The sequence below is a fragment of the Magnolia sinica genome, chromosome 17 (assembly GCF_029962835.1).
Source record: "Magnolia sinica isolate HGM2019 chromosome 17, MsV1, whole genome shotgun sequence".
Classification (NCBI taxonomy): domain Eukaryota; kingdom Viridiplantae; phylum Streptophyta; class Magnoliopsida; order Magnoliales; family Magnoliaceae; genus Magnolia; species Magnolia sinica.
Window position 1 is genome coordinate 6,547,695 of NC_080589.1, and position 72,089 is coordinate 6,619,783.

Consider the following 72,089-nt stretch of genomic DNA (forward strand, 5'->3'; position numbering starts at 1 on the left):
TAACATGCTTATTAGGATAACTTGTTTGTTTGTTATCAAACCTATTCATAAGATCATACAGACATGGATTAATAGAAAACATAATTGCAAGTTTGATCCAAAACTTCTATGGCCCCTAAGAAATGATGAACATGAGAAGTTCAATTCAAAATTTTCTTGTGTTGTTATATACATTTTATGTTATTATACATTGTATTATACGGAGTTGAATATACACCAACTAATACTCATATTATTAACATAATTGAGAAGCATGTAAGTTTCTAAATTGCAACTTGCATGTGATTTTCAATTGTAAGTCACTTACAGGGAAGTGAATGACTTCTCAGTTTTTTTTTTTTTTTTTTTTTTTTTTGATAGGTGTGTGCTTAGCAAAACTCTATATTATATGATGCATTCTGATATCTTGAACGTTGGATGATATTTCTGATCTTGTATGTGCATGGGTGGATGTGCGTCCGGTGAATGATGTTGAGTCTACTTCGTCCTCTACAGTTGGGCCTAGTGTATTAATAATCTTGATTGCTAGAAATGGGCTCACTATATCAATAGTCTTGGCAAGCACTAGCATCACAATCTCAGTGTGACTCAACTTATTGCAGGAGCTATTTGCTGATATAGCTTTAGAGGTTGATGTTCGAGCTAAGGGTAAGGAGCCAATGCATTATTTGCTTTTCTTTGGACTTGAAAGGTTCTCAATTTCATGTTCGCCCCGCTCAATTTCCAGTTTGCCTCGCTGAATTCCTAGTTTGCCCTGCTCAAATTCCAGTTTGCCCCGCTAAATGTCCAATTTGCCCTGCTCAATTTCATGCTTGCCCCGCTCAATTTCACATTTGCCCCGCTCTTGTTAGCCGAGATCTTGTCTTAATTCTTGTGAAAATCCTTCCAAAGAAAAAATATTCCTAAATAATACACTTGAGAAAAGAACAATTGGGCATTTTTTAGCTAAGACATATAAGGAAACTTAATATTTTACTAATATAGTGAGAAACTCATGTACTTGTTAATGAAATAACATGTTCATGTCCACCAATTAATTGACATGAAAAAATCAAGGCCCAAAATGAATGATATTGAGAAAGACTTGTGCTAACATATGTTAATTAATAAACTAATAGGGAATGGTTACGAACCTCTGGATTTCTTGACACCCAGTATATGTCCCCATCAAAATCACTATTCGACATCTCATCTGCAATGATCGCGGCCCTTTGGTTGGAAAGAAAATAGCATGTTTAGATTTCCAACAACATTTATCAAATCCCCGATGTAAGTCGCAGTGACAACATGGATATCTCCAAAGTGTAGTCCAGGAGCCTTGTATACTAATATATTTCCTGAGATTTGCCCATTCTCTCGGTATTTTAGTGAGAAATAAAGCATGAAAATGTTAACTAGGTAACAAACGTAAACATATCACCTTAGTCTAAAACAATCAGAGGAATCACATAAACAGAGTAATATAGCAACAAAATTACAAACAGATAAACACAAACTTCAATAGCTTTTAGCATTTTAGTAGGATCTGCAGTTCCCATAAAATAGTAACACTCACTAGCATGAAGCCTTCCTCTCTTGAGACTTTTCAATTCTTCTCTTATTAGCATTGACAAGTGAGCTTTCAAATACGGTTCATCAAGAAGAATTTATCATAGAGGGTGTCAAAAATATTTTCTTAAAGAACAAATTGCCCAAAGAACACTTTTTACTTTTTAGGTAATTCAGTTGGAACAAGTGGATGACAACATGTTCAATTTCCTGTTTGCCCCGCTCAAACAAGTGGATGACAACATGTTGAAGCAATATGGAAAAAGTACAATGATTAGTAAATCAGTTGTTTTTGTCATTCATTTGAATTTCAGATATTCCAATTGTTCAACTATACAGTTCCTTGTTTGATATTTATTTGTCAACACATCAACGAATAATATCTTCAATAGGATGTATCAGCGATACAAGTAGGCACTAATTTTGAGTAGGGAGGTGGACCCAAATTTACAAATGTCATGTGAGACTCAACCATGGATAGATTTTCAACTAGCATCAAGTTCAGCTTTGGTGTTGTAGAAAGTCACATGATCCACTACTTCCCACCTCTTGTGATGAGTGCAATCATACAATTGATGAACTGATCTTCTATTAAGCTATGTACTTCGTATGTTCTGCAAATGTTTAATGTGGTTAACTGCTCAATGTGTGTTTAATGTAGTACATTGCTCAATCTGTGCAACGTTCTTCAATTTTATTTTCTGGTTGTTGGTCTCTCTTGCAGGAATACTTGGTTCCTCAAGAATACGTACAGACAATTAGACAGTACCTGCTAAATTGATGCCCGGTTTCTTCTTACAAACATGAGAAGTTCAATTCAAAATTTTCATGTGGTGTGGTCCATTTGAACATTGGATACGTTTAGATTTTTAGGCTTAAGCCATGAAATTATCTGTTAAGTTTGCCTCGCTGAATTTCCAGTTTGCCTCGCTGAATTTCATGTTTTCCTCGCTCAATTTCATGTTTGCCTCGCTGATTTCCTAGTTTGCTCCGCTGATTTTATAGTTTATCCCACTCAATTTCATGTTTGCCCCAGTTAATTTCATGTTTGCCCCGTTGATTTTCTAGTTTGCCTCGCTGATTTTCTAGTTTCCCCCACTCAATTTCATGTTTGCCCCGCTCAATTTCATGTTTGCCCCGCTGATTTTCTAGTTTACCCTGCTGAATTCCTAGTTTGCCCCACTGAATTTCATGTTTCCCCTGCTTATTTTTCAGTTTTTTCCGCTGAATTTTCAGTTTCCCCCACTGAATTTCATGTTTGCCCCGCTCAATCTGCAGTTTTTTCATGTTTGCCCTGCTGATTTTCTAATTTGCCTTGCTGAATTCCATGTTCCAATAATTCTACAAAGTTGACTCAGGGTGCCCTGTGGTTAGTCAAAGGGTACCATGCAACACCAAATAAAGTAGATTTACAATCTTTCAAGATTTCTCTGCTAGTCCAATGGCTTCTATGTTAACATTTGTTCATTCATTTGGCTCATCTTGAGGTCACCATTCACTTCCAATTTCTACAAATTCTCATAAATATTGAGGCCCCTCTCATAAATACTGCAAAGGTATCATTTTTATTTGTTTATTGAAAAGACACTTTCTGAACATGGTTCATTGTTTTTCCATATCAAGTTAATTGTTTTACCTGATACAGTAGCACGTGGGTGATTAACACATTATGCTGTGTTGCACATAGTAAGTATTACTTAGTTTAGGTAGCTTTTTGTGTTGCTCTAGGCATTAAGGGTTAACAGTAGGATCATCTCCCACAATTGATCTCAGTTTTGTACATTCTCCTCTGTTTTCCTTTGGCTCTTAATGAATTAGTGTCTTTCAAAATAAAAAGAAAAAATCTCTAGTGAAAAAAAAAAAAGGTTTAGGTAACATTGTTGCATACAAGTTTTCCTGTTAAGCTTATGCAAGTTTTTCCATTAAGCATTTGTATTGTCCAATTTTCTGTGGCATGGGTTATTTTACTATTTTTTGCCACTTACCATGTTGATATGCTAGTTGTAGACTTGCAGGCACCATTTATGTACCTCTGATCTGAGTATATTATGCAGTGTTTTCTTGTATTTTGCTTCAGCTATTCCTTTAATTTCAGAAATTTTGCAGAGGCATGAAATTGTGAATGGTGTTGTTGAAGTAGAAGGTGTCACAAATGAACCTGCAGAGGGAACACCTACAGAGGATAAAGCTATAGAAGGTATTTAACAAACCTTGAGTGCTCCAATTTATTGGAAATACTTTGTTTAGGATGCTTATTGTGTGTTGTTTTTTCAGAGAAAGGAGTACCAGATTTTTGGCTCACTGCAATGAAAACCTACGAAGTGGTTGGTGAGGAGGTAAATGACTTAAAAAATGATGTTTCACCAACTCGTGTTTTCTTTTTCTTTTTCTTTCTCTTTCTTTCTAGTATGGTTCTTATGCTTTCCTTGTTTCTCATTTCAGATTTCTGAGCGCAATGAAGGGGCTCTCAAGTATCTCAAAGATATCAAGTGGTTCAGAATTAATGATCCCAAGGGCTTCAAGCTCAAATTCTTCTTTGATCCTAACCCATACTTCAAGAACACTGTTCTAACAAAGACATCCCATGATTGACGATGATGAACCTATTCTTGAGAAGGCCATAGAGAACTGTTATTGCTCATAACTTTCCATGACTAAGAAATTCTACTAGTTGGTCTTCTTCTTCCTATTGTATTTAATTTAGTTCAATTTTATTTCTTACATGATGTGGAATTTGGTTGGGGTACTTATAGGACGAAGATTGAATGGTATCCTGGAAAGAGCCTAACACAGAAGGTTTTGAAAAAAAAGCTAAAGAAGGGATCAAAGAATGTCAAGCCCATCACAAAAACCGAACAATGTGATAGTTTCTTCAACTTCTTCAATCCACCACAAGTCTCGGATGATGATGATAATATTGATGAAGAGACACTAAGTTCAATGTCACTGCACGGAAGAGCAATTTGACTGCCATTCCTTAGTTGCTGATCATCTCCTGTGATTTCTTTTTAACAGGCTAAGCAGCTTCAGAATCAAATGGAGCAAGATTATGATGTTGGGTACATGTTCTTTCCCTTGCATTATTCATATGTTTCTTGCCTACTTCATTCATTGCAAAAGCCTCTTCCTTTCTAACTAATGATGGTGAATGCCTTTTGAATGATCAAAATGTACTTTTAGAGCCACGGGCCTTTGATCATTTTGGAGGGTGTAGGGTCTTCTCATCATTTACTTGGTGGAAACTGATGTCGATGGGTGTTTTTCCTTGTACAGGTCAACTATTAGGGATAAAATCATTCCCCATGCGGTTTCATGGTTTTTCCTTGTACTATTGCTTTGTTTCTTTTTTTTTTTTTTTGCTTTATTTATTTATTTTTGCATCAAGTGTGAAGAAGAAAGTTGATAAAGTAATAGTACTTGTGGGGAAAAGAGAGGAGAAAATGACCGTAGACCTATGGCTACGGATTATAACCGTAGCCATAGATTGTCGATAATATCGACCATAGTTCGATAATATCAAAGATGAATGCCAAATTGTCCAGCAACAAAACTCAAAAATGGATGAATTTTTGATAATATCGAGATATGTTCGATAGTATCGAGCATAAGTCATCGATAATATCGAGACATGATCGATAGTATCGATAACTAATATTGAGTAATGACCGTAGACCTATAACTACGAATTATAACCGTAGCAATAGGTAGCGTAGCCGATCTGGCATCAAGCGCAACAGGAAAAAAAATTATAACCTTTTACAGACTACAACTATGTCTATGGCTATAATCCGTAGCTATAGCTTCGATACATATCGAAAACATTGTGATATGTATCGAAAATTGCAGGATTTTTTAGGTGTTGAGGGTCAAATATTGCATATCAGACCCATTTATTGCATGGATTTACAAGCATGACACCGTTTAATAGCCTAATTTAATTGAATTTGTGATGCAGGGCGTCTTCATGAGCTTGGACTGGGAAAGGACACTAAAAAGCATAGATTTACCGATCTGATGACACTAAAGCATGGGACGGACTCCAGAAGACCAAGAGCGACGAAATTATACACCAGGGGTCCGCAGAAATCGAGGAATCGAAGCTCAAGTGGCCTGAAAAGTGTCTAAAATGCAAGATCATAGGGTTCCCACCATCTGATCAGTTCGAAACTTCACACGTGGCTTGAGGACCATAAATAAACCGTACACGTAAAATTTCAGCCCTTGGATCACTATGAAAGTGGCCCAACGGACAGATCAGCCCCTTAAATCCTTAAGTGGGGCCCACCTGATATCTGGATATTCTCCAGTTTTGGTCTCAACCGTTTAAATGAGCTGACAAAACGGATAGACGGAGCGGATTTCTCGAAAACATCATAATGGACCCCGCTGGAGTATGAATGTGCATAGTGCACAAGTGCACTAGCCGTGCACCGAAACGAAGAGTCGGTCAAACCAACCCTTGACCGACTTCTTCTTCCAAAAATCAAAACGCAACAGCGTCTTGACGTCGGTCGCCGGTTCTTGGTTGTGGGCCCCACCCATCACTTATATATTAGATCTGGACCGTCCATGGTGTCCGAATGTGAGCTTTAACCCATGCCAAGGTTTCCTTTTCGTCCCATGTGCACACAAACACGTCTTCAACCGACCAATGCAGGACGGACGGTGGAGTGAAATATCTCGTGGGCTTCATCAGCGGCGGATTAAAACCAGCCATTTCCAATTGGTATTTTGAGGAGATTGCAATGAACGTGGTGGATTTCCAAGTTGACACTGATTATGGGCCCACCAGCTTTCACAGCGTTGACGTGAAAGCTCTGTTTCGCAACAGAGCTTGCGGACGGAATTTGTGGGCCACTATGGTCCATGTTCCAGATAATCGGGATCGTCCATCAAGGGTAAAAGGGCCCTATAAACATGGCCTAGGTGTCGGAATCGCGGAATGAAGAGCAGGTGGCTATTGATATTCCAAAACGCAGATGGACGGCGGAATAAAAGATCCTGTGGGCCACATCAAAAGAAGGTCAAAAATACACCTTCCCAACTGAAATTTCGAGAGAAATTCAATGGACGGATCGGATCTCTCCTATAACATCAATCGTGGGCCCCACTGACGCCGGAAATCCAAAATTTCGCACTTCTTACGCAATACGCGCATCCGGACGCTGTCCGGTTTTGGCGATCGTTTTGTGCACGAGATCACGGTCGGATCTCTGATCCAGACCGTCCACACGTTGCATCAGGTGGCCAAGACCATGGCCATGCAGTCAGAACCAAAGATGGGACGTCCACTGTCCAGAAATTCAAGCCAAACGCAAGCTGATTTGCGTTGTTCTTCTGCATGCGCACGGTGATGCGTAAAGACTCTCCACCGACTCCAGCCACCGGTGGCAACACTTATAAAAGGGAGAAACGGGGAGAGGAAGGGCAGCCGTGGAGGCACCTTGGCTGCTGCTGAACGCTGGAGCGGGAGGGGACGTGACCAGCAATGCTTAGAGGCCAGGGAATGGGATCAGCGTGAAGAAGAAAAGAAGAATGGTGGGTTGCTGCTGCACGGCTTGGGAGAAAGACAGGGACGTGGAGAGTTGCTGCTGTGCACGAGAGGAGTGCGGCTAGACGGTGGTTGTTCTCCAGGAAGTGCGGAAAGGCTGGCAGCGTTTTGAGGATTGGAGGACAGACAGAAGAAAAGAAGACAGGGAGAGAAGATGAGAGAGAAAAGATAAGGAATTTTTCTTCATTTTATTCTCTTTTTCATTTTCTTTTCCTTTCTATTTGTTTTGGGTTTAGGCCAATCATGAGTGGCTAAACCTCTCAGCTAGGGCTAAGGGGTGAAGCTTGTAGCCTGATGGGAGAGATGTTGCTGGTGCCCTTTGATTAAGATTGAAGAGATTATTTTTGACTTAATTTTATGGGAATATCTTTAGTTTTTAATGGCATGTTGTGACTGAAATTACAATGGGCTTGCAATGGCTTTGAATATTCCTCTCCCCTTTTAATGTTTATGACGTCAGGAAGCCCTGTTGTTCACCATCGTCTCATGGGCATGGTAGGATGACAGTACCTTCCTGATCTTCATACATTGTTAATTGGTTGGTAATTAGTTTAATTCTATTGTTTACTCTGTCTCCTGGGCATGGTTTGGTGATGGAATCCATTCTAATTCATACACCTTTCATCTCTTGAAACCTATATCAATGGCAGTTCAGTAAATTTCCATAATTTGTGATACTGGCATAAGATCTCCCTGATCTCAACAAGTGGATCCTCTGAATCCCTAGTTTCCTTTCTCTGAATTCCTTAAAGTTTTAGATAATTATTCCATAATTATTTCTTAAATTCTACTTTGTTTAGATCGCATCTTAATCTATTTCTAGTTCTACTTGGTTTCAGATAACGTACAGGTATCAGTCCCTGTGGATTCGACCTCGGTCTTACCGAGTTTATTACTACATCACAACCCTGCACTTGGGGTGTGAACAAGTTTTTGGCGCCGTTGCCGGGGACTGACGGTTACATTTTTCTGAAATTAATTAGTTTTAGAATTAGGTTAGGATTAGGATTTTACTAACTTTAGGTTAAAGGTTTTTATTTTATTTTATTTTTAGAAACTATTATTTTATTTTCAGATACTAACCTGTTTTCCTGTTTTGTAGGATCCTGAAATAACTTCTAAACTGGTAATCCCTTTCTAATTCCTTTACTTTTTCTATTTTTAGAATTAGGGTTTGAATTTTAGAATTTTTTTTTAATTCTAGTATTTTCCTATTTTTTTTATTTTTTATTTTTTAGAAAATAGTTTATTTTTAGAAACTTCTCTCTTTTGTTTTTAGAAACTAGGTTAATTATTGCCCTTTTTAGAAATTCTTTCTAATTGTAGAAACTAACTCATCTTTCATTTATTTTCTAGGCTTCGATTTTCTATTTTAGAAACTTTCTAATTCTAGGTCTTCTTTTTAGAAACTAACTTTCTATTGTTTTCTTTTACAGGATCTTAACATAGAAACTTCTCATTTGGTACCTTCTTTCTAAATTCTCCTCATCTTACTTTCCATACTTCTGTAGGATTTTTTCTTTCTTTTAGGATTAGACTCAGAGTTAGAGTTTTACCATGGAAGCGTGGGTACATGCATATGCCGAGATGGATAAAAGATATTGGGGAATGCCTGAGGGTTGTGGAATTCAACGTATACCTCAAGATTTTTCTCCATCAAGAACAGACATTGAGAACCGACTAAAAAGTTATGTTCCATCTATTAATAGGGCCGTATATGATCGTAATTATGGAAACGAGGATTATTATCAACCATCATATTCTCCCATGTATGATCGGTATAATTACCAGGGGGAACATCAAAATTTGGAAGATGAACCAACTATATGTTATAATGACTACCCTCTTGGATACCCTACCATTGATATCCAACCAGAAACAATCCAAGAGGATTTAGCTCAACGTAGCCTGGCCTATCTCAAGGAAATGAAAAAATCGTTGGAAGCACTTAATTCGCGCCTTGATAAAATAGAGGAGGCTCGGTTATCGCAACCACAATTCATTCCAGAAATACAATGCGAGAAAAGTGATTCTAACTCGCTTTGGGAGAACTCTGGAATTACAAATGAGGAGTTGGATTCTATCAATGGGCATATGGTTCAATTTCCCGATGAGTTGATCTCAATGACTGTTCAAAGGAATGGTCAAGATGCGTGGGTATCTTTCAAATACAGTGATGATGACACACTTTCCTCACATGACACACGGGATCTCAATAATGACGTAGAGGTTAGTTTTTTCAAAACTCAACCGAACTTAGGTGTAGAATGTGAGGAGAGCGACCCCATCCCAAGTGTGTACTGTATGGAATTAGACAATGATGCTTATTGGGATGATGATCATGAATATACAGCCCAAAGTCCCCTAGAATCAATCTCAAGCTTGGTCCAGGTCAATGATCAAGATGTACATGAAGTGGTCGGTCATAATGAGCCACTCCCCTCACCTGACATGTCTGATTTTAAGGTGGAGGATGAGCCCCTTACAATCGACCCTTCTAACTCTTGTGAAACATGTTTGGACCACTCCTCTGAATTAAATGATGATGTGATTCGGGAGAAGGACGAGTTGCTCGCTACAACCTTGAAAATTGAAACCACTAAGTTGAGGCCACCATCTGAGCTGTACATGTTTGACAATTCAACACCTCGATTGAGTAGTTTCAATGAACAAAGTGATCACATCGATGCTTCCCCTATTGATTTACAATCCATCTGTGTAGGGCTGGAGCAAGAGAGCACACCTCCATTTATCTTTAAAGACAATGGATTCCTTGGGCAGATCATCACAAGTTTTAATGTGAAAAATGAATCCCCCTCAGCTGAATGTCCCAACTCTTTTGATGATTGTTTGGCACACTTTGCAGATTCAAATGATCCCATGATAAGAGACATAGTGAATGCCTTGCAAGACAACATCTCGGTAGTCATCACTAACCGAGAGAACCTTTACTCTGAAGCCCCTTCTTCCACAGACCCTGAATGTTTACCATTAGGGGAGGAGGAGCTGAAAATTGAACTAAAGTTTGCTACTTTAGAATGTGTTGAGACTACACCACTTCCTGAAAATTTTTCTGAATTTGATCTATCTGTAGTCTCTGATTCACCATGGGATACTAACTTTGTAATTTTTTCTGACACAGGTGAATCATATATACTTTGGATACCTCAAGCGAATCAACAGCAAAATTTTAATGAGGTACATAAGTTTCTCTGGAAAGTTAAGCTCCAGGGCATCCAAGCCTATTGCAAAAAGGGCTTTTGGATGATCCTGTTGAGAAATTTACTGAAAAACTTATCAAGATACTGGCCGGAAGAAGAACCTTGCAGCTTGACTCAGTAGTTTTTCCCTGTTTTCTTAGGACTAGGGTAGTTGCTTTATTTGTCTGGCTGAAGACGGTAAACTTAGCGCTCCTGGGAGGCAACCCAGTTCTTCATTTCATTTCTTTTTTATCATTAGTTAGTTCAATGTTTGTGGGTAACATTGCTGCAAACCCTCACGAGACTACAACTCGTCCACTAGGGGTAACCTAGGGGTTTAAAGGCTTGTTGCATACGCTAAATGCAATCGAGAGTACCTGCGAAAGTGGTATGGGTAGGATTGTATTTTTGTTATTTTATTTGTTGGTTTCTCTCTTGTGCTGACCGCTCTTACGTAGAAATCTTTGAAAAGCCTCTTGATTCTTTCATTCAGGTACTATCTTTCCATCACTCTTATTTTTCCGTTGTCTCATGTGCATTGCATGTCTATTTCTTTTTACATTGAGGACAATGTAGATTTTTGGTTGGGGGTGGGAGATTAGGTTTCTTAATCAGTGTTTTCTTGGTCTTGAGCAAAAGTTGTGAAATTTTTTTTTTTTATTTTTTATTTTTCAGGATTTCTAATGAATTCGAAGTGATTTTGACAGTCATCTAGGGCACTTAGAATTTCAATATGCGTGGTGTTGGTACTTTATGACTCTTGGATTCAGTTATCTATTGAATTTCACAGCTAAGTTTGAATTGTTAATCCATTATTAAAAGTTGTAAACATTGATTGAGTCATGAATTCGCAGGACACATCTCGCATGCATATTAAGGTTTAAGTTCGATATTGAAGGATCAACTTGGTAATCACTAAACATGAAAGGAACCAACTTGGAAAATTGAATGGATTGGGCGAACAGTCTTTACCATAGGTTTGCTCCCTATAGATGAGGATTCGATTCCCCATGAATGATATGTGAAAAAGTTGGGTGTATAGTCTTTACCTTAGGTTTGCTCCCTGTAGGTGAGGATTTGATCCCTCTTCTTGACGTTACTTCTAATGAAAAAAAAAAAATAATAATAAAAAAAATTAAAAGAATAAAAGGATAAGGTGTAAACCAAGTTGGGTTATCATGATTTCTCTTATTTGTTACCAATGATATCCTTAAATATCAAAGTGAATCTTAATGTTGACAAGTCGAGATTGGACTATACATCCATGGAATTCAATATTTAGAATTATACTAATTGATGGACTAATATTTTGAACTTGATTATGAAGTTTACCGTAAGCTTGATTTCAGGAAAAAGTAATGCCAACATTCATGAATCTTAGAATTCGAGTATCTGAACTATTTTTCATAAATCCCTTGAGTTGTAGAAATTATCCTGTAATTCTCAATTTATTTTTCGCATACTTTGCTCGGGACTAGCAAAATGCTGGATGGGGGTTGTGTTGAGGGTCAAATATTGCATATCAGACCCATTTATTGCATGGATTTACAAGCATGACACCGTTTAATAGCCTAATTTAATTGAATTTGTGATGCAGGGCGTCTTCATGAGCTTGGACTGGGAAAGGACACTAAAAAGCATAGATTTACCGATCTGATGACACTAAAGCATGGGACGGACTCCAGAAGACCAAGAGCGACGAAATTATACACCAGGGGTCCGCAGAAATCGAGGAATCGAAGCTCAAGTGGCCTGAAAAGTGTCCAAAATGCAAGATCATAGGGTTCCCACCATCTGATCAGTTCGAAACTTCACACGTGGCTTGAGGACCATAAATAAACCGTACACGTAAAATTTCAGCCCTTGGATCACTATGAAAGTGGCCCAACGGACAGATCAGCCCCTTAAATCCTTAAGTGGGGCCCACCTGATATCTGGATATTCTCCAGTTTTGGTCTCAACCGTTTAAATGAGCTGACAAAACGGATAGACGGAGCGGATTTCTCGAAAACATCATAATGGACCCCGCTGGAGTATGAATGTGCATAGTGCACAAGTGCACTAGCCGTGCACCGAAACGAAGAGTCGGTCAAACCAACCCTTGACCGACTTCTTCTTCCAAAATCAAAACGCAACAGCGTCTTGACGTCGGTCGCCGGTTCTTGGTTGTGGGCCCCACCCATCACTTATATATTAGATCTGGACCGTCCATGGTGTCCGAATGTGAGCTTTAACCCATGCCAAGGTTTCCTTTTCGTCCCATGTGCACACAAACACGTCTTCAACCGACCAATGCAGGACGGACGGTGGAGTGAAATATCTCGTGGGCTTCATCAGCGGCGAATTAAAACCAGCCATTTCCAATTGGTATTTTGAGGAGATTGCAATGAACGTGGTGGATTTCCAAGTTGACACTGATTATGGGCCCACCAGCTTTCACAGCGTTGACGTGAAAGCTCTGTTTCGCAACAGAGCTTGCGGACGGAATTTGTGGGCCACTATGGTCCATGTTCCAGATAATCGGGATCGTCCATCAAGGGTAAAAGGGCCCTATAAACATGGCCTAGGTGTCGGAATCGCGGAATGAAGAGCAGGTGGCTATTGATATTCCAAAACGCAGGATGGACGGCGGAATAAAAGATCCTGTGGGCCACATCAAAAGAAGGTCAAAAATACACCTTCCCAACTGAAATTTCGAGAGAAATTCAATGGACGGATCGGATCTCTCCTATAACATCAATCGTGGGCCCCACTGACGCCGGAAATCCAAAATTTCGCACTTCTTACGCAATACGCGCATCCGGACGCTGTCCGGTTTTGGCGATCGTTTTGTGCACGAGATCACGGTCGGATCTCTGATCCAGACCGTCCACACGTTGCATCAGGTGGCCAAGACCATGGCCATGCAGTCAGAACCAAAGATGGGACGTCCACTGTCCAGAAATTCAAGCCAAACGCAAGCTGATTTGCGTTGTTCTTCTGCATGCGCACGGTGATGCGTAAAGACTCTCCACCGACTCCAGCCACCGGTGGCAACACTTATAAAAGGGAGAAACGGGGAGAGGAAGGGCAGCCGTGGAGGCACCTTGGCTGCTGCTGAACGCTGGAGCGGGAGGGGACGTGACCAGCAATGCTTAGAGGCCAGGGAATGGGATCAGCGTGAAGAAGAAAAGAAGAATGGTGGGTTGCTGCTGCACGGCTTGGGAGAAAGACAGGGACGTGGAGAGTTGCTGCTGTGCACGAGAGGAGTGCGGCTAGACGGTGGTTGTTCTCCAGGAAGTGCGGAAAGGCTGGCAGCGTTTTGAGGATTGGAGGACAGACAGAAGAAAAGAAGACAGGGAGAGAAGATGAGAGAGAAAAGATAAGGAATTTTTCTTCATTTTATTCTCTTTTTCATTTTCTTTTCCTTTCTATTTGTTTTGGGTTTAGGCCAATCATGAGTGGCTAAACCTCTCAGCTAGGGCTAAGGGGTGAAGCTTGTAGCCTGATGGGAGAGATGTTGCTGGTGCCCTTTGATTAAGATTGAAGAGATTATTTTTGACTTAATTTTATGGGAATATCTTTAGTTTTTAATGGCATGTTGTGACTGAAATTACAATGGGCTTGCAATGGCTTTGAATATTCCTCTCCCCTTTTAATGTTTATGACGTCAGGAAGCCCTGTTGTTCACCATCGTCTCATGGGCATGGTAGGATGACAGTACCTTCCTGATCTTCATACATTGTTAATTGGTTGGTAATTAGTTTAATTCTATTGTTTACTCTGTCTCCTGTGCATGGTTTGGTGATGGAATCCATTCTAATTCATACACCTTTCATCTCTTGAAACCTATATCAATGGCAGTTCAGTAAATTTCCATAATTTGTGATACTGGCATAAGATCTCCCTGATCTCAACAAGTGGATCCTCTGAATCCCTAGTTTCCTTTCTCTGAATTCCTTAAAGTTTTAGATAATTATTCCATAATTATTTCTTAAATTCTACTTTGTTTAGATCGCATCTTAATCTATTTCTAGTTCTACTTGGTTTCAGATAACGTACAGGTATCAGTCCCTGTGGATTCGACCTCGGTCTTACCGAGTTTATTACTACATCACAACCCTGCACTTGGGGTGTGAACATTAGGCAAACTCGCTGGACAGTTCTAGACTTTTTCGATAATATCGAAAAACTTTCGATGTATCGAAGCTACAGTTATAGCTACGGTTATAATTCGTAGCTATAGGGTCCCACTGACCCTTACTCACTAGCTTCTTTTTCTTTTCTTTTCTTTTTTTTTTCTTTTTTCGTTGTAATCCCCAGGGCATTTTGTGGGTACCATTATGAGGTATGTGTTATATCCAAATCGTCCATCTATTTGACAAGCTCGTATTAAGGCTTGAGACGAAAAATAAGATAGATCTAGCTATCAAGTGGACCACACTGCAAAAGGCAGTGGAGGATTGACCGTCTGCTATTGAAACCCTTTTAGGGGTCATATAAGTTTTGGATCATTATTAAATTTGTTTTTCCTCTTCATCCAGGTCTTTGTGACCTTATGAATATATTGGATGAAAATAGTTCGATTATATTATGAAATAGTAGAGGTCTAATCTGAAAACTTTTAACTGAACTTTCAGAACATTTGCTGGTATATTTCTTCTTGGTACAGTCAAGTAGCGATACACCCATTCTAGCACAAAAAGATGAGCCTTCAAAAAGACCTCCTCCACCTTGGAAGCTTCATTTCAGAAGCATTTCCCATTTCTTTCTCCCCAAATAGCCCACAGGGAAGCTATAAGATTCAATCTCCATAATAATGAAGTGATCCATCCTAGCCCCACTCCATGCCAAATCAAGAACATGTACCCCACCGATTTGGGCATAACCCAAGGGACAAGACATTTTAAAAATTCTGAAGTGGCTATTCCATACTTGTCTAGTGAAAAGGTGATCAAGACTTAGGACATAAATTATGATGTAATTTGTTCAATAATGGGGTGCATTTTTCACAATACCCCTGGTTTCCTTTAGTATGAGAACTATTTTAACAAACCAGGGATCCAACTTCATCCCTGTGATGTTTGGGTGATTCAGAGTTTCTAGTTATGAAGTCTTAAAATTCATTGATGTTTCACTCCTAAAGTAGACAATAAATCTTGATTGTCTTCCATTATTGAACAGCAGTTGAGAATTTTCTTTTCTTTTCTTTTCTTTTGGGTGTCTTGGTGTTATTATTGAGAGAAAGTTTAAATGGTACCTCAAATTTCTGCAAATTTTCAATTTGGCTTCCTCAAAATTATGATTTTCCACAATTTTCTCAACAACATTGAGATTTTCCTTGTTGCTTATACGGGTCTCTTCTTTTTAGTCTTAGGAGAATGTTTCTAAGGTGTTTGATGGTGTCTAATAGCTCATGCTTTCAGTAGAGATTAATGAGCAAAAGAATGAGAACAGAATTGGCTTGAGCTTAATAGAAATTGCCTGATATGATTCCTTGAAAACTGATTATTCTCACTCTATCTAAACATAGTGAAGATTTTGATAGCTGCTCCTATGAATCTTGTTTGAATCAATGCCTATAGTAGCATATAGGGACCTACTAATTACTACTACGGATAAGCGCTCCATAATTTTGATCATTTCTGATAAGTTGAATGTTTCAAGTTTTGCTACTGTTTTTACTCTAATGCAGACTTAAAGAAGTTGTCCCATGTTTCTTCTTCGTCTTCTTCTGTTTGCTTTTATTTTTTCTTAGGGGGGGGGTCAGAGTGACAAAGAAAGATCTGTCAAATGTGGAACCAATTAAGCCAACTTAAACAAAGAGCAAAAATCAAGTTTCTCAAGCCTTTGTTAGAACTACTAACAATGCTCAAAGTTCATTTATTCTGCCTTATGACTAATGATAAATAGAGACCAAACACATTGGGTGTAAAACTCTCCAACTATTTAAATATGTTTAAATATATTGCTACAAACATACAGTGATAAGTTTCCAAAATAGTTGGGAAACTTTCAAACTATCTTTTATACTAAACATGATCCTTGGATAGACATCAATCTTGCTAGTCATTCCTTCATGTTTTCAAATTTTGAATTGCTTGTTGCTATAGAGATGTTGCTTGAAATTCAGACACGTGGCGACTATCCCCAACACCATGTGTCAATAACTGAGTTTCCCTGATCCAAATAAAAATTTGGGCTTAAGAGTAGGCCAAAGGCCCAGTTTGGGTTGAAGGGACTCAAAAATGCCTTAGGGAAGATATCTACAACTTGATTCTCAGAGGAGACAAACCAGGCCACCAAATAGCCAAGAGAAACTTTGAGCCGGGGTAAACTAGAAATTGAGCAGGGTAAACATGATATTGAACAGCAGGGCAAACATGAAATTCAGTGGGGCAAACATGAATTTGAGCGGGGCAAACATGAAATTGAGTGGGGCGGGGTAAACATGAATTTGAGCAGGGCAAACATGAAATTGAGTAGGGCAAACATGAAATTCAACGGGGTAAACTAGAAATTGAGCGGGGCAAACTAAAAATTGAGCGGGGCCAACGAGAAATTCAGCAGGGCAAACATGAAATTGAGCAGGGTAAACATGAAATTCAGTGGGGGAAACATAAAATTGAGCGGGGCAAACTAGAAATTCAGCGGGGCAAACCAAAAATTGAGCGGGGCAAACATGTACATTAAACAAATACCTTTTATCTCTCTCTTTTTTTTTTTTTTTTTGGTTTTTATGTTACTTAGAAGGTGTTTGATAAAACACCTGTAAAATCATTGTAGTTCGGATATTTATGAAAATGCCTCATGGTAAGGGTTGCATCACTCTGGGTGAGGCTGGGGTGCACCTAATATACTCTTGAAAATTGGGTGGATTTTCACTTATAGGACAAGACGTAGCAAATCGTTTGCATTCTCTCTACTTGTGCAATCGTTTGCATTCAGCAGGGCAAACTGCCATTATTAGCAAGGAATGAATGTTTAATTGACCTATAAGTGAGGGAATAGAAACTTTACAGATATCATTTTCCGATAGTCAATGGAAAAACCAATTTTATGAACTAAACATCTCTCTTACATTGAAAAGTTATTAAATGTGAGACAAACAAATTGTTTCCTTTTAGTGTTCAAATTGAAGGGAAAATGTGAAATAACATGGAGCTATAAGAAATCAAAGCAATAATAAAGAAACCTGAATTAACAAAGAGGAGAGGGAGACCCTCAGGGCCATATGTAAGGTCTCGACCTCGGCACAAGTTATCGCAGCCACTTCCGACTCCGCAGCTTGGGCCTGGATCTACTTCATTTTTTGAAGCATGCCTTAAAATGAGCCATCAATTTCATTTTAGCGGGGCAAACATGAGCCATCAATTTGAAGCACGCCCCGCTCAATTTCATTTTTGCCCCGCTCAATTTCTAGTTTGCCCCGCTCAATTTCATATTTGCCCCGCTCAATTTTTAGTTTGCCCCGCTCAGTTTTCAGTTTGCCCGCTCGATTTCATGTTTGCCCCACTTAATTTTCAGCTTGCCCCGGTCAATTTCATGTTTGCCCCGCTGAAATTCATGTTTGCCCCGCTCAATTTCTAGTTTACCCCGCTCATTTTCTAGTTTGCCCCGCTCAATTTTTGTTTGACCGTGAAATGAAGGGAATTGACCGTGAAATGCACGGAATTGACCGTGAAGTGAAGGGAGTTGACCGTGAAATGCATGGAATTGACCATGAAGTAAAGGGGAATCGCCGATATTGACCGTGAAATGCATGGAATTGATCGCAAAGTAAATGAAATAAATGAAATTGATCGCAAAGTGAATGAAATGGATTTTCGACCATCGACCTGATAGAATCTTGAAAAATAACTAGGTTGGTTGGCTAAAGTAGCTTCTCCTACCCCAAAATCATATAAGGTATGTTAAGTAACTAATTTTGGTTTGGAAGATATTCTTGTTAAATGAATAAAGAAAAAAAATGAAAAAAAGAGAGAAATTTTTTTCATATATTTATATATACATATTTATATAAATATGTATTAGAGAATATTGTAGGTAGAATAAAGTTCTCCATGTAAATTTTTAAAAAAATAAAAATAAAAATTTATAGAGTGCCATAGACTACAGTTATGTCTACGATTTTAATCCGTAGCTATAGGTAAAAATACCTTCGATATATATCGAAGGTCTTTCGATATTATCGAAAATGTCCATGACTGTCCAGCGAGTTAGCATAAAAAATGCTGTAATTTCCGATACACTATAGCTGCGGATTATAACCGCAACCATAAACGTAGTGTTTTTTTTTTTTTTTTTGCTGTGTTGCTTTTGTGGGTCCCATCATGAGGTCTGTATTATATCCAAACCGTCCATCTATTTGGAGAGATCATATTAAGGCTTGAGACAAAAAATAAGACAGATCTAACTATCAAGTGGACCACACGGTAAAAGGCAGTGGGGAATTGAACGTCTACCATTGAAACCCTTTTAGGGGTTACAGAAGTTTTGGATCATTATGAAATTAGTTTTTCCTCTTCTTACAGGTCTTTGTGACCCTATGAAGGAACTTAGACGGGGAGGATTTCTCGCAAACATCACAGTGGGCCCCCTAAAAGTTTTTAATGGTCGACACTCATTCAACACTGTTTCCTGTAATGTGGTACATTTGAGATGTGGATATACCTCATTTTTGGTCTCTTATCATAAAATGATCTGGAAAAATATATGGACGGCATGGATTAAAATCATACATCATGGTAGGCCCACAGACCACCGAACATCCGCCATTGGCTGGTGGCAGGTGGAGTACCTAATCCGTTTCCGTGAAAGGAGGGGTATTTTCGTCCTCAAATTATCTGTCCGTACGAGCAGGTCTAAGTTGCAACACAAAGTTTGTATTCTTTCATAAAAACAGCTGCATAAAAGGTGGGGTCCACAGTCCTAAATTTCTCGTGGACATTCCTCGTCACCTCACATCTTATTTTAAAGGCGTTTGGATTTCCTTTGACCCGGATTCCGTACTGCACCTGCCAGTAGCAGGGACTCTGTGGAGCCCACCGTGATGTATGTGTTTTATCCATGCCGTACGTCCATTTTTTCCATATCATCTTAAGATATGAATATGAACCCAAAAACGTAGAAGATTCAAGGCTCAAGTGAAAAACACAGTGGGGATTGAACGCCCACATTTAAAAACTTCCTGGGAGCCGCACAAGTTTTGATCTGGCTGATATTGGATTTTTCCCTTCTTCCAGGTCCATGTGACCTTATCAACAAGCTGCTGGATGTCATATAAAGATCACGGTGCATCCCAAGAGCGTTTAAACGCTGGCACCATTACACCACTTTGCAAATAAACATCACGGTGAGTCCCAAGAACATTTAAACGGTGGCATCATTATCATCACTGCTTCTTGTGGTGTGGTCCACTTGAGCATTGGATCTGCCTCATTTTTGGGCTTCTGCTATAAAATGATCTGACAAGATGAATGGCTCGGATAAAATCCAAACATCATGATGGGCCTCACAAAGCACCTACCAAGACCAAGTCCTGCCCCTCCCAAGATGCAATCTGCATCAGATTTTCTCCCACCTGGATGGACTCGGTCCAAACAAGGGCTCTATTCTAATGCAACCCCACCAAAAGCAGCAGTGACAAAGACGCCCAACATTGGGGCTTTCTTGGGCCCACCGTCATGTTTATTCGCCATCCAACTGTTCATGAAGGTCACATGGACGTGGATAAAGGGAAACCATACAATGTATGATCACCTTATCCAAACTTCTACCAGTCCCAGGAGAATTTTAAGGGTGGCCGTTCAATCCATGCTATTTGGTCCACTTGACCCTTGGATCTGTACCATTGCTTGTGGTTAGGGCTGTACACGAACCGAGTTAGCTCAGTTAGCTCGCTAGACTCAACTCGAAAAAGCTCGTTTCAACTCGGTTTGAAACTGAGTTCGAGCCAAGGCGAGCTGATTTTTTGAGCTTGAAAAAATTTCGAACCGAGTTCGAGCTTGCCCGAGCTCGACTCGACTCGGATCGAACCCAGCTCGAATCGAACTCAGATAGAACCAGTTCGGTGACTCGGTTACTTTGATGTTGATGTTGCTCACCAAGTGTTTGATGAAATGACTCAACAAAGTATGGCTGGTGGCAAAGAAGGTATGTATATGAAACAAATACCTTTTTTTCTTGATTTTTATGTTGCTTAGAAGGTATTTGATGAAATACCTATAAAACCACTGCTGTTGTTTTACATTCAATGAAATTTTGAAAGTGCAATCCATATGTTTGTGAAAATGCTACATAAGAGAACTTAACTCAATCTTGACTCGAACTGGCCTGAGCTGCTGACCAAGCCGAGCCGAGCTGGCCAGTCAGGCTCGAGGACCGAGCCGAGCCAAGTTCAAGCTAGGGTCAGCAAGTGGCTGAGCCGAGTCGAGTTGTGCCCAGCTTGGCTTGGTTTAACTATTGTACACCTCTGCTCCTCCTTTTCCGGACATGCCACTTGGGTAAGACACCACTTGAATCACGGTTCATCCTTTCATCCTGATTTTTTGGTCATGGACATAAATTAGAATTATCCATATAATGGTTGGATTGGATCTTAAATACACATCATGATGGAGCTCACAAAAATAAAGGGTGAGTGTCCCCATGAGAGCTGTTTCACATCACGGTTGCCATCTCGAGGAGGGAGGAGATTAGGTGAGACCCAGGCCTCACCCAAGACTGTGTGGCCCATACCGTGGTGCCCTCCTTGATGTGCATATTCTGTATTCGCACCCTTTATTGATTTTTTCAAATTTATTATCCCGAAAATGAATGAATATAATTTTCAGGTGGACCATACCATTGGAAACAACTGTGATTGAATATTAATTGGCCACAAAAGTTTTGGATCAAGCTGATATTTGTTGCTTCCCTTCATATAGGATTACATGACCTTATCATCAGATTGGATTGAAAATAAACACTACAAAAACATTAATGTGCACCCTAAAAAGTTTGCAATGGTAGGGTGTTCAATTATCACTGTTTCCTAGAGTATGGGCCTCAATCCAAATGGTTAAGATCATTGGTTGTGGGAGATTATTTTGGACCATAGCTCAACTGTGACGATTAGCCCATGCAAAAATTAGCACTATCTACTCATCAGGTGCGCCACACCATAGAAAACAATGTTTAGCCATCTATAAATACCAAAATATAAAGAGTTTTCAACTCGATGGTGGTGGATATGGCTGATTTTTCCACAAGGTGTTAGATGTTGGAATCTGTTGGGTGGACACTGGACAGTAGCTTACAGTATTAGTGGTTGGACTTGAGACCCTCCAACTTAAATGTTCCTAATACATCTGTTAATCATGTGGGTCACACATGCACAGAAACACACATTTGGAAGAACGAAACAAACAACTACCCTCAGGATGGAATGGCATATAGATTGGCCTGATTTTTGGGCCCATAACTAAATGTCATCAACACAAAACATGAGGTGCATTTTCAACCGTTCATGGCAGGTAACTTCCAACCTATAACGTGCGTGGAACATTTGGAAGTTATTAACTGGGCAGATTTATCATCCAAGCATTTCTCATACACGTTAGCAACGTCCCCAAAACTCTTTAAATGACACATGGGATGACCCATCATCAGATTTAAACCATCCATTCATTCATACAAAGGGCCTAAGCATCTGATCAATAACATAGAAAATTGATGGTCAAGATTAAGCAGAGATGTAAAATAGGTCCAAACATCATCTTGAAACATCTATTTGATAGTTCTCACTTTGTATTGCTTATGATTCCAAAGTGCTTGGTTTGGTTTAATGATTCTAACCATGCGATTTATAATCTTGATTTATGGCTAATAAAAAATGGACAGTTGTAACAAACTGGCCACATTCAAAGGGTTAGGATCATATGATCAGTGTGATTCTTGCACCATGGCTTGCTCCTGATGGTACTATTGAACAAACCGTGTCCCGACGGATGCTTAAGCATCCCACATGTCATTCACATTAGAGTTTTATTAACAGGATGGACCGTTGGATTCGTGGGTCCGCTCCCTCTTTCCTGGCCCTGAATTCCCAAAATGGCCCCACTAATGATAAAATAAATAAATAAATTTCTCTTCTATCCATTACAACATTAGATGAATTTGACCTCATGTAGCAGTAGGTGATTTTCGGCCATTTTTAGTGTTTGAAAACTCTACATTGAAGACACTGATTGCATTTCGATGAAGTCGGGCCAACTACAAAATCAGTTCCTAAAATTATCGAAATGACCATGATGTAGATCTTACCAAAGGCGATTCTCGATGACAACAGAAACAATGCCTTTCAGCATCTCCTGCAAAGAGACATGATCATGCTCCTGAGCATCTTTAGGCGTCATAACCATTCTTAAGAAGATGAGCATGTACTTCAAATGAGGATTGCTAGTAGCATTGGCACCGCATCATGACATGTGGTGTGCATCTACAACATCCGAATAATTCATCTAGCCTAGCAGGCCACATCATGGATGGACCATAGTCCTAAATCCATTCCGGTTAGATGATCCTAACCATTTGATCATAGTGGTTTTGAGAGAAGGATAAGTTGAAAATAGACAAATGGTTCCCATTCATTCTACTACTTAGGATCATCTGATCAGTGTGACTTTTTGGTTATGGCCCACCATGAGGTACCCCACCAGATGAGCTTCAGGATGTCATATGTGTATGTCTGTGCTACACGTCCTCGTGGAGCACAAGTGATGCTAGTGTTTCTCACTATAGAGATGTTACCAGAGAGTGGTCCTTGAGACCGAGAGAGAGCACCAACGGCCTAGATGAACCACAGCTACTGCAAAACCAAAACAAAGCATGTAAATTAGCAGAACCCAGCTAGTTTGAGGTATCTAAATGAGCAAACATGCCATCTTTGGAAATAAAGGCAGATTCTCTAGGCTCATCTTTTTCTAGGAAGGATCGTGTGGGTGGTATGGTAACTTTTGCCGTCTACCGAAATTTCAATCCTCCAATTCAGCCTTCTCCACCATGGATCAATACTCGACCAACTCGGATGTGACTTGTCCAAGTCAACTCAACTCGGTTGAGTCAGCTCCAGTTCAGCACCAGGAGTCGAACTGAAAATAGAGGTGACTCGGCCCAACTCTTCTGAATCACCCCTTGACACGGATGAATCACAACTTCACTCGGAACTGAATGAGTCAGTCTGAGTCCTGGAGTCTTAAAACCTTGCTCTCCACCATATGGAATTTATGTCAATAAAATCAAGTGCAAAAGTGTACCTTATGTGCTCGATCAGTTGGCGTGCGCATGCTACCAGCATCGGCTGCAAGCACCATGATTTTACAAGTATCAAGATTTTTTGTCCCCAAAAACAAGAAAATACAACAGCAGATATGTGGTCGCAGTACCTCATCTCGTTTACCAAATATAACTGACACATTGAAAGTTGGATTGACTGACATGCCTTCTTCCTTCCTAGCACATGAAAATGGTAAGTTCACAGTCAAATGAGTTTAATGGAATTGTTTGAAGAGTTGACAAGGACTCCAGAGGACGAGGAATTATAGACTTTGATGAGACATGATTCTGAACATCAAGGACTGTGATTTTTATCATTATGAACTCCTTGATCTGATAGGACCTGCAATGGATGAAGGAAGACTAGGAATTCTTCCGGATTGTGAGTTCCCAACCCTTCAATCACAGGCTTGCTCATAGACGGTTAAGGCGAAGATGAAACAACAGCCCAAACTCAATGACAAAAAAGAAAAAAGAAAAAAAGAACTATAGCAGTTATGGAGTCGGATACTTGTAACATGGTCATACTTGTAAGTAGTTACCAATCTTTGTTGTGATTGTCTCCTGAGAATTTGCATTTTAAGGATCTGCCGAACCGGATCCTTGTTATACTTGACACCCATATGCATACTCGGCTAACATAGGAAAATAGTCCAACAATCAAAGGCTTAATAATTTTCCAGCCTGAGATATTTTTACGAATCATCTATCCGCTGCAGGGCCTATCAGATCAAAGGTTTGAATCACTGCACCATGGTCCCAAACGTACAAAATCATTTATTCATAGGCCCGGTTTGGAATGGGATTGAATTCTGTAGAAAATGTTAGCCTTTCTGTAAAAATGTTGGGAACCAAAAAAAAAAAGAAAAAAAGAGGAAGGGTAAAATGTTCAATGTCAAAAGAAAATAAGAGGTACTACAAAAAAATCATAACCCAATGGACATTAGTCAAAAAGAATTCTGAGGTGTGGGAACTCCCAGTTTCTCGAGATATTGGAAGGAGATGGTGGAAAGTGAAGAATGAAAGAGCATCGCAGCCATCAAGTGGAAGATGAACTGAGCCAGAGTATCTCAGCCATCAAGTGGAAGATGCACCGGGTCAGATATCAGTGAGATTCACCACTTTGTATTACTAACGATTCCGAAGTGCTGGGTTTAATGATTCTAACCATGTGATTTATGGCTCGTAAAAAATGGACAGTTGTAACAAACTGGCCCCATTCGAAGTGTTAGGATCATATGATCAGTGTTATTCTTACCCCATGGCTTGCTCCCAATGGTACTATTGAACAAACCATCCCGTCTGATGCTTAGGCATGTCACTCACACACATACAAAATCCATATTTTATAATCTATGCACATTAGGGTTCTATTACCGGAATGGGCTAGTGGATTTGTGGGTCACCTCCCTCTTACCTGGCCGTCAATTCCCAAATGGCCCCACCAATGATCAAATAAATAAATTTCTCTTCTATCTATTACAAAATTAGATGAATTTGACCTCATGTAGTAGCCAGTGATTTTCGGCCATTTAGTGTTTGAAATCCAGCCCACCTGGTAATGGAGACGTATTGAGCTATGAATAAGGGGGAGATGAACTTGATCCTCTTTGGTCAAGTGGGATCGGGTAACTAAAATGATGTGGAAGCTCGGGCTCCTATTGAAGATTGGAGGATCTTTGCTGACTTTTTATATATATATATATACTTTGGTAAAAGGACTCCTACAATATATTCAGGTTCAATTGATTCTGGACCATGGAGATCATCTTCGTGAAAAACAAGATTGGCAACTTCCTGTCAAGAATAGATGCTTTGCATTGCTATGTATTACAAAAAGGCCAGTGACAGAGCGGACTCCCTTGCAGAAGAGGGGAGAGTCAAAATGGTTGCTTTATATGGCAAATCTTTTTGTTGCCCATGATGCATGTATTTTCCTTTCTATAAGGGAAAAAAACATCATTCATAAAAACTAGGGGTATGCGATGTGCAATGTACGTGGAGGGATGGTAGGGAAGAAAAGGTAAAGGAGAGAGGCAGAGGGAAAGGCTGCAGCTACACGCTATAGACTGGGGAAGGACGGTTTTCAACAGTGGGTGACCCAACCCCACCTTTTCCAGAGCAACGCCTACTCAAGTTTTAGATCTACCTCACTTTCAGGCCGACAACCTAAAATGAGGTAGCACAATAGATGGATGGGGTGGATTTCATATAACTACCATGGTGGGAACAATACAACCTTTGTTGCACGGCTCCCTAATAGTGCCGTCGGGGTGAGCTACACATAAAGAAGAAGAGAGTAGGCTACTCGCATGGAAGGATATGTTGTAGGTAAAATCAAGGCCATTTAAAGGCATAGAGAGGGTGAAATCTAAAATATACGATGGATATAAAACATATTTTTCAGTTCCCAAAATAGTTCCAACTTTGTTCAAAATGTCTTCCTATAGCCTTTCAATATTCAAAGTTCTCTACCTTAGTAAAACTATTTGCGATGGTCCAAAAGCTAGCTGAATTATATATAGCGTAGATAACTAACCCGCTCCTAATCTCCAATTAAATTGGTCAAGGTAAACTCAAAATCTCTCCAGCATTAAGCACACATGTCATTCCATAGGCACCTCTAATGCATTGCAAAGCATTCCAACCGGGCACATATAATGGGCATCAGGTGGGCCTAACCTCATAGACAGGCTCACTGAAAACAGCTGGGTCCATTCATTAAACTAGATGTATGAAAACAATTAAATGTCTGAACACTGAATAAAGTTGCAACTACTCCACATTCAACATAGATGTGTAGCCATCCTAATGAGTGCACTGAGTTGACTATCATTAGGGGTGTACACGAACCGAGCTAGCTCGACTCGACTCGAAAAAGCTCGATTCGACTCAGTTTGAAGTTGAGTTCGAGCCAGGTCGAGTTGATTTTTTGAACTCGAAAATGAGTTCGAGCCAAGTTCGAGCAGGCCCTAGCTCGACTCAACTCGACTCAGATCAAATCCAACTCGAACCCAGCTCAAATCAAACTCGGATCGAACCAGTTTAGTGACTCGGTTACTTTGCCATTGATGTTGCTCACCTTGATAAAATGACTCAACGAAATGTGGCTGGTGGCAAGGAAGGTATGTACATGAAACAAATACCCTTTTTCTCTTTGTTTTTCTTGGTTTTTATGTTGCTCAGAAGGTGTTTGATATGCTGATGGAGTCCATGATGAGAGATGCCCACCTTTGATTTTTATAGGACCGTCTGTAATTATTTTAAGAAATCTACTCCAACCATTAGATGAGACACCAAAATTTAGGCATTGGGCCAAAAAAAAAAGGTCCATATGAAATTCACATCAGCCATATTGAGAAAAATAATTTAGAGGATAAGCATTACCTTGTATACTATTTTTAATTGTGCGGTCCACTTGAATCATGGATCAAGCTAATTTTTGAGCCCTTCTATGATATTGGAACATGCTTGATAGTTGGCGTGGTTTTCACATGAGCATTAAAATGGCACGGCGAGAGCCACCTATTGCTTTATCCTCATTGAGAAACTCATGCGAAACTTATTTTAAAAGGGGACTATAAATTGTAGTACTAATACATGTCATCATTATGATTTTATCATAATTGTTTAAACATGTAATTTAATAGTAAAATACAATGTAATAAGAGTTAAGTAAAAGAATTTATAATTAATTATTACAATTTTATATAATATTGCTGTGAAATTTTCTCATTCGAATGTGATTAGAAAAATTTGGGTGATTTTTATTTATTTATTTTATAGTTGGAAATATATTTCTCAACCATGATATCTACAACTGTCCACTCTAAAAATAAAGCCCATATTATGGACTCTGCTTGTAAAATGTGGCTAAAAATTTTTGGGTGAATTTTATTTATTTATTTATATACAGTTAGCAAACAGTTAAAAATTGTAAATGCAGCATGTGTTAAGCCAGGATAGTCATACTAAATTATGAAAACCTCAAAGTCATAATATCAAAATCAGATTGGTTGAAGAATCCTAACCATTAATTAGTGGACACATTTTTTATTTTTTTTTAAGAACCATAGGATATTTCTCATTTAAACCTCCATTAAGTACACATCAAACCCATGGTGAGATGGCATAATCTTTCATCTAAAATGGGACCGATGTTTAATTTAAACTTCTTCTATTCCCGTATGCAATTTTATAAGTAATCTCCCAGATACTGTGTATCATCCATCACCTTATGCTAGAGTATAAAAGTTTTTCTCAACGGTTCCTCTGCAAGAGTCCCGGTAGATAAGGTTTTCTTTCTTCTTTTTTTTTTTCTTGTTTCTTTTTTTATTTTAAACGAACGCACACTCACACCACCACCTATGGATACTCGATCCCTTGACCGCGTGTTGTCCCTTGACCGGGTGTTGAAACTCCCTAGAGTCTACCACCCAAGCAGGATCCCCGGTATATAAGTTTGTTTCACAAGTAATTCGGCAGCATAAATAAGTCGTGGAATTCATTCACTTGCTTCTACAAGATTGCCAGTGTGGGGCCCACCTAATGAGTTTAAGGGACGGTTGAAAAGGAATGACCCATGGTTCAAACTCCAAATGGAATGCACGCACGTGTGGCCTGACAGATGAGTGGGAGAGCCGATTGAGTAAACTCTGTGGGCCCATCATATATGTATATGTCTTATCCATGCTGTAAATCTGTTTTATCTGATCATTATAGGCATGTATAAAAAATCGAATCATATCCAAAGTTCAGGTGGACCACACCAAATGGAACAGCAGGAAGAATGATGTTTCCTGTGGTATGGTCCACCTGAGCTTTGGATATGCTTCAATTTTAGGTTTATCCCCTAAAATGATGAGATAAAACAGATGGACAGAGTAGATGGGACACATAAATTCCCTGTGGGCCCCACAGAGACACAATCCGCTCTCGATGAGTGGACCAGCTCGATTCCGAAACTGGGGCATCTCCACGTTGGGTCCCACCTGATGAGCAGATGTAGCACACGTGTGCACTCACACGAGTGCAACTCTGATTTCTCTCCTCTCTGCATGCATTTTCATGAATAAACGAACTCCAAAAACAACAGCTTTTTCTCGAATTCTCGTTTTTCATCGCAGCATATGGCGATTCTGAGAAAAGCCCATCTTCTTCTCGGCCTCATCGCTCTCCTTTTCCTCTCCATCGCATCTGCAGACGTTTTTTAAAATAAACCCATGAGGATTATTTTATTTTTTTAAAAAATAAAATATCAGGCTGATCAAATCCCTGAGTGGGCCAGATCAGTATGCATAGACAGTGTTGGCCATCCATGGATTACAACAGTGTGGCCTACCTGATTCATGGAAAGACCTGACTTTTATCTCAGGTGACCTTCATGTTGGGCCCTATTGTTAACATGATACTGATGTCTTACACAAGCGGCATATCCGTACAAGGAGGATACTGTACCACAAGCAGTGGTACATATCGAAGGGTCAAGTCGACCAAATAGCACGGATTGAACGCCCACCCATCAAATTTATCTGGGACTGGCGGAAGTTTGGATAAGCTGATCATATTTGTGTGCTTTTCCTTTATCTATGTCAATGTGACTTTCATGAATAGTTGGATTGGCAAATAAACATTATGGTGGGCCCAAGAAAGCCCCAATGCTGGGCGTCTTTATCACTAATGCTTTCAGCGGGGTTGCATTAGCCCTTGCTTGGACCAAGTCCAACCAGGAGGGAGAAAATCGGATGCGGATTGCATCCTCGGAGGGGCAGGAATTGGTCTTAGCAGGGGCTCAGTGAGTAGGGTTGTACATCGAGCTCAGTCGTGTCGAGGTGGGCTAAGCTTGGCTTGACTCTGCCATGCTCTTCTTGAGCTCGACTTTGAGCTTACCATTGGAACTTGGCTTGTTTGCCAAAACTTTCGAGTCAAGCTCGAGGCGAGCTGGTGGATCGAGAGGAGGTGAGCTTACCTCGAGTCGAGTCAAGCTTGCTTCCAACCCGACCTAAGCTGTACCTGACCCAACCCACACCCGATTCAACCCAGCCACCCAACCGAACTGACCCAACCCGCACCCAACTCAACTGTTTTGCATTATGTGAAAATTTGAACATGCTCTTTACATGTTGCAGAAAATGTCGCATAGGCTCAAACTCGGCTCGAACTGTTGACCGAATCGAGCCGAGCTATCCAGTTAGACTTGAGGACCGAGCAGAGCCAAGTTCGAGCTTGGGTTAGCTGCTGGTCAAGCCAAGCCGAGTTGGGCCAAGCTCGACTTAATTTGACTCATGTGCAGCTATACGACTGACCATTTGCTATAATCTTGTATACGGGCAAAGCTTTCAATGGATCCCAGATCCACTAAGGTCAGTAAATCCCTGACTTGGGGGCTCATCATGATGTAGCTGCCTTATATCATGCCATCCATCCTATTTGGAGAAGAAATTCATTCTTAATCACACACACAACAATATCAGAATTAAAAGAAAGTGAAAAAATACAAACTACAAGTATATCCACATATTCACACCAATTCATTATGCTTAAAGGCAAAAAATAAAGAAGCGGCTCTCAATATAATAACGACTATTTGTCTTACTACATGATATATATCTTAACTCAAATGAACTATGGTTCATATAAAATTCTACGTGAAATTACGAAATTTTCCTTTGGATGAGCTGAGCTCTACCTGCAAAAGTGATGGATGGATGAACAATACACCTCTGATGGTCAAGTTCCACGGACCCTAACAACGTCCTACTTGAAGACTAATCATAGGCAATCTCCCGATGAGAATGGTGAATTTATAAAAGCCCATGCCAATGTAAAATTTGTGTGTTCACTATGTGAGGATTTTTTTATTTTTTATTTTTTAATGTAAAATTTGTGTGTTCTCTATGTGATTTATTTGTGTTTGATTTCGCATTATTTGACTGAATTTATATTTGCTTCCCAACGTCCTAACAATGATTTCCAAATCCTTTGGTCGGACTTTATTTTCCTAGCCTTTAATGGGAGAATATAACATCAAGGTATATTTGCTGCTCCGGAAACTTGAACTAAGACCTTTGCCTCTAATACTAAATCAAACAACCACTTAATGTAAAAGCTGGTAACCATGTCAAATGATCACCACTTTCTCTAGAAGCTCAAGGCTTCGGGAGAAGGCCTATCAATGCATATGAAGGGACTTTAACAATTGGTAGTCTACGGGGTCGCTTCTAACAACATGGCTGAGATTCACGCCGTTTATGATGGCTTGAAATTTTGTATTTCCTCCGGCCTGGACAGAGTTCTCCTCGAATCAAATTCTAGGTGGGTGGTGGATTGCATATCTGGGAAGTCCACTTGTGCCTAGAAATGGACTTATTGGCTGGCCAGGATCAACAGGCTCCTTCTTAGGGGATCCTTTCGGATCTCTCTCATCCCTAGAGAAGCCAACGGCCCTACAGACGGTCTAGCCAAAGAGGTCAACAGAACGCAGGCTGCTTTTTTGTTCCATGATGTCTCCTCCCTCCCTTGATTGATCAAGGGTCGCATTTTGTTAGATAAAGCTGGCCTTGGCTCATTGAGTGTGTCCAGGGGAGACAAATGTGTATAGGAAATGATAGGTGGGTCTGCTATTTTGTTGCATTGCCACCCGAATGTCTAGGTTGTTCTTTAAAAAAAAAAAAACAAAATTGGTAGTCATGATAGGGGACTCATCTGAGTCATATGCAACTGATCTGAGTAAATTTGAACCTGATAGGGATCAGTACAGTTGACTGACCCTGAACAAGTGGGGATGAGTTACCAGATTTAAAAGAAAATGAAGATAGATTTATATTCTACAATAATGTTTTTCACACACAAGTAGCGAAACACAAATAAGAAAAATCAAAATAACCTAAACCATTAAAACATGATGATCAAGAACTAGGACAGTAAGGAAAGTCGGTGAAGAACGTTTGGGTGATGGTGAGCAGGAGGAACAAAGCCGCGATTAAAGAAATAATAGACCATGGATTGGTGAAATAATCGCGCTTCAAGCTTGCCCACCACATGTTTCATTTGTTCTCGCAATGTTTTTGCACTTGGCCTTTTACATCCGAAAGACAGCTTCCCTCGAAATTATGGAATATCCCAATGCAGAGCTGGTTGAATAGATAGGCCACTTCATCATCGCTTCCCAGCAAATTATCAATGATCCCATTGCGATGGAGCAGCGCCACATCCTTGGACGTATTGACAAGGAAATCCATGAACATAAGGTAAATCGTGAAGCACAGATTGTTGCTTTTGGGATTATGATATTCTCAGTGAATGTCGAGACATTCTTAAGGTGTTCCAGAGCAAAGATAAGGTTTTGAGAAATAATTTTGGAATTATTTAGATTGGCAAGTCATTCTTTTTCTTTTTTTAAAATGTAAATTTCATGTTTTCTCAGTGTTTTGGTTGCGTTTGATTTCACCTTATTTAATTAAATTTGTATTTGCTTCTGCACACCCTATCATTAATTTCCTGATCCTTTGGCTAGACTTTATTTTCCTGGCATCCGGTGGGAGAATATAACATCTGAGGCATATTTGCTGCTATTGAAACTTGAACTAAGATCTTTCACTTTAATACTAAATCAAACAACCACTTAATGTAAAAGCCAGTACCATGTCGAATCACCACTTTCTCTAACAGACTATTTGATTTTTAAGTAAATGTGTAAAAGAGGTAATTATGACTAGCTTCACCTTTTAAAATGGGGAAAGAATTATGTCTCCAAAATCGGTCCAAAAAATTATGTTTTTGTTGATTTAAACTTGTGGGCCTTATCGTGATGTATGTGACTTATGTACACCATCCAACCTTTTTAACAGCACATTTTAGGGAATAAGTCCAAAAATGATGCAAATTCCAAGGTTGAGTGGGCTACACCTTAAGAAACAATGATTATAAAGATGTCAACGGTTGAAAGCTATTTTCTCCCTAAGGCACATATTGATGTTTATTTGTCACCCTACTTGCTCATAAGACACGGGGTCGTCATGGATAAAAGGAAAAAAAGAAAACAAAAATATCAGTTTGATCCAAAACTTCCAGGCAGAGCTGGTCCACTTGAGTTTTATATCTGCCTCATTTTTGGCTCATGCCCTGTAATGAGCTAGCTAAAGGGATGGACAGTGTAAATAAGACACGTATATCATGGTGGCCCCCACAAATGTAACATTTTTTGTCCAAGTGATTTGAGAGTGTATAACTGAAGGCTGCTATCAACGTTAACTTGAAAATATAGCTGAAAATTCAAAGGTAAATAATTATTAAAATTCAAACAGCCCCTAAAATCCTAGGGGGTCGTTTGGCACCTTGGATTGGAGGGGATTTGAGGGCTTTTAAATCCTTTGGTTGTTTGGCAGCATAGAATAACCGGGGGTTTTCAAATCCAGGGTGTTTCAAATCTACTCGTTGAGGGTGTTTGCAATCCATGGTGAGAGCTTGGAGTGCACCTAAAATCATTTCAATAGTTGCATGTGTAACATGTGTGTTAGTACACTATCATTCTATTGGGCACATGGCCTACTAATGATGATCAACACCATCCAAACACTATCCATGTAAATCAGCACCGTCTAAACATTGTCCATGTAAATCAATGATTACAAATTGTTGGTTAGTTGCTCAGACATGATCTAGTGCTTGTGGCCCATCCTAAACTTGGAATTTCATCATTTTTAAGCAAAACATATATTTCAGTGGGCTTACCACAACTATTGTATCAAAAATTACATATCTCACTAATTAGAGATATTAAAGTTAATTTAGCACTCCACGGCCAAACATGTTGGGAGGGTTTCAAATCCAAGGAGTTTCCAATCCAAGGGTTTCCAAATCCACACTCCCAAACAGGCCCAAGGCTTCAGAAGATGGCGTATCAATGTATAGAAAAGAACATTAACAATTGCCGACATGATCGATAGGCACGCCTCTCATCCGATGGAGTCATATGCAACTGATCCGGGTCAATTTAAACTTGATAGGGATCAGTACAGTTGACTGAACCTAAACGAGTAGGGATGAGTTACCAGATTTCAGGGCCTGTTTGATTTTTAAGTGCAGGTGTATGTAAATACCTGGAAATGGATAATTATTGCCGTTTCATCTGTTTTAATATTCATGGAAATTTCTGTCTGGGAAACAGGTTCAAAAGAAGTAGTTTAAATTTTTGGACCCCACGTTGATATATATGACATATATGTTCCGTCCATCCATTTTACCACAACATTTTGAGATATGAGATAAAAAAATGAGGTAGATCCAACACTCAACTGGCCCATACCAAAAGAAACAGTGGCCCAGGCAGTTTTTAACGGAAAGTGTTTGATTCACATTTGTTTGTAGCATGGTCCACTTGAGCTTTGGATATACCTTATTTTTTCGTTCATATCATAAATTCATCTGACATAATATATGAATGGTGTGGATATATATATAGCGACCCACAGATATTTTACATTATTCTCCATTTTTACAAAAAAATAAAAATAAAATAAAATAAATAAATGGAAAGAAGAAGAAGAAGAAGAAAGGCCCAAATCAAATATGGGAAAGAGTGCGGCAATTACATAAGGAAATAATTATTACCATTTACAGGGGCATTTCCTAGGGAATTGGAAAATGAAGATTTATATTCTACAGTAATATTTTTCACACACAAGTAGCGAAACACAAATGAGAAAAATCAAAATAATCTAAACCATTAAAACATGATGATCAAGAACTAGGACCGCCGTCGGTACTAATGAAGGATGGAGAAGACCGTTTGGGTGATGGTGAGCCCGAGGAGGATGAAAGCCGCAATCAAAGAAATGATAGTCCATGGATTGCTGAAATAATCGCGCATCAAGCTCGCCCGCCACATGTTCCGTTTGTTCTCGCAATGTTTTTGCACTCTGTCTTTTACATCGGAAAGATAGCTTCCCTCAAAATTATGGAATATCCCAATGCAGAGCCGGTTGAATAGATGGGCCACTTCATCATCGCTTCCCAGCAAATTATCAATGATCCCATTGCGATGGAGCAGCGCCACATCCTTGGACGTATTGACAAGGAAATCCATGAACATAAGGTAAGTCGTGAAGCAGATTGTTGCTTCTGGGTGGCATTGTTCGAATGCTACGAGGTTCCGAAAGAGAGTATCGCTGTGGTCATGTATCAACAAGAGCGGGATTTCCAACACCCCGTGGCTAAATTTCACCTTCAAGATGCTATTCGATTCCTCATTCTTCTTGAACTTGACCCCCGCAAGTTGGAGGTCAGTCGCACAAGGGATCATCTGCAGCAGTTTTTTTCTTTTTTCTTTTTTTTTTTTTGAACATGGGAGGAACATGAGTAGATTCTTCAACTTGTTGAGGACGTATTTGATGGTATTCGATTTCTCATTCTTCTTGAACTTGACCCCCACAAGTTGGAGGTCAGTCGCGAAAGGGATCATCTGCAGCGGTTTAGTAATAGGCAACGGGGCCTTATTTGAACATGGGAGGAACATGAGTAGATTCTTCAACTTGTTGAGGACGTATTTGATGATAGGATTGCACAAAAGGTTGTGCTCCTCCTTGCCATGATCAGTTGGGGTTGGTATCAAATGCGAGTGGAACAAATGGAGCAGATGATAGTAGGAATCTTTGATCTCGATTTTCTTATTCCTAGGCATGAATTCATCGAAGAAATAAAGGGCCATCTTCTCTAGTAAATGTGGTACGTTCACTGGACAAGCCATTTTGAAAATATTCTGCAGAAGGAAGAAAGGGATTTGATTTTCAAGGAGGAGCATATCATACCCTATCAGGGAATCCATCCCAATCGTACGAAATATCGGGTCTTCGAAGCCATTTGAATGGAAAAAGAACTTATCCATTGCAGAAATGAGACCGAGATCCTCGTTTTGCTTGAGCTCCTCCCATAGTTGCCTGCACAACTCCAGTTTATACATGAATGGAAGGAACCTGAGAAAGAACTCGACAATGAAGCAAGCATCGAGCACCACCATTTTCAGAAACTCTTTTCCCATAAGTGGGCCCACTTTCTCGGAGTAGCAACTTCGCGCTTTATCCTTCAATTCCTCAATCGCCTCGAGGTAATCCTCCAACAGATGGTCGGGATTGCGGGAGAGGAACGAATCTAGATACAACAATTTGTTCTCTTCCATGCCTTGTAGCCTCTCCTTCCCGTGATGGTATGGGCCGATCGACACCATCTTAGGCTCGTAAGCAACCTCATTTACTTGCCGGATTGTTTGTCGGACTATGTAGATGGTGGGTGGATCTCCACGTCTGAGCTTGGAAACGGATGCTTTGACCGATTCCATGATGGAATCGGCGAGTGCTTGCCTATCAGGGGTTAGGCAACTCGGTCTCGGGGAGGCGTTGGTCGATGTGTTCGCTCCCTCTTCTATTTCAGGCATCTTGAACGATGCAGCTATAGGCTCTGCGATTCGCGATACACTGATTTTAGTCCTTCGCTGCCGTTGGACATTTCTCATCACCTCACAGCTTATTTTAAAGGCGTTTGGATTTCCTTCCACCCGGATTCCGTACTGCACCTGCCAGTAGCAGGGACTCTATGGAGCCTACCGTGATGAATGTGTTTTATCCATGTCATCCGTTCATTTTTTTTATTTTTTTATATCATTTTATGATATGAATATGAACTAAAAAACGTAGAAGATTCAAGGCTCAAGTGAAAAAGACGGTGGGCATTTTGATGAAGCTGCTATTGGAATTTTCCTTCTTCCAGGTCCATATGACCTTAACAACGGGCTGATGGATGTCATATAAACGTCACGGTCAATCCCAAGAGCGTTTAAACGCTGGCACCATTATCACCGCTTCGCAAATAAACATCACGGTGGGTCCCAAGAACATTTAAACGGTGGCATCATTATCATCACTGCTTCTTGTGGTGTGGTCCACTTGAACATTGGATCTGCCTCCTTTTTCGGCTTGTGCTATAAAATGACCTGTCAAATTGAATGAATGGCACGGATAAAATACATACACCACGATGGGCCCCACAAAACCCCTGTCAAGACCAAGTCCTGCCCCTCACAAGATGCAATCCGCATCCGACTTTCTCCCTCCGGATGGACTCGGTCCAAGCAATGGCTCTATACTAATGAAACCCCACCAAAAGCAGCAGCGGTAAAGACGCGGTGCTTTACTGGGCCGACCATCATGTTTATTCGCCATCCAACTGTTCATGAAGGTCACATGGACGTGGATAAAGGGAAACCATACAATGTATGATCACCTTATCCAAACTCCTGCCAATCCAATGTATGATCACCTTGTCCAAACTTTAGGCTAATCAGAGATTTGATCAGCCTGAATTTAAAAAAAAAAAATTATCCTCACGGTGGGCCCTGTCATTTTCATGGAAAGAATATCATAATCAAGTGGTTGTTGTTACCGGGAAAGATACCATGGTTACCACAAGTTCGGGTACTTTTGCCTCCGTGGGATTTTTTTTGACAAAAGTACGTAGAGCTGTACACGAACCGAGTTAGCTCGGCTAACTCGTTCCACTCGATTCAAAACTGAGTTCAAGCTGAGTTAAGCTGATTTTTGGAATAACTCATGGTTCTCTATCCTCGTCAATGGAGAACCCACTGGCTTCTTCAAGTCCACCCAAGGCCTCCACCAAGGTGATCCTCTCTCTTTGGACCTTTTCATCATAGCTGCAGAAGTGTTAGGCAGGGGAAACCATACAATGTATGATCACCTTATCCAAACTTATGCTAGTCCTAGGAAAATTTTAAGGGTGGGCGTTCAATTTGTGCTATTTGGTCCACTTGACCCTTGGATCTGTACCACTGCTTGTAGTTAGGGCTATACACAAACCGAGTTAGCTCAGTTAACTCGCTCGACTCAACTCGAAAAAGATCGATTCGACTCGGTTTGAAACCGAGTTTGAGCAGAGACGAGCTGATTTTTTGAGCTTGAAAAAATTTCAAATCGAGTTCGAGCTTGCTTGAGTTCAACTCGACTCGGATCGAACCTAGCTTGAATCGAACTCAGATCAAACCAATTCGGTGACTTGGTTACTTTGATATTGATGTTGCTCACCAAGTGTTTGATGAAATGAATGAACGAAGTATGGCCGGTGGCAAGGAAGGTATGTATATAAAACAAATACCCTTTTTTTTCTTGATTTTTATGTTGCTTAGAAGGTGTTTGATGAAATACCTATAAAACCACTGTTGTTGTTTTACATTCAGTGAGATTTTGTAAGTGCAGTCCATGTGTTTGTGATAATGCTACATAGGTGAACTTGGCTCGATCTTGACTTGAACTTGACTCGAACCGGCCTGAGCTGCTGACCAAGCCGAGCCGAGCCGAGTTGGCCAGTCAAGTTCAAAGGCCGAGCCAAGTCGAGTTCGAGCTAGGGTCAGCAAGTGGCTGAGCCGAGTCTAAGCTTTGCCCAACTCGACTCGGTTCAACTATTGTACACCTCTACTTGTAGTATGGTATCCTCTTTTTCCGGACATGCCACTTGTGTAAGACACCACTTGAATGCCGGTTCATCCTGATTTTTTGGTCATGGACATAAATTAGAATTATCTATATAATGGTTGGATTGGATCTTAAATACACATCACGATGGAGCTCACAAAAATAAAGGGTGAGTGTCCCCATGAGAGCTGTTTCACATTACGGTTGCCATCTCGAGGAGGGAGGAGATTAGGTGAGACCATGCCCTCACCCAAGACAATGTGGCCCATACCGTGGTGCCCTCCTTGATATGCATATTCTGTATTCGCACCCTTTATTGATTTTTTCAAATTTATTATCCTAAAAATGAATGAATATAATTATCAAGAGGACCATACCATTGGAAAGAACTATGATTGAATATTAATTGGCCACAAGAGTTTTGGATCAAGCTGATATTTGTTGCTTCCCTTCATCTAGGGCTACATGACCTTATCATCAAATTGGATTGAAAATAAACACTACAGAAACATTAATGTGCACCATAAAAAGTTTGCAATTGTGGGGTGTTCAATTACCACTGTTTCCTAGAATATGGGCCTCAATCCAAATGGTTAAGATCATTGGTTGTGGGAGAAAATTTTGGACCATAGCTCAACTGTGAGGATTAGCCCATGCAAAAATCAGCACTATCTACTCATCAGGTGGGCCACACCATAGAAAACAATGTCTGGCCATTTATAAATACCAAAATATAAAGAGTTTTCAACTCAATGGGTGGATATTGCTGATTTTTGCACAGGGTGTTAGATGTTGGAATCTGTTGGGTGGACACTGGAAAGTAGCTTACAGTATTAGTGGTTGGACTTGAGACCCTCCAACTAAAATGTTCCTAATGCATCTGTTAATCAGGTGGGTCACACATGCACAGAAACACACATTTGGAAGAACGAAACAAACAATCTACCCTCAAGATGGATTGGCATATAGATTGGCCTGATTTTTGGGCGCATAACTAAATGTCATCAACACAAAACATGAGGTGCATTTTCAACCGTTCATGGCAGGTAACTTCCAACCTATAATGTGCGTGGAACATTTGGAAGTTATTCACTGGGCAGACTTATCATCCAAGCATTTCTCATACGGGTTCGAAACGTCCCCAAAAACTCTTAAATGACACAGGGGATGACCCATCATCAGATTTAAACCATCTATTCATTCATACAAAGGGCCTAAGCATATGATCAATAGCATGGAAAATTAATGGTCAAGATTGAGCAGAGATAAAATAGGTCCAAACATCATCTTGAAACATCTATTTGATAGTTCTCACTTTGTATTAGTGATGATTCCAAAGTGCTTGGTTGAATGATTCTAACCATGCGATTTATAACCTTGATTTCTAGCCACCTGTCATTGCCAAAGATTTGGTTTGTCTAGAATCTAGAGCAATAAATTGTGAGGTTGATGTGACGATGGCTGCAACGGCGACTGCGAGCGACGACTGCGAACGATGGGCGGGGAGGGACAACGATGCTAATAAGGAAATGATGACTATGTTCCTAACGGAACGCAGGAAAAAGATCACGGAGAATGAGCAAGAGACAAATAAGGGGAAGAAGATGGAAGAATGGATCCAGGTAGGGAGGAAACATCGGGATCAATGGAAGAGGAGCAACAGATATGACTCCTTCCCAACTCTCTATGTCAAAGGATACCCTGAAGGTTGGTTCCCCTTAAATCTTGAAAGGGTCTTTGGAAAAGCAGGAGTGGTCATGGATATGACAATGCCCAGAGATAAAGGCAACGGATGGTACCGAGGATTCGCCCTCATCAGGATGGGCTCGGAGGACGAACTATCCAAAGTTGAATCAATGTTGCATGGAAAGAGTTTTGGGGGGAAGAAATTGCTTATGTAAAGAGCGAAATTTGGGCCTAATAGAAACCATACAAAGGGCGTGCCTTCACTAAAATCGGATCATCGATCCACACCGGAATCAAACGTTGCATCTCCTACAAGGACCTCATATCGGGATGCACTGGTGCATCCAAAACATGTTATGCGACAGACTGTGAATCCGGTAGAGTCAAACCCAGAGACAGAGACAAATCCCCCCGAGGAAAGAAAGGAGCCTCCTGGATTATGGTTAGGCTATAACGAAATATGGGTGAAGGGTGTACCGAGAGTGAACCTCGAACCTCTAATTATGGCCGGGGCGATCCACAGGGATGGCCCTGTCAGGAGTGTTCTGAGTTGGAATGAGTTCTCTGACTTTGGCATGGAGGACTCCTGGATTCTCATTTGGGGAGTCCTGCTGGAACTTTGGAATGACGGATTCTTCATATCCGTCGCAAAGCTCCTCGACGCTCTCGTTGAGCTCGACCTCAAGACAAAACAGGCGGAGGAAATGGTAGTTATCAGAGTATGCATTCGGAAAAGAAAGGGGTTTCCCTTCCCTCCTCACATTCAAATCCTAGTCGATGATAGGATAATCTTTCTACCAAAGAGAGGAGAAGAACTCCCCGCTGCCTCCGTGGGGAGATTTCTGGAGATCGAAGGAGGCTACTCAGGCGATGGCCTCGACCTCAGCGACTGGAAAGATGCATGACGGAGTACTTTCAGTGTTGAGGACAAAAGATACGTTCGGAGACTCGGACTTAATACCTCGGGTCACCAAAGGATGTGTCAGATCCGAGGCATGGTTCACTAAACCGAGACAGAAGTTGAGTCGGTTCGGACGACACATCAGCGATCCGGGCATGCATCGGGCCGATCTTCTTGCCAGATCAGCCAGCGCAAGATAAAGCCTCATCCCGGATATCTTGGGAGAAGATTCCCGACCCCGAAGCTCACGGGATCGGATGAAGGCTGGAGATGGGCACGATCCTATCTCCGCGATACCAGGAGAGAATCCCGCGCACGATATCAGGAGGAGAATCCTCGTACGATTAAATGCTCCAGCAGCTATAAAAGAGGAACCTCCATCGTCTTGGGAGGTAGGCAAAAAATTCTATCTCAAAACCCCTCAATACACTTAGACCCAGAATCCAGGCCTGACTTTGGCATCGGAGGGTCCCCAGCTTAAGCCAGGGTCTCCTTTGTCCTCTTTCTGTGCAGGTATACGAAGGTCTAAGAGGATGAACCAGATATTCGCATCAACAGTTTGGCGCCGTCTGTGGGAACCGTACAAAAAAGTCATCGCATATTTCTATATTGAGTTCCATGGTGATGACTAGAAGGACGGTCCCAGAAGAAGATTTGAATGAGATTGCGATTAAAGGGCCAGCGGGTCCAGTCGCGGTCCCCGCAGCCCAGAACCCACCTAACAACCGCCAACGAGGAGCGACCAGAACAAGCAACAATCAGCGGGGTCGCGACGATGGGTGGTTGGACAAAGAGGTTCAAGAAATCCGGTCTGATATGAATATGATGAAGCAGATGCTGGAACGAATGTATCAGCAGCAAATGCAGCCACTCCCGCGTCCTCAAGGGGAGACAGCGCACGTACCGACTGTGGCGGTTGATCCTCAACCTTCCGCGCCGCAATCTTTCCGGCCGAGCCAACCCCAAGGCGAATCAGAACCATCTCCAGCACAGTCGGCCAACGCTTCCCTGCCCCCGACCGATCTTCGACACGAGATAGAGCGAAGAAGGCGCAACCGCCCTTCCATGGAAGGCACAACGGAGAGCAGTGAACCTTGAAAAGCCGATATTCAAAATTTTAAAAGAGAAGTGCGGGAAGAAATGGCGAAAGAGATGGCAGACATGAAGCATGGCCGGAATATGTATTCGGCCAGATCCGAAGCAAAGGCGTCCCCCTTTGTGGACTCGGTAATGAAAGCTCGGTTGCCCGAGAGGTTTCGATTACCTCAAATCACTCCTTTCACCGGCAAGACCGACCCGACGGAGTATATCGAATGCTTCAGAACTTATATGGAGCTCCACGATGCCTCGGATGCAGTAATGTGTCGGGCCTTTTCTCTTACATTGACCGATGTAGCTCGACTGTGGTTCAAACAGTTGAAACCAAAGTCCATCAGCTCATTCGTTGAGCTGAGCGACGCCTTCCTCACCAACTTCATCGGCGGAAAAAAGAAATTGAAGCCCCCTGCACATCTGAACAACATAGTTCAAAAGCAGGGAGAGCTATTGAAAGATTATATCAAGCGTTTCAATTTCGAATCCCTTTAAGTTCGAAAACATTCAGAAGAAACGGCTCTCAATGCGCTCATGCAAGGAGTTAGAGATAAGCCATTCCTGGCATCTCTAGACAAAACTCCGCCTGATACTCTGGCAGAATTTATGGCACGGTCAGATAAGTATGCAAAAGCCGAAGAAACGCGAATTCTGCGTGAAACCAAAACTTTAGTCAAAGAGTCGACCAAAAAGGAAGCCGACTCGGCCGGAGGAAGGAAACGCAAGGATGATCAAGCGCATGATGAGCGAAGGTCAGGCAAACGGCCAGATCGAAGATTTTCCATATATACCCCCCTGAACAAGACTCAGGAACAGGTATTGATGGAAATCAAAAGCGAAGGCTTTGTCAACTGGCCCAGTAAGCTCAGGAGTAATCCTAATCGGCGGGACAAGGATAAATACTGCCATTATCACCGTGATCACGGGCATAACACAAGTGATTGCCGACACCTAAAGGAAGAGATCGAACGACTCATAAGGGACGGCCGACTCAAAGAGCATGTGGTTAAAGCTGGGGTAGCTGAGGGACGTCCGACCGAGAGTCAGCCTATTGAAGAAATCCGGACAATTATCGGCGGCCCGCGAGGTGGGGGCGACTCAAACAATGCTCGAAGGAATCACGCGAGGAAGCTCAGTCAGCCTGAGTCCGAGCTTATGATTATAGATCGGCCACCAAAGGAGAAGAAAAGGGAAAGATATTGCATCTCGTTCACAGAGGAAGATGCCCGAGGTATCTATCACCCCCACGATGACGCATTGATTGTCACCCTGACTATCGCTAACCGAAAAGTGTTCCGGATACTCGTCGATACGGGGTCATATGCAGACGTGTTATTTACACAGGCGTTCGACAAAATGGGGATCGAACGATCCATGCTACGCCCAGTTCGGACCCCGTTGATCGGTTTTTTCGAAGGACAGGTACTGCCCGAAGGGATTGTCTCATTACCACTCACTGCTGGTAGTGCCCCACATCAGACGACGATGATGGTTGAATTCTTGGTCGTCGATCAACCCTCAGTATACAACGCAATACTCGGCCGACCTTCATTGAGTCTCCTCCAGGCCGTGGTATCCACGTACCATCTTTCACTGAAATTCCCGACTGAATCAGGAGTAGGAATTGTCAAAGGAGACCAGCAAGATGCGAGGCGTTGTTACATGATAGCTGTAAAGGGAACCGCCGACAAAAGTCCGATCCACATATCAACGATCGAATCATTGGACCCCCGGGGCGAGAATCATGAACGAGGGCAACCGGCCGAAGATCTTATCTCAGTCCCCTTGGTCGAAACAGATGTATCCAAGACGGTACGAATTGGCTCGTCCTTACAGTCCCCCTTGAAAGAAAAGCTGATAGCCCTGCTCCGTAGGTACGCCGACGTATTTGCCTGGTGTCATGAAGATATGCCCGGGATCGACCCCTCTGTGATGACTCACCGACTCAACATCGATCCGTCGTATCGACCGATCCGACAGAAGCGACGACCGCTCGGCCCTGAACGATACGCCATCATTGAAGAAGAAGTCAACAAACTCCTCCAGGCTAATTTTATAGAAGAAATACACTATCCAGAATGGGTCGCGAATGTCGTGCTTGTAAAGAAATCCAACGGGAAGTGGCGAGTCTGTATTGACTATACTGACTTAAATAAAGCCTGCCCGAAGGATAGTTTTTCGCTTCCGAGGATAGACCAGCTGGTAGATAGTCCCGCCGGACATGAGCTCCTTAGCTTCATGGATGCTTATTCAGGGTATAATCAAATTGCAATGCATAAAACAAATAAATCAAAAACTACCTTTGTCACCGACAAAGGCCTTTATTGTTACCAAGTGATACCATTTGGTCTGAAGAATGCCGGCGCAACTTATCAAAGATTAGTTAACAAAATCTTTGCTCGGCTTATAGGCCGAACCATGGAAGTATACATTGACGACATGCTCGTCAAAAGTATACACGCGGCAGATCATGTGAATGATTTGGAAGAAATGTTTCTCATCCTACGGAAGTTTCGGATGAAGCTGAATCCGAGTAAATGTGCTTTTGGGGTGGGCTCTGGGAAATTTCTCGGTTTCTTGGTTAGTCAGCGAGGAATAGAGGCAAACCCTGAGAAGATAAAGGCTTTGATTGATATGGAATCCCCTAAAACCATTAAGGACATCCAAAGGTTGACTGGACGAGTCGCAGCACTTAATCGGTTCCTGTCCAGAGTCACGGATAAATGTCTCCCTTTCTTCAAACAGTTGAAAGGAAGACAAACAATGAGTTGGACGGAAGAATGTGAAGCGGCATTCCAATAATTAAAATCATGTCTCGGTTCTCCACCTCTCTTATCAAAACCCGAATCAGGGGAGTCCCTGCTCCTTTACCTAGCAGTATCCGAGGCAGCGGTTAGCTCGGCTTTGATAAGAGAATCCGAAGGAAAGCAACTGCTTGGAAAGCGTTATTGCCAGCAGAAACGAGATACCCAAGCTTGGAAAAAGTGGCCTTGGCTTTAATAACTTCCTCTCGCCGACTCAGGCCGTATTTCCATGCCCATACCATCATCGTAATGACCGATCTTCCGCTTTGCCAGGTATTGCAAAAACCAGAAGCTTCCGGCCGACTCACGAAGTGGGCTATCGAACTGAGTGAGTTTGACATTCAATACAGACCGAAGGTAGCAGTCAAAGGGCAAGCTGTAGCTGATTTTATTGCCGAAGGAACACCACCAACCGAACTCCCGGTCAACGATATGCCAAAAAATGTTGCAGTTCCAACAACGACCACTCCCCCGACCCTTACCTGCCCTATTCCCTGGAAACTGTTTGTCGACGGTTCTTCCAACTCGAAGGCAAGTGGGGCCGGGGTTGTGCTGGAGACCCCCGATCATACCTATATACAGTATGCCTTACGACTTGGATTCCAAGCGTCGAACAATACGGCAGAATATGAAGCATTGTTACTCGGCCTCCGACTCGCCGCTAGCATGGAAGTCACGCACCTAAGTGTTTTCAGCGATTCTCAGTTGGTTGTTAATCAAGTTACCGGTGTATACCAGACACGGAAAGACCAGTTAAGAGCATACATGAAGAAAGCGAAAGAACTTATCAATGGATTTCAATTCTGTCGTGTCACTCGGATCCCTCGAACAGAAAACGGCAAAGCCGATTTATTAGCAAAGCTCGCCTCCGCCGATGAAGATGATATACCCAGGTCCGTCCCTGTCGAATACATCGATAAGCCGAGTATAAATGAACCAATTAGCGAGGCCATCAATACAATCGACTCGGAACCATCTGGACCGATCCAATCCGCCAATACCTTGACAAGGGAAAGCTGCCTGAAGATCGTGCCGAGGCTCGACGAGTTAAGATCCGGGCCTCCCGTTACACCATACTCAACGGAACCCTTTATAAGAAAGGGTACTACGCCCCGTTGCTGCGGTGCCTCAAATCCAGTGAGGCGAACTATGTATTACGTGAAATCCATGAAGGAATCTGCGGAAACCACTCTGGAGGACGATCTCTCGCCCACAAGGTCCTACGACAGGGATATTACTGGCCCACTATCCAACACGACGCTCGCAAGCTCGTCCAAAAATGCGACAAATGTCAACGGTTCGCGACAATTCCGAGGCAAGCCCCCAAGGCACTGACGCCGATGACTGGTCCCTGGCCCTTCTCACAGTGGGGTGTCGACATCATAGGTCCACTCCCTATGGGAAAAGGTCAGACCAAGTTTGCTGTGGTAGCAGTGGATTATTTTACGAAATGGGCCGAGGCAGAGCCATTAGCTAAAATAACCGAGCAGAAGATCACCGAGTTTGTGTGGAAAAATATTATCTGCCGATTCGGAGTACCCCATACCATTATTACAGACAATGGAAGGCAATTTGATAATAGAAGCTTTCACGAGATGTGCGACAACCTCGGAATCAGAAACGTCTATTCTTCGCCTCATCATCCTCAAACTAACGGACAAGTAGAGGCGGTTAACAAGATTATCAAGCAACATCTTCGGACCAAGCTTGACCGGGCCAAAGGAGCATGGGCCGAAGAGCTCCCGAAAATTCTCTGGGCTTACCGAACTACAGCTCGAACCACCACAGGAGAAACTCCCTTTTCACTCGCGTATGGCTCGGAAGCCATCACTCCCGTTGAAATCGGATTACCTTCAGCTCGAGTCACTTTGTTCAGTACGGAAGAAAATGAAGAACTCCTTGCACTCGGGCTCGACCTTCTGGACGAAAAAAGGGAAGTGGCGCGGCTGCGCACGGAGGCACGGCAACGACAAGCGGCTCGGTTCTACAATACCCGAGTTAAGAGCAGGAGGTTTCGAATGGGAGATATGGTTCTCCGAAAAGTTTTTTTCAATACCAAGGAATTTGGGTCGGGTACGTTGGGACCCAATTGGGAAGGGCCCTATATCGTCTCGAGCACCATCCGACCAGGAACTTATCGGCTAGAAGATCTAAACGGACAACCATTGCCTCATCCTTGGAACGCTGAGCACCTCAAGATTTACTATCCTTAGCTCGGTACCCAACGTTTAAAGACTCTGAACTAAGAAAGATTAAAGCCAAGTCAAATGAATAAAACTAAACGTTTTCTTTCATTCATCAAACCACATGCGAGTACAACATGTCAAAAAAAAAAAACACAAAGGGCCCTGGTTACTGCCCTTCGGTAGGAACGGTACCCGAAGCATTCCCGCGTGTACCGGCCTCATCCCCAGCAGTGACTTCAGCAGCGGCGTCCGGACTCTCGGATTCTGAGGCTCCTCCACCCTCGATTTCCGAGAGATCAAGGTCAGGAAAAGATTTCTTTATGTCTTTGACACATTCCAGAAATCCGCTTTGGAACAAGCGATCCCTCTCGTCCTCGAACTCCGCTGACTCAAGGAAAGCTTGGACGGCTTGGTCCCTAGCCTTCTCAGCCTCCCGAATCTTCTCGTTGGCCTGCTGAATATGCCCCGCCGCCTCAAGCTTAGCCCGAGCCAAGTCATCTGCACAAGAAGCATGGGCGGCGAGAACTCGTCGGTTCTCTTCTTCAGCTCTGGAAAGGAGAGCCGACACCCGAGCAACCTCGGCTTGCACTTCATCAAGGGCTCTCTTGGAGAAAGCCGCCTCTGCTTTTGCGTCTTCGGCAGCTTTCTGGGCAAGGGCCGCCTCGCCTATCAGAACGCCGACCCGAGTTTCGGCTTCCTCGTGTCGCCCTTCGGCCTCCGACAGAAGAGCCTGCAACCGATGAGTCGAAGATAACTCTTTGCTGGCCTTAATCAAGTAGGGAGCGAGTTCAAAAAGTACCCTTGCTGCATGGCCAACGGTTTGCGATGAAGGAGCGTTGTAGAGACTGATGAACTCTTTTTCGCCCCCATGGGCTAAGGCCCAGGGAACCATCCCCGACACCACCTTCTGCAGGACGGACGGCCCTTCTTGGTTCGTTTCCTCCCCTCTGGAGGATACAGTCCTCGTCTCTTCTTCCCCTCTGGAAGACGCAGCCCTAGTCTCTTCCTCCTGTGTCGGAACATCCGTCGCAACGTGTCCCGAGTCGGGTGCCGCCTGAGGTTCCGAGGCTGCGGCCACCGTCGCTTCCACCCTTTCTTCCGGGTCAGAAATTACGACGACAGAAGGGGCGGAAGAACTCGCAGACTCCTTCTCCTTCCGTACCACTCTTTGCCTCTTCGGCGGCCGAGGCTCCGATAGAAGAACTGATCGCGGAGGAGCCTTCAACTTCGTAACCGCCCTAAAAGGAGGACGAGCTCCAGTCATTTCCGAGGGGGCCGGTTCGGGAGCAATCCTGAGATTGGGTCGAGCTTCGGGCAAATCTAAAAATAATTTTAAAAAAAAAATGAAGTAAGTCAGGGAAAATTCAGAAGATGCATGAAGATACATTTTCAATTACCTGTGACGGCCGAGTCTAGACCTGCGAGATGAAGATGCTCCGGCTGTAAAAGCACCTTCCAGGACCTATCTGCTGGATCCAACGTCCTCAACTCTTTGATCTGAGCTGAAGCACTGGAGCCGAGCTTTGGCCGCTTCTTCGGAATATCTGCCAGACACAAGCCCGTCAGACTCGAAATATTACAAAAATAAAGAAGGGCAAAAGAGAAGACCCAAGTCACCTGCTCTCTAGAACGCCCGAGGAATACGAGCCTCGCAGGACCCGGACTCAGCCGTCTCCCAGCGACCACAGGCCCAAAACCAACGTTCTCTCCAATGTTTGTTGGAAGTGGGAGGGTCAGTTATTAGGGAGCCGCCTCCGCCCCGCCAAGCAGCGAAGACATAAAAGCCAGGGTAGTTCGGGTTCACGCGCACTTGGTACAAGTGGAGAAACTCGTCGACTGTTAGCAGTGGCTGTTCCATCTCAGCCCACAACACCGCACACCCGAATAAGTTCCTCCACCCATTCGGAACTATTTGCCCCGGGGCAATCTGAATACGAGATAAAACTCCCCGGACAATGGCCTGAAGGGGCAGACGCAAGCCGCATTGCATTGAGACTTGGTAGATCGCGACCGCCCCAGCAGGAGGATGATCCGGCAAGTCATTCGGACGAGGGAGATAAGTGATAACCGATTCGGGGATGTGATACCCGATTCGGATTCTGTCTAAAGCCGCCTCAGTTAAAACTGAAGGAACCGGGCCGCTTAGATCATCCCCCGATCCTTCTCCTTCAGACTCGACGTGTGCCGACTCATCAACAGGAACCGACCCAGAGGTTCCCTCGGCAATCAATATTTCCTCTTCTTCCTCCTCTTCTTCCTCCATGCCCCTTGGAAAATTAGGCCTTCCCGGGCAGGTTAATAAAGACGACCCACCACGAGAAGGATCAACGGAAGCAGGGCGCTCTGCCGGAACTTCAGTAACCCTCTCAGAAAGAAAAGCAGCGTTCGCATCAACTGCTATCTCTGTCAGTAAGGAAGGCGATTCCGCAACATTCCAAAAACGTTGCGCTTCGCCTTCATCTCCGGAAACTCCCTCCTGGGGACTTCGAGGACCTCTAGCCGCCATTATCACTAAATAAAGAGGAAGGAGAGACTCACCGGAGGAAGAAAGGAAAACGGAAATGGCGAAAGGAGGCGCTGGCAGTTAAGAGAGAAGAAAGGAAGAAGACGCAAGACCGAAAAGGCTCCAAAGGAAATGCAAAGCGGGAATGGCAATAGAAGTTCGAAATGCGGGACCCCCACCATTTTATAAAATTGCCATATGGCGGAAGCAATTAATGGGGAAATGATTCGACGCCTGCATCGATTTCCTCACTTGACACGTGGCGCACGTCGACTGACGACAATAATGCCCTTGCTACGTGTCCAACCCTCATTGGCGGGGTCTGCGATTTGACGGCTGTCGGGGCATGCGATGTCAGAAACTGAACCGTCTCTCGTCAAAGGCGACATAGAATGCATTAAATGACTACTTACTTTCTCGGACTAAGTTATGAACCGACTCAAAACTCGCTACTCCTAAGTGTCATATGAAACACACGGAGTAAGGGGGCTTACTGTTGGGGACAAAAGATACGTTCGGAGACTCGGACTTAATACCTCGGGTCACCAAAGGATGTGTCAGATCCGAGGCATGGTTCACTAAACCGAGACAGAAGTTGAGTCGGTTCGGACGACACATCAGCTATCCGGGCATGCATCGGGCCGATCTTCTTGCCAGATCAGCCAGCGCAAGATAAAGCCTCATCCCGGATATCTTGGGAGAAGATCCCCGACCCCGAAGCTCACGGGATCGAATGAAGGCTGGAGATGGGCACGATCCTATCTCCGCAATACCAGGAGAGAATCCCGCGCACGATATCAGGAGGAGAATCCTCGTATGATTAAATGCTCCAGCAGCTATAAAAGAGGAACCTCCATCGTCTTGGGAGGTAGGCAAAAAATTCTATCTTAAAACCCCTCAATACACTTAAACCCAGAATCCAGGCCTGACTTTGGCATCGGAGGGTCCCCAGCTTAAGCCAGGGTCTCCTTTGTCCTCTTTCTGTGCAGGTATATGAAGGTCTAAGAGGACGAACCAAATATTCGCATCAACATTCAGATTTCCCGCGTGGACCACCGAACCCTCAGCTTTCTGCTGGATCCCAAGCGCGCGAAGAACGGACTGTCTGCCATTTCTTGCATCAGACACAACCGCCCGAAGCACGCATCCGGCTCCCGAGTATCGAGATAGAGCAGACAAGTGGCGGTGCGAGATCGCCTCGCATGTTGGATCGTCATAATAGCCCTCCACGTGGACGGCGCGAGTCTAATTGCAGGCGAGGATACTTAACCCTGAGACGCACGAAATCCCTCCGACTACTTGTACGACGGGAGCTCCTCTGCTGCCTACGCGTGGCCAAAGGACGGAGCTCGCCTATCCATTTCCTCCGCCTGATGATGCACGTGGCGACCATATGGATGACTGCTCGGACGATCTACGGTCCAGGAGGGTTTTGACGCCCTCCCACATTTCGAGTCTGGCTGCCTCTTTCCCCCAGATGGATACGCGTGTGGCGAGCTTATTGTCCCCTCATCCCAACCCGAACCCAATCCTCCTCTCTTAACCCCCGCGAATGTGGATATCGGGCCCAGCCTGGGTCTCATATCCCTCTGGGTACTAAGGCCCTAAACCTCAATATCCCAACTCTGCCAGATCCTAGAGAAATTAGAATCCAAAACCTCTTGCCCACCATGACCCCTCATCCTCCCAGCCACCCTCAATCTCCTCACGATCCCTTTCAGACTAACCAAACCCCTCATTATCCCCCTTACCCAATTCATTCTATGGGAATCCCAGACTATGCAGATAATCTAGCGACGCGTCTCCCCGTGGATGATACAGACATAGTCTTCAATCGTGCTTCGGATCTATTAGATAATCCCTCCTCTCCGAGTTCGACGATTTCCTCTCCCTTCTCCTCTCTTGGTAACAGATCAGATCATGGTCTTCTCACTTTATTTCAGGAATTTCCAGACATCGAGGTCATCAGATCATGGTCTTCTCACTTTATTTCAGGAATATCCAGACATCGAGGTCATCAGATGTGGAGCCGCTCCAGATTTGAGATTTTAGTAAATGGCTCACCAAAAATATTCTTTTAAGTGACTAAGGCATTGTGTCAAGGGGATCCACTTTCGCCATATCTTTTCGTTGTATTCATGGAAAGCTTTGAGTAGGATAATTAAAAGAGGATCAGAGTTGGATTTAGCGCAAGGTTTCCAAGTGGAAAATTCACAGTTAAAAAGGGCAACTTGGACCAGAGTGAAAGCCGCCATGGCGTGGAAAGGGCTACATAGACAACTAGAGTGCAACCACCAATTAAAAAGGGCTACCTGTTAACCAAAGTTCAGCCACCATGCCTTTTGAAAAGAGGCCAAAGCGAGTGCTGTCACAGAGTGGGCTGCTGCAGACATCAGCAGCAGAGAGTGGTGGAATGTAACATTCCCAACTGTTTAAATAGCCTAGCTTAACATGTTCCAATATCAGGGATATTGGTTAGGTTCTTAACCATGTACCATTCATTACTAGACAACCATCCCTTTGTTTACCTCTAAGAAACTAAAACAGAAACCAGTTCTAGTTAAAAATGCAACATATAATGCAAAAACCAATTCTGAGTTAAAAACCCCTCATCATAATGCCACACCCGTAGGGTGAGGTCGTCTCATCTGGGCTTTGTATCAAGCGCCACCTACCTGAATGGATACTTGGCCAAAATCTCCGGACTCTCAACTATCAGGTATCCAATGTACAAAAAAGTAATTTATGTCCCTATAAAACTTGCAAGGCTTTTGAGACTGTCCATTGTTTTTGTACACTTGGCCTACCTGATGGTTGATTGGCCACCTCAATCTTCATCAATGTACCTCATCTTCTGGCCACCTCCTACCACATCTCTTCTTCACAGCTTCTGTCCTATCTTCCTCCTGTGATCTTCTATCTTTTGAGACTGCTACATCAGATGCGGCATAAATTTTTTTTTACATCGTGTAGCACTTGTCATCTGCAATCTTTTGCTGCACCGAAACATTCACAGTCAGACGTGAAGCTCTTGTACCAGGCGGATCACCCAAATGATTTTTTTTTTTTCAAACATGTAATTTTTCCTTTTTGAATTTTGGAAAATATAGTTTTGATTTATTTATTTTGGAGGTCAATGATTGGTTTTTTTTTATTCCCCTTTTGAGGTTTCTTTGGGCAGATTTCCTGAGATTAATGGTTTGTAATTTATGTAGGAGGTATGATAATTGTTTAACCTGTACAGTTGAGGCCCACCTTTCAGTGTTCCAGATATGTTTTACTGGCGGGCCTCAGCTAGATATCTGGTGCATGTGGAATGTAGCGTTTTTTTTTTTTTTTTTTGGAGATTACTTCAATATCATTTTGTAGGCCATCAAAAGGATGGCCACGTGGAGGATCGTGAAGGGCCCACCAGATGAACAGTCTGGATTAGTGAGAGGTTTGCTGCTTACAAGTTCTTGCACCACACACGATCTTGTATTCATCATGGTCCCTCCAAACTGGACCGCTACAACTTGGTTTGGTGATCTGGACTGGTCATCTCATTGGCAATTATTGTTGATTGGCCACTATCAAAAATAAAAATAAAAAACACAGAATCAGACCGATCCTGGTTTTTCATGGCATATCAGTTGAAGTGACCACCTGGATGAACGGTTAGATCTATATTAAGGACAGCATATCCCAGAGGAACCTTGCCCAGAGACTTTAGATGTGTAAAACAGCTTGAACCTGATGTATGCATTTCCCATCAGAATAATGGACCTGATGGGACCCACAGTGTAGATCTATGGCCAAGAAATCAGAACCGTCGGAACCTTTTTCATACAGCCTATTCCATTGGTTTTTACGGTGTCCAGGCCTGATATTTGCATGTGATCCTATTTATTTTCCCAGTCGATATCTGTAGGGTCCCACTAGTTTCATAATAAATCGGAAACGTATATACTGGAAGAGGAGGCTCCTTGACTAACACTAATCAGAAGATCCTGACCCTTCAATTGTGAGCCTACAAGATTGTAATTGGTGCATGGGCCATCCACGTTTGAGGACCATCATATCAATCGTTTTGGATCGCTAACGACCAAAAAACTGAAAACCAAGCAATTGTAGCAACTTTGGGATGTGAATAAATTGTACAAGGTCTATTATTTCAATGGTTTTAATATGTGGACCACAGGCCTCACATGTACATAGGAATCGTGTTACGTTTTCCCCATCTTGAATGTATGTGGTTTAACATACGTTTTTCCATCTAATATAAGGGATTGAGTCCAAAATTGAAGCATATCCAAAGATCACGTGGACCATACCACGGGAAACAGTGGGGATAATGATTTCCACCGTTGAAACCTTTTTAGGCCCTACAGTGATATTTATTTGTCATCCAACTTGTTCATAAGATCATATAGACATAAATGAAGAGAAAACACAAATATAAGCTTGATCCAAAACATCCGTGGCCCTCAAGATTTTTTCAATGGTAGAGATTCAATTCAACTATTTCCCATGGTGTGGTCCATTTGAACATTTCATATACTTCATTTTTTAGCTCAAGCCCTAAAATTATCTGGCAAAATAGATGGACTGAGCGGATAAAATACATAAATTATGGTGGACGTCACAGAGTTTACTCACTACGCAATCCGCTTCCTTGCAAGTAGAAGGGGCTCCGTGGGGCCACTGTGATGTATGTGTTTTATACATGCCGTACATATGTCCATTTTTTTAGGTATCATTTCAGGATATGAATTAAAAAACAAAGAAGATTCAAGCCCAAGTGCACCACACAATGGGGATTGAACGCCCACCTTTAACCGTATTAATGTTTATTTGTCATCCACCATATTCATAAGATCACACGGATCAACATGGATGAAGGGAAAACACAAATATCAGTTTGATACATTTTTTTTTTTTGCCCCAATAATATTTCTACTGTAGATGTTCAAGTATCAGCGGATATGCTTAATTTTTGGGATCAAGAACTAAAATTGTCTTTTTAAATAGATGGACGGAGTGGATGAAATACATAAATTATAGTGGGCCACACAGAGATTACTGTACGCAATCAGCTTCTAAAAAAATAAGCCGCTTTGTACAACGATGGTCCCTACACGGGGCTAGAACAACGTGCTATTGCCAAAAAAAAAATCCCATTAGGACAAAAGTACCCCAACTTCCAGTAACCATACTATCTTTTCCGGTAACAAACCACTTGATTATGACATCTGTGCCATGAAAATGATAGGTCCCACCATGAGGATTATTTTTTTAAAATAAAAGTAAAAACTTCAGGCTGATCAACTCCCTGAGTGGATTATTTTTTAAAAATAAAAATAAAAATAAAACTTCAGGCTGATCAATTCCCTGAGTGGGTCAGATCAGTATGCATAGACAGTGATGGCCATCCATGGATTACAACCATGCCTACCTGATTCATGGAAAGACCTGACTTTTGTCTCAGGTGACCATCATGGTGAGCCCTATTATTGACATGATACTGATGTCTTACACAAGTGGCAAGTCCGTACAAGGAGGATATTGCACCACAAGCACTGGTACAAATCCAAGGGTCAAGTCAACCAAATAGCACGGTTTGAACGCCCACCCTTAAAAAATTTTTGGGACCGTCAGTGTTGGGGGCCTTGCACAAAACCTTAGGATCTAGCCTCCCGAAACAAATCAGAATTATGGAATAATAATGCAATAAACTAAATCAAAACATAAACCACATCACACCAGAGATTTTTACGTGGAAAACCCTCAAAGAGCTCAAAATCACGGGACCTTGTCCAGATCAACAATCCACTATAAAGCAGAACGTTACAACCGATCAGAAGCACACACTGCTTGGATCAAACCTTCTTCACTCATGCAGGAGTGGATAAACAATAAGAGAAACAAAGAAGACGGAGAGATCTCACCGATTACGAGGACGTGGAAGCACTGAGATATGGTAGATCACCTTTACGAGCATAGCCTCCTTTCCACAAGCTTCCTCTCTTTCTTTCTCTCTCTTTCTCACACCTTTGATAACCCTAAGCCCTTTAACAAACCCTTACAAAGTTTTAGGAAACCTTAGAATGCACTCCAATCCCGCATACACCCCTTTATATAAGAATAGAAAGAGGTAGAATTCAAATAGGAAATGAAATCTGCAGAATCTATGTTTCCGCAATCGCATCTGCGAAACTCTTCGATGATATCGAAGGTCTCTCGATGACAACCTTTGATATCATCGACGGTCCTTCGATGATATCGAAACGGGATCAAAACTGTCCAGCGATCAGGGGTGAAAAATCTAACAATTATCGATGTTATCGAACCACTCTCGATGATAGCCTCGATATCATCTAAAGTCAGGACCAAAAAACTGTCCAACAACTAGCGGTGAAAAATCCAGCAATTATCGATGATATCAAAACTAGTTCGATTTCATCGAACCTAGCAATGAGGAGAAAATCCCCATCAGCCATAAGTTTGGATAAGCTAATCATATTTGTGTGCTTTTCCTTTATCTACATCCATGTGACTTTCATGAATAGTTGGATTGGCAAATAAATATCATGGTGGGCCCAAGAAAGCCCCAATGCTGGGTGTCTTTATCACTACTGCTTTCGGCGGGGTTACATTAGCCCTTGCTTGGACCAAGTCCAACCAAGAGGGAGAAAATCGGATGCGGATTGCATCCTTAGAGGGGCTGGAATTGGTCCTTGCAGGGGCTCAGCGAGTAGGGCTGTACATCGAGCTTAATCAAGTCGAGGTGGGCCAAGCTTGGCTTGACTTTGTCGTGCTCTCCTCAAGCTTGGCTTTGAGCTTACCATTGGAACTTGGCTTGTTTGCTAAAATTTTCGAGTCAAGCTCGAGGCGAGCTGGTGGATCGAGACGAGGTGAGCTTACCTCGATTCGAGTCAAGCCTGCTTTCAACCCGGCCTAACCTGTACCCGGCCCAACCCACACCTAATTCAACCCAGCCACCCAACCCAACTGACCCAACCCGCACCCAACCCAACTATATTTACATTATGTGAAAATTTGAACATGCCCTTTACGTGTTAGAGAAAATGTTGCAAAGGCTCAAACTCGACTCGAACTGTTGACCGAACCAAGTTGAGCTAGCCAGTTAGACTTGAGGACCGATCGAGCAGAGCCGAGTTCGAGTTGGGGTTAGCTACTGGTCGAGCGAAGCCGAGTTGGGCCAAGCTCGACTCGATTCAACTTGTGTACAGCTAAACGACTGACCATTGGCTATAATCTTGTATATCGGCAAAGCTTACGATGGATCCCGAATCCACTAAGGTCAGTAGACCCCTGACTAGGGGGCTCACCATGATGTAGCTGCCTTATATCATGCCATCTATTCTATTTGGAGAAGAAATTCATTCTTAACCACACACATAATAATATCAGAATTAAAAGAAAGTGAAAAAAGACAAACTACAATACAACGATTTACATGGTTACCTTTTAGTATATCCACATATTCACACTAATTCACTATGCTCAAAAGCAAAAAAATGAAGAAGCGGCTCTCGATATAATGACGACTATTTGTCTCACTACATAATATATATATCTTAACTCAAATGAACTAGGGTTCATATAAAATTCCATATGAAATTACGAAATTTTCCTTTAGATGAGCTGAGCTCGACCTACAAAAGTGATGGATGGATGAACAATACACCTCTGATGGCCAAGTTCCACAGATTCTAACAAGGTCCTACTTGAAGACTAATCATAGGTAATCTCTTGATGAGAATGGTGACTTTATAAAAGCCCATGCCAATGTATAGAACTCAATGTGAATTTTGTTGGAAATTATACAGATTAATGTACTTCTGTATAATATGGAAACCGAAAAGTGCAAAATTAATCAGAAATCAGGACAGGCAGAAACACATCTGAAACGCTGTCCTTAAAGCATTATTTGCCCCTACTCAAGTGAATTGAGTATGCTGGTAGGTTACAGGCAAATAGCTTCTAGGATACGACGAGCCTGGTGTGGGTCTGCGTTTAGCAAACACGAAGGCCCACCAAATGGAACTCAATTACACGCTTTCTGGCAGTATTACAATATAAAGGAAAAATCCCAAAAGAATAAGAAAGAAGAGAAAAACTTCTGCACTGGTCAGTTCAAATCTTCAGCTACTGGTTCAGTTGAACCGTTCTAGACCATACCGCTGGTCTGTTCTTCAAGCTAAGGTTTAAGCCTTGCTATGTTGCTGGAAAACACTAGAATATTTAAGTGGAGAGGGGTTAGCTTTCTCAGTTCATATGGGTTTGCTGGAGTGAGTTGAGATGGATTGGAAACCCATCCAGGTCCTCCTTTTATAGGCTAGGATGGCTAGGGGGTTATGGTCCAGAGACTTAAATTCTATTAAGCCATTTCTAGCTGTTGGAAAACTAGCCGTTTTATGGCTGTTTTTTGACTGTTATGCATGGACCATCAAGTTGCTGCATGCTTACTGTTGTGAGACAACAACTAGCCGTTTTCTAGCTGTTGGGCTAGCCATGCAGCAGTTACAGCTGGACCCTACACTAATGGCTCAGCTATTATAGTTTTTGCTGCAACAGCTCTTTTCAGTCCCTCTATTTATACTGAGAGATTTCTCTCTCAGTCCTTTAGTCTTTCTACTAACCAGCCACCCGCCATAGCCACTTAGTCGCACCACGACTCGCACACGTCTCGCTCTGCCACTAGCACCTCTACAGCCACACTGCCTTACAGTTTTTGCTGCAACAGCTCTTTTCAGTCCCTCTATTTATACTGAGAGATTTCTCTCTCAGTCCTTTAGTCTTTCTACTAACCAGCCACCCGCCATAGCCACTTAGTCGCACCACGACTCGCACACGTCTCGCTCCGCCACTAGCACCTCTACAGCCACACTGCCTCACATGCCCACGCCCTCGCACCGAGCCCGAGCCCGTGCCCGTGACCGAGACTGACACCGAGACCGTGCCCGTGCTCGTGCCCAAGCCTGAGCGCGAGCGCGTACGCACTGGAACACGCAAGGTCCATAGTCCACGGACTAGGTAAGTAAATATTATAATACTCCACTTCCTTCATATAAACTACAGGTTTTTCTCTTCCCTTTTCCACGTGGGACTATTCCAAAAACCCGTAGAAAAGTGTTTTTCAAAAAACAACTTTTTATATTATATTATATTTTATTATTAAAATATTTTTATTAAAATCAATATTTTTGCAACAAATTTTCCCCTGGTCTTCAAACTTAAAGACCAATGGAAACTAAGCATGACTCCAGTTTCTCTTTGATAATCACCTTGGTCAAAACATCCATTTTTCAAGATCATTTTAAGACACGATATAAAAGATGAAGTAAATCAAAATCTTAGGTGGACCACAGCACAAGAAATTGTGATGGTTGAAAACCCACCATATTAAAACTTATTAGGGGTCAGCAGAATGTTTAGTTGCCATCCGCCGTTGATAACATATCAAAGACCTGGATGAGAGGACCACACAAACATCAGCTTGATCCAAAGCTTATGTGGCATGCACACAAAAGTTTTTAATGGTCAATCACCACGGTTTTTTGTGGTGTGCTCAGCCTGAAATTTGGATCTACTTCATTTTGGGATCGTGCTATATATAAAATGATCTGTCAAGACAAATGGACATCATGGATGTAAGGCACGTACATCATGGTGGGCCTCAAAGTCAAGGATCCACCCACCATGGTGGATCCGGAAATCCACCCGCACCCCTTACAACTTTGCTAGAGGCCACACCAGTTATAATTTTGGCTGTCATACACACAAGGCAGGGGAGCCATGCATGGGGCCCAAAGGTACATTTAATATGTTCGTGTCCTTCATCGTCACCCCACACCTCACACGTGGCATGCTTTGATGGCGTCGGTCTTGATATTCATTGACACAGTGGGCCATCAGGTGAATGAAATCCACGTTTAAAATTGCACCAACCGATGCGTTATGATTTTCAAATTAGTCTTTTCGAGCTTATGGCCTGTTCAAGTGGGGCCCACCACATAAATAGTTTTGATTTCCCCAGAGATGGTTCTAGACACATGGGCCATTGTCACGTGTGTAATGGAGATGCAGGAACTACTGTACCATGGTGACAGGACTGTTAATGGGCCAGGCCTTTGCGCAGGACCTAATTTTAAACGAGTCAGGCCAGGTCCATGTGACCTTATCAACAGGCTGCTAGATGTCATATAAATATCATGGTGCATCCCAAGAGCGTTTAAACGCTGGCACCATTATCACCACTTATAAACATCACTGTGGGTCCCCAGAACATTTAAACGGTGGCATCATTATCATCACTGCTTCTCATGGTGTGGTCCACTTGAGCATTGGATCTGCCTTCTTTTTGGGCTTGTGCTATAAAATGATATGTCAAATTGGATGAATGGCACGGATAAAATACATACATCACGGTGGGCCTCACAGAGCACCTACCAAGACCAAGTCATGTCCCTCCCAAGATGCAATCCGCATCCGATTTTCTCGACTCGGTCCAAGAAGGGCTGCATGCCAGCTAATGCAAAACCCACCAAAAGCAGCAGTGACAAAGACGCCCAACACTGGGGCTTTCTTGGGCATCCGTCATGTTTATTCGCCATCCAAATGTTCATGAAGTTCACATGGACGTGGATAAAGGGAAACCATACAATGTATGATCACCTTATCCAAACCTCTGCCAGTCCCAGGAAAATTTTAAGGGTGGGCGTTCAATCCGTGCTATTTGGTCCACTTGACCCTTGGATCTGTACAACTGCATGTTGTACAGCATCCTCCTTTTCCGGACATGCCACTTGTATAAGACATCAGCACCATGTTAATAATAGGGCCCACCATGAAGGTCACCTTAGACAAAAGTTATGTCATTTCCATGAATCAGGTAGGCCATACCGTTGTAATCTATGGATGGCCAACACTGTCTATGCAGAAATATCTGACCCACCCAGGGATTTGATCAGCCTGATTTTTAAAAAAATTAAAAAAATTAAAAAAATTATCCTCACGGTGGGCCCTATCATTTTCATGGAAAGGATATCATTATCAAGTGGTTCGTTACCGGGAAGGACAGTATGGTTACCACGAGTTGGGGTACTTCTGCCTCTGTGGGATTTTTTGACAAGAGTACGTGGAGCTGTACACGAACCGAGTTAGTTTGGCTAATTCGCACGATTTGACTCGATTTAAAACTGAGTTTGAGCTGAGTTAAGCTGATATTTGGAGCTTGAAAAAATTTCAAGCCGAGTTTGAACTTGCCTGAGCTCGAAGTGACTCGGATCGAACCTCAACTCGAATCAAACTCGGATCAAATCAGTTTGGTGACTTATGAACTATGTTTTTGTGATCTTATGAACAAATTGGATGACAAATAAACATCACTGTTGGCCATAAGAATGCTTCAACTCTGGATATCATTATTTCTATTGTTTCTTGTGGTATGGTCCACTTGAGGTTTGGATATGCTTAAATTTTGGGCTCAATGCTTAAAATGATCTGGAAAAATTGATGGATGGTGTGGATAAACCACATACATTCATTATGGTTCTAAAAGAGTTGACTTGGTATGATAAAAGCATACAAAGTAACTCCGTATGCAATTTGATTTCATTTTTTGTGGGTTAGTTGAGAGAGAGCGAATTGGGTGTTACCCTAGAATTGGACATGTGGTTGTGGCCTGGACCAGGGGCCCACCTCGATGTATGTATTGAGATCATTTTAGGGCAAGATCCAAAAAATGAAGTAGATTAAAGTTTCCTCCATATGGATCGACATAACATGAAACATTGGCTATTGACTATTAAAAGCATATTGTAGCTTAATAAAGTTTCACATGAGCTTAATTAGACGTTTCACATGAAGGAGATGTTTCTTTCACGGGACGAAATGACTGAAAAACCCTTGTTTATTTTTCAGTAGAAATGATAAACGGGAAAAAGGGTACATGTAATTAGTTTTTTTTTTAAATTTTTTTAATTTTTTTAATATATAACAAAATTTTCAAGGTTTAATGAAAAAAATGTTTTCATCGTTTTAATGCATTTGCCGTGTTGACTTTTGGACAGATTTAGCGGATGGCTGTAATTTTGCCTTTCTATTTCCCAATATCAATAAAATCCTAATTAACCTTAAGACCTGTCAAGTCATTCAATAAATAATTGGATGCAGATTTCATGGTGACCACTTACATCTGTGGTGCAGGATACCGTGGGGCCCACCATGATGTATGTGTTTCATCAACGCCATCTGCTAGCTCATTTTAGGCAGTTAGCTCAAAATTAAGGCATGTCCAAAGATCAAGTGGACCACAGCATAGGAAACGGTGGGGGTTGAACACCTACAGTTAAAAACTTCATCCAAGCCGCAAAAGTTTTGGATCTGACTAATACTTGTGTTTTCCCTTCATTCATGTCCATGTGACCTCATGAATAGATACGCTTTAGTGATGGTCATCGTTATTCACACGGTTCTTGTGGTGTGGTCCATTTGAGCTTTAGATATGCTTCAATTTTGTGTTCATGGACTAAAATGAGCTGGCAAAGTAAATGGATGGTGCAGATGAACGTCGTGTATAAACCACAGACCTCACTGTTGTCCCCACAGAGTCGTACCTGTGATGGAATGCCAATAATAAGTTTGTGTGTGTGGAGCCCCCACGGAGTGTCTTTCATCCAAACTAACGTACCATGACAAAGAAAATATACCAAAATCAACCTGACATCATATACAGGTGCACACCGTGTAAACTTGGCAGTTTTGGGAGCAATTATATATTACTTCATTGGTGTGATCAAGTTGAGACATTCGTCAGGCTTACCTTCTCCACAAACGGTGCAAATAATGGTTTTCACTTAATGGAGGAGTAGATTTTATATAAACAATATGATGGGTTTTATAATACTTGCGTGAATGTGAGGAAGGTGTTTTTCCATAGGATCAAATGACCAAGAAGTACTTGTTTATTTCTGATCTTCAAGTGTGGTAAACTTGAAAAGGTTACATTTTAAAAAAGATATATAAAGTTTAATGAAAGAAGACTCTTTTCATAAATTTAATGCATTTGTTGTGTCGGCAGTTCGGTGTACATGTAATTAGGTGATGTACTGGTGGAAGTACCTTTCCTTCTTTTTTTTAATTACTAGATGACAAGGTCATTGTCTTGTCAGGTCATTTAATAAGTACTGAATAAATACTGCACATGTGCTGGGTAACTCCGAAAATACTCACATACGAATCAAGCAAAGTATATAGTGGGTTTTCACTTGGAGTAGATTTTATATAAACAATATGATGGGTTCTATAATACTTGGGTGCATGTGAGGGAGGTGTTTTCTCACAGGGTCAATGACCAAGAAGTACTTGTTTATTTCAGATCTTTACGTGTGGTAAACTTGAAAAGTGATGCAGGGATGAATATGATGAGGATAACTACTCCGAATCCACGAAGCTTCTCTGGACTCCTCACAGAGACTTCTCGAATCCATGAGGAAAGAAAACAGAAAATAGAAATAAATTCTAATAAATTCGAAATTGATTAATTGATGAATAAAAATAAGTTCACAACCCTTTAAATAGGGGTACCAAGCAATGAGAAAGAAATCAGAATCAAACTACAACTCAAACTCCTAGAATCCGCGACTTATTATAAATAATAAACTTACTATTTATAGACGGTCGTGATGTCTACTAGTGCGCAAGGTTTTTGGCCAAAAATAGTAAGTGTCCTATTTGGCTTCACCAAACTGTTCTCCTAATTATTCTAAGCTCTTTTCACGTTGGGCGCAACTCCTAAAGCCCGACGGATGAAGAGTTATAATCAAACTAAAACTTACTATTTATAGTAAAAACGAAATTAAAACAGGGAAACGACCGTCGATCCAGGGGTTTTTTGCAATTCCGGCCTGCGCAACCCAGCATAGCGGGGTTGGTTGGATAAAATAGCTCGTTCTACCCCAAAATCATATATTTTACGTCAGATAACTCATTCAGGATTGCGAGATACGTCCGATCTAAGGTCCGACGGTCCGGATCACTTCTGTCATCGACCCGACCTTTTCTGATCCATCTTGGCCATGAAAATGTCCACAACCGGCTCTACATCGAAAAGGTTACGAGTAATTGTGGATTTCAAAAAAGATATATAAGGTTTAATGCAAGAAGGGTCTTTTCACGATTTTAATGCATTTGTTGTATTGGCACTTCGGTGTAGATGTAATTAGGTGATGTACAAGTGGACATAACTTCCTTCTATTTTTTTTTTACTTGATAACGACTAAGGTTGTTGTCTTGTCAAGTCATTCAATAAGTACTGAATAAAGATTGCACGGTGTGTTGGACAGATCAAGCAAAGTATATGATGGGTTTTCACTTAATGGAGTAGATTTTATATAAACAATATGATGGGTTCTATAATACTCGGGTGCATGTGAGAGAGGTGTTTTTTCACAATGTCAAATGACCAAGAAGTACTTGTTTGTTTCAGATCTTCAAGTGTGGTAAACTTGAAAAGGTTACTAGTAATTGTGGATTTTAAAAAAGATATATAAGGTTTAATGGAAGAGGGTTCTTTTCATAATTTTAATGCATTTGTGTAATTAGGTGATGTACAGGTGGACATAACTTTCCTGCCTTTAAAATAAAAAATAAAAAATCTTAATGACGACTGAGGTTGTTCTCTTGTCAGGTCATTCAATAAGTACTGAATAAAGATTGCATGGTGTGTTGGGTAACCCCGAAAATAGTCACAGACGGATCAAGCAAAGTAAATGAGCCTTTAAAATAAAAAATAAAAAATCTTAATGACGACTGAGGTTGTTCTCTTGTCAGGTCATTCAATAAGTACTGAATAAAGATTGCATGGTGTGTTGGGTAACCCTGAAAATAGTCACAGACGGATCAAGCAAAGTAAATGATGCGTTTTCACTTAATGGTGGGGTAGATTTTATATAAACGATATGATGGGTTCTATAATACTTGTGTGCATGTATGTAAGGGAGGCATTTTTTTCATAAGGTCAAATGATCAAGAAGTACTTGTTTATTTTTGATCTTTAAGTGTGGTAAACTTGAAAAGGTTACTGGTAATTGTGGATTTTAAAAAAGATATATAAGGTTTAATGAAAGAAGGTTCTTTTGATAATTTTAATGCATTTTTTGTGTTAGCACTTCGATGTAAATGTAATTAGATGAAGTAAAAGTGGATGTAACTTTCCTTCCTTTTTTTAAAAAAAAATTACTTGATGACGACTAAGGTTGTTGTCTTGTCAGGTCATTTAATAAGTACTAAATAAAGATTGCATGGTGTGGGTAACTCCAAAAATAGTCACAGACGAATCAAGCAAAGTATACACAATTGCACAACTAAGTCCAAACAAGAACAATCTGAATTTTACGTACAAATCAAACAAAGTACACATGATTAAGTCTGAATAAGAACAATATGAATTTTACGTGAAAAAATCCTTGCGATAAAAAATCATGGCACAAAGCAATGAGTAATGCACTATGAAAGCAGAAATTACAAGAAATAGACTCTTACCGATTCAAACAAGTCTTGAATCTCTTTCGCAAGCCCTAGCTATGTCGTTGAACCCCTAGAAACAATTAAAAAGCCTTAATACACCTCTTCCTTGCCCTAACTTACAACAAACGACCCTTAGGCTTCTTCTAAGAGGTTTAGCCCCCGGTGCACAGCCTTCCTAATAGGAGTGGAAATATTAAGGCTCACTTGAATAGGTGTCGGTTTCTGAAGTACAGAGAGAAGTTTAAGAAGTCTCCAAATGATGCACTATGTAATATTTATACTCCATACGGGTCTTGATTCCCTCCAAAAGTTTGTTGTAAGTTATGAACATGTGTCAACATCCCATTGGATGAGAAGAATTGCATGTAGGATCGTGAAAACTAGGTAGAATGACTTTTGTTGTAGAAGAGGCTAAGCATCCGGTGCTTGTGCGTCAGCGCCTATGCTTGGGTAGGCTGGCTTTGGGTGCTTTGTGCTTGACGTATAAGTTTTTTTTTTTTTTCAATTTAAAGGATCCCCTCAACAGGATGGGCAAAGAGCATATGATGGGAAAAGAGCATATGAGATAATCTAAATAGGCACTACGACCCCATGGGATTCATCTGGGCTCAAAGTGACAAACTTCAAGTCAACAACAATCTATTTGACATGCATATAGGTAAAAGAGATCTAGATTTCTAATTCGACTCGAAATATGACACTATGCCGAAATAGTAAAAAATAATATCATACCAAAATTTATAAACAACATTTAGATGAGTAAAATAAAGAATTTGGACTACAACCGGATTCTTAAAACACTAAAAATATGAAAAAAAAATAATAATAAATAAAATTGAAACTTACTGAAAATAGTAAGTTTCTACTTAAAACCCTAATTTAGCCCTAAAACGATTGAATTTTCCGAAGCCATTTGGGAAACGACAAACCTTAGGTTGTTGTCTAGGGCATAGGGCTTGTCAATAGCCTTCTAACAATATATTATATACATGGAACCCATAACTAGATGCAAAGTTAAGGCTATAAAAAACTATCATGTGCACTTAGCCCATTTTTACCAAAGCAAAACCTAATGCATGGGCATTTTCACATCGGACTCGAGTTGGGTGGCCTGTGGAATGCAGAGGCATACTCGGGGTGGGCAGCCCGTGTGAGGCGGACCCCACTCGTGTGAGGCAGAACACATGTGATGTGGGGCCCATGAGGGGGGCCTTGGCCAATGTCCTAACCCATGCGATGTGGGTCCCAAGAACACTTAAACGGTGGCATCATTATCATCACTACTTGTGGTGTGGTCCACTTGAGCATTGGATGAATGACACGGATAAAATATATACACCACGATGGGCCTCGCAAAGCACCTACCAAGACCAAGTCCTGCCCCTCCCAAGATGTGCCCCTCCCAAGATGCAATCCGAATCCGATTTTCTCCCTCCCGGATGGACTTAGTCAAAACAAGGGATCTATGCTAATGCAACCCCACCAAAAGTATTAGTGACAAAGACGCCCAACGTTGGGGCTTTCATGGGCCCACCATCATGTTTATTTGCCATCCAACTATTCATGACGGTCACACAAACGTGGATAAAGGGAAACCATACAATGTATGATCACCTTATCCAAACTTCTGCCCGTCCCAAGAAAATTTTAAGGGTGGGCGTTCAATCCGCTGGCCTCAACTCGAAAAAGCTCAATTCAACTCGGTTTGAAACTGAGTTTGAGTCAAGTCGAGCTGATTTTTTGAGCTCGAAAAAAATTTCAAACTGAGTTCGAGCTTGCCTAAGCTCGACTCGACTCGGATCAAACCTAGCTCATATCAAACTCAGATCAAACCAGTTTGGTGAATAGGTTAACTTTGATATTGATGTTGCTCACCAAGTATTTGATGAAATAACTCAACAAAGTACGGCCGGTGGCAAGGAAGGTATGTATATGAAACAAATACCCCTTTTTTCTTGATTTTTATGTTACTTAGAAAGTGTTCGATGAAATACCTATAAAACTACTGTTGTTGTTTTACATTCGGTGAGATTTTGAAAGTTCAGTATATGTGTTTGTAAAAATTCTACACAGGCGAAATTGGCTCGATCTTGACTCGAACTAGCCTGAGCTGCTGACCGAGCCGAGATGAGCTGGCCAGTCAGGCTCAAGGAGTGAGCCGAGCTGAGTTCAAGCTGGGGTCAACAAGTGGCTGAGCCAAGTCGAGCTGTGCCCAGCTCAACTCAGTTGAACTATTGTACACCTCTACTTGTGGTACAGTATCCTCTTTTTCCGGACATGCCACTTGTGTAAGACACCACTTGAATCCCGGTTCTTCCTGATTTTTGGTCATGGACATAAATTAAAATTATCTATAAAATGGTTGGATTGGATCTTTAATACACATCATGATGGAGCCCACAAAATAAAGGGTGAGTGTCCCCATGAGAGCTGTTTCACATCACGGTTGCCATCTCGAGGAAGGAGGAGATTAGGTGAGACCCTGGCCTCACCCAAGACAGTGTGGCCCATACCGTGGTGCCCTCCTTGATGTGCATATTCTGTATTCGCACCCTTTATTGATTTTTTCAAATTTATTATCCCAAAAATGAATGAATATAATTATCAGGTGGACCATACCATTGGAAACAACTGTGATTGAATATTAATTGGCCACAAAAGTTTTGGATCAAGCTGATATTTGTTGCTTCCCTTCATCTAGGGTTACATGACCTTTCATCAGATTGGATTGAAAATAAACACTACAGAAACATTAATGTGCACCCTAAAAAGTTTGCAATGGTGGGGTGTTCAATTACCACTGTTTCCTAGAATATGGGCCTCAATCCAAATGGTTAAGATCATTGGTTATGGGAGAATATTTTGGACCATAGCTCAACTGTGAGGATTAGCCCATGCAAAAATCAGCACTATCTACTCATCAGGTGGGCCACACCATAGAAAACAATGTTTAGCCATTTATAAATACCAAAATATAAAGAGTTTTCAACTCAATGGGTGGATATGGCTGATTTTTGCACAAGGTGTTAGATGTTGGAATCTGTTGGGTGGACACCACTGGACAGTAGCTTACAGTATTAGTGGTTGGACTTGAGACCCTCCAACTAAAATGTTCCTAATGCATCTGTTACTCAGGTGGGTCACACATGCACAGAAACACACATTCGGAAGAACGAAACAAACAATCTACCCTCAAGATGGAATGGTATATAGATTGGCCTGATTTTTGGGCCCATAACTAAATGTCATCAACACAAAACATGAGGTGCATTTTCAACCGTTCATAGCCGGTAACTTCCAACCTATAATGTGCGTGGAACATTTGGAAGTTATTAACTGGGCAGACTTATCATCCAAGCATTTCTCATACACGTTAGCAACGTCCCCAAAACTCTTGAATGACACATGGGATGACCCATCATCAGATTTAAACCATCCATTCATCATACAAAGGGCCTAAGCATCTGATCAATAGCATGGAAAATTGATGGTCAAGATTAAGCAGAGATGTAAAATAGGTCCAAACATCATCTTGAAACATCTATTTGATAGTTCTCACTTTGTATTGCTAATGATTCCAAAGTGCTTGGTTTGGTTTAATGATTCTAACCATGCGATTTATAATCTTGATTTATGGCTAATAAAAAATGGACAGTTGTAACAAACTGGCCACATTCAAAGGGTTAGGATCATATGATCAGTGTGATTCTTGCACCATGGATTGCTCCTGATGGTACTATTGAACAAACCGTGTCCCGACGGATGCTTAAGCATCCCACATGTCATTCACATTAGAGTTTTATTAACAGGATGGACCGTTGGATTCGTGGGTCCGCTCCCTCTTTCCTGGCCCTGAATTCCCAAAATGGCCCACTATTGATAAAATAAATAAATAAATTTCTCTTCTATCCATTACAACATTAGATGAATTTGACCTCATGTAGCAGTAGGTGATTTTCGGCCATTTTTAGTGTTTGAAAACTCTACATTGAAGACACTGATTGCATTTCGATGAAGTCGGGCCAACTACAAAATCAGTTCCTAAAATTATCGAAATGACCATGATGTAGATCTTACCAAAGGCGATTCTCGATGACAATAGAAACAATGCCTTTCAGCATCTCCTGCAAAGAGACATGATCATGCTCCTGAGCATCTTTAGGCATCATAACCATTCTTATGAAGATGAGCATGTACTTCAAATGAGGATTGCTAGTAGCATTGGCACCGCATCATGACATGTGGTGTGCATCTACAACATCCGAATAATTCATCTAGCCTAGCAGGCCACATCATGGATGGATCATAGTCCTAAATCCATTCCGGTTAGATGATCCTAACCATTTGATCATAGTGGTTTTGAGAGAAGGATAAGTTGAAAATAGACAAATGGTTCCCATTCATTCTACTATTTAGGATCATCTGATCAGTGTGACTTTTTGGTTATGGCCCACCATGAGGTACCCCACCAGATGAGCTTCAGGATGTCATACGTGTATGTCTGTGCTACACGTCCTCGTGGAGCACAAGTGATGCTAGTGTTTCTCACTATAGAGATGTTACCAGAGAGTGGTCCTTGAGACCGAGAGAGAGCACCAACGGCCTAGATGAACCACAGCTACTGCAAAACCAAAACAAAGCATGTAAATTAGCAGAACCCAGCTAGTTTGAGGTATCTAAATGAGCAAACATGCCATCTTTGGAAATAAAGGCAGATTCTCTAGGCTCATCTTTTTCTAGGAAGGATCGTGTGGGTGGTATGGTAACTTTTGCCGTCTACCGAAATTTCAATCCTCCAATTCAGCCTTCTCCACCATGGATCAATACTCGACCAAGTCGGATGTGACTTGTCCAAGTCAACTCAACTCGGTTGAGTCAGCTCCAGTTCGGCACAGGAGTCGAACTGAAAATAGAGGTGACTCGGCCCAACTCTTCTGAATCACCCCTTGACACGGATGAATCACAACTTCACTCGGAACTGAATGAGTCGGTCTGAGTCCTGGAGTCTTAAAACCTTGCTCTCCACCATATGGAATTTATGTCAATAAAATCAAGTGCAAAAGTGTACCTTATGTGCTCGATCAGTTGGCGTGCGCATGCTACCAGCATCGGCTGCAAGCACCATGATTTTACAAGTATCAAGATTTTTTGTCCCCAAAAACAAGAAAATACAACAGCAGATATGTGGTCGCAGTACCTCATCTCGTTTACCAAATATAACTGACACATTGAAAGTTGGATTGACTGACATGCCTTCTTCCTTCCTAGCACATGAAAATGGTAAGTTCACATTCAAATGAGTTTAATGGAATTGTTTGAAGAGTTGACAAGGACTCTAGAGGACGAGGAATTATAGATTTTGATGAGACATGATTCTGAACATCAAGGACTGTGATTTTTATCATTATGAACTCCTTGATCTGATAGGACCTGCAATGGATGAAGGATGACTAGGAATTCTTCCGGATTGTGAGTTCCCAACCCTTCAATCACTGGCTTGCTCATAGACGGTTAAGGCGAAGATGAAACAACAGCCCAAACTCAATGACAAAAAAGAAAAAAGAAAAAAAGAACTATAGCAGTTATGGAGTCGGATACTTGTAACATGGTCATACTTGTAAGTAGTTACCAATCTTTGTTGTGATTGTCTCCTGAGAATTTGCATTTTAAGGATCTGCCGAACCGGATCCTTGTTATACTTGACACCCATATGCATACTCGGCTAACATAGGAAAATAGTCCAACAATCAAAGGCTTAATAATTTTCCAGCCTGAGATATTTTTAGGAATCATCTATCCGCTGCAGGGCCTATCAGATCAAAGGTTTGAATCACTGCACCATGGTCCCAAACGCACAAAATCATTTATTCATTGGCCCGGTTTGGAATGGGATTGAATTCTGTAGAAAATGTTAGCCTTTCTGTAAAAATGTTGGGAACCAAAAAAAAAGAAAAAAAGAGGAAGGGTAAAATGTTCAATGTCAAAAGAAAATAAGAGGTACTACAAAAAAATCATAACCCAATGGACATTAGTCAAAAAGAATTCTGAGGTGTGGGAACTCCCAGTTTCTCGAGATATTGGAAGGAGATGGTGGAAAGTGAAGAATGAAAGAGCATCGTAGCCATCAAGTGGAAGATGACCTGAGCCAGAGTATCTCAGCCATCAAGTGGAAGATGCACCCGGTCAGATATCAGTGAGATTCACCACTTTGTATTACTAACGATTCCGAAGTGCTGGGTTTAATGATTCTAACCATGTGATTTATGGCTCGTAAAAAATGGACAGTTGTAACAAACTGGCCCCATTCGAAGTGTTAGGATCATATGATCAGTGTGATTCTTGCCCCATGGCTTGCTCCCAATGGTACTATTGAACAAACCATCCCCTCTGATGCTTAGGCATGTCACTCACACACATACAAAATCCATATTTTATAATCTATGCACATTAGGGTTTTATTACCGGAATGGGCTAGTGGATTTGTGGGTCACCTCCCTCTTACCTGGCCGTCAATTCCCAAATGGCCCCACCAATGATCAAATAAATAAATTTCTCTTCTATCTATTACAACATTAGATGAATTTGACCTCATGTAGTAGCCAGTGATTTTCGGCCATTTAGTGTTTGAAATCCAGGCCCACCTCGTAATAGAGACGTATTGAGCTATGAATAAGGGGGAGATGAACTTGATCCTCTTTGGTCAAGTGGGATCGGGTAACTAAAATGATGTGGAAGCTCGGGCTCCTATTGAAGATTGGAGGATCTTTGCTGACTTTTTTTTATATACTTTGGTAAGAGGACTCCTACAACATATTCAGGTTCAATTGATTCTGAACCATGGAGATCATCTTTGTGAAAAACAAGATTGGCAACTTCCTGTCAAGAATAGATGCTTTGCATTGCTATGTATTACAAAAAGGCTAGTGACATAGCGGACTCCCTTGCAGAAGAGGGGAGAGTCAAAATGGTCGCTTTACATGGCAAATCTTTTTCTGTTGCCCATGATGCATGTATTTTCCTTTTTATAAGGGAAAAAAACATCATTCATAAAAACTAGGGGTATGCAATGTGCAATGTACATGGAGGGATAGTAGGGAAGAAAAGGTAAAGGAGAGAGGCAGAGGGAAAGGCTGCAGCTACACGCTACAGACGAGGGAAGGGAGGTTTTCAACAGTGGGTGACCCAACCCCACCTTTTCCAGAGCAACGCCTGCTCACGTTTTAGATCTACCTCACTTTTAGGACAAAATCCTAAAATGAGGTAGCACAATAGATGGATGGGGTGGATTTCATATAGCCACCATGGTGGGCA

At 41.8% G+C, this 72,089-nt stretch overlaps 3 protein-coding genes and 1 pseudogene across 3 annotated transcripts in view; 1 reads left to right on the top strand and 3 right to left on the bottom strand.

The window, feature by feature from the left end:
• The first annotated feature begins 2,146 nt into the window (after positions 1-2,146).
• On the top strand, positions 2,147-4,192 carry LOC131231806 (nucleosome assembly protein 1;2-like; annotated as a pseudogene).
• An 18,180-nt stretch (positions 4,193-22,372) lies between these two features.
• LOC131231807 (uncharacterized) lies at positions 22,373-23,801 on the bottom strand (the record flags this gene model as incomplete). Its single annotated transcript, XM_058228113.1, has 4 exons — positions 22,373-22,631; positions 23,071-23,128; positions 23,577-23,620; positions 23,706-23,801. Coding segments are annotated over 4 exons (249 nt in total), but the record flags the coding sequence as incomplete, so codon positions are not given.
• A 10,401-nt stretch (positions 23,802-34,202) lies between these two features.
• LOC131231808 (UPF0481 protein At3g47200-like) lies at positions 34,203-36,186 on the bottom strand. Its single transcript, XM_058228114.1, has one exon. It carries the CDS (start codon positions 36,101-36,103, stop codon positions 34,361-34,363), a length of 1,743 nt encoding a protein of 580 aa, XP_058084097.1. The 5' UTR covers positions 36,104-36,186; the 3' UTR covers positions 34,203-34,360.
• Positions 36,187-68,654: 32,468 nt separating this feature from the next.
• LOC131231342 (uncharacterized) overlaps positions 68,655-72,089 on the bottom strand; it is a 3,695-nt gene continuing 260 nt past the window's right edge. Inside the window, exons 1-4 of the mRNA XM_058227510.1 lie at positions 69,976-72,089; positions 69,847-69,890; positions 69,342-69,399; positions 68,655-68,902 (exon numbers count right to left, since the gene is read on the bottom strand). The exon at positions 69,976-72,089 is cut by the window's right edge and continues 260 nt beyond it. Of these exons, the coding sequence (XP_058083493.1) occupies positions 68,852-68,902; positions 69,342-69,399; positions 69,847-69,890; positions 69,976-70,029 (207 nt within the window). The 5' untranslated portion in view covers positions 70,030-72,089 and the 3' untranslated portion in view covers positions 68,655-68,851. The remainder of the gene's footprint in view (positions 68,903-69,341; positions 69,400-69,846; positions 69,891-69,975) is intronic.

Excerpts from the sequence above, each read along its gene's own strand:
- LOC131231808 (XM_058228114.1), bottom strand. The coding sequence starts at position 36,103 with ATGAGAAATGTCCAACGGCAGCGAAGGACTAAAATCAGTGTATCGCGA.